Source organism: Phodopus roborovskii, unplaced genomic scaffold (genome assembly GCF_943737965.1).
Source record: "Phodopus roborovskii unplaced genomic scaffold, PHOROB, whole genome shotgun sequence".
Taxonomy (NCBI): Eukaryota; Metazoa; Chordata; class Mammalia; order Rodentia; family Cricetidae; genus Phodopus; species Phodopus roborovskii.
The window spans coordinates 5,925,813-5,989,081 of record NW_026126558.1 but is presented as its reverse complement, the minus strand read 5'-3'; the positions used below and the strand labels follow the sequence as shown (position 1 = coordinate 5,989,081).

General features: G+C 47.7%; 3 protein-coding genes and 1 non-coding gene across 5 annotated transcripts; 3 read left to right on the top strand and 1 right to left on the bottom strand.

Moving 5' to 3' along the window:
• The first annotated feature begins 6,928 nt into the window (after window positions 1–6,928).
• Rpl13 (ribosomal protein L13) lies at window positions 6,929–9,766 on the top strand. Its single transcript, XM_051201419.1, has 6 exons — window positions 6,929–7,090; window positions 7,305–7,414; window positions 7,506–7,647; window positions 7,840–8,013; window positions 8,529–8,585; window positions 9,566–9,766. Exons 2-6 carry the CDS (start codon window positions 7,311–7,313, stop codon window positions 9,722–9,724), a joined length of 636 nt encoding a protein of 211 aa, XP_051057376.1. The 5' UTR covers window positions 6,929–7,090; window positions 7,305–7,310; the 3' UTR covers window positions 9,725–9,766.
• LOC127234787 (small nucleolar RNA MBII-202) lies at window positions 7,696–7,781 on the top strand. The gene has a single exon (XR_007835607.1). It is a non-coding gene; the product is annotated as a small nucleolar RNA MBII-202 (small nucleolar RNA).
• An 11,207-nt stretch (window positions 9,767–20,973) lies between the features above and the next one.
• On the top strand, window positions 20,974–36,250 carry Cpne7 (copine 7). The gene is made up of 15 exons (XM_051201500.1): window positions 20,974–21,309; window positions 23,224–23,406; window positions 26,835–26,909; window positions 27,112–27,186; window positions 27,963–28,046; window positions 28,692–28,781; window positions 29,030–29,128; window positions 29,681–29,767; window positions 30,066–30,125; window positions 30,927–31,060; window positions 31,832–31,886; window positions 32,373–32,424; window positions 32,492–32,625; window positions 35,169–35,405; window positions 36,017–36,250. Exons 1-15 carry the CDS (start codon window positions 21,142–21,144, stop codon window positions 36,152–36,154), a joined length of 1,671 nt encoding a protein of 556 aa, XP_051057457.1. The 5' UTR covers window positions 20,974–21,141; the 3' UTR covers window positions 36,155–36,250.
• A 7,437-nt stretch (window positions 36,251–43,687) lies between these two features.
• Window positions 43,688–58,697, bottom strand: LOC127234466 (sulfotransferase 2B1). Of its 2 annotated transcripts, XM_051201414.1 has the most exons (7): window positions 58,561–58,688; window positions 57,838–58,001; window positions 50,866–51,080; window positions 49,938–50,064; window positions 49,676–49,770; window positions 45,056–45,236; window positions 43,690–43,877 (listed from the first exon to the last, which is right to left on the bottom strand). In XM_051201414.1, the coding sequence occupies exons 2-7, from the start codon at window positions 57,977–57,979 to the stop codon at window positions 43,762–43,764; spliced, it is 876 nt and encodes a 291-aa protein (XP_051057371.1). In that variant the 5' UTR covers window positions 57,980–58,001; window positions 58,561–58,688; the 3' UTR covers window positions 43,690–43,761. The 2 variants fall into 2 exon arrangements, with proteins under 2 accessions (XP_051057370.1, XP_051057371.1); XM_051201413.1 differs by lacking the exon at window positions 57,838–58,001 and having other exon boundaries at window positions 43,688–43,877; window positions 58,561–58,697.
• Window positions 58,698–63,269: the final 4,572 nt, after the last annotated feature.

The window sequence follows — 63,269 nt, the reverse complement described above, 5'->3', positions numbered from 1 at the left end:
TCAACGTGCTCACTCATTAAAGGGGCCAAAGTTGGGAACAGGCACTGTTGGAAAATGCAAATACTGCCACCTTCTGCTGTGTGCAAGTGGAGAATTCCCTCTGCCCTGTTCTTATCATTAGAGTGCCTTGACATCCACCACCAAAATTGATTCCTCTTACATTTTGTGGTAAAGAATCCACATTTGAGCTGTGCAGCCATGGGTCTTGTTTTCATTTTATACCTTGAGCCCTTTGTGTTGACATCTGAGTTCAAACCACATAAGGTGAGTCACAGACACTTGCTGGTTCATAGTTCCTGCCTGCGGTACCTCCACCTTTCCTATGCAGTAGCATTTGGAACATGGGTTGCAGTGACTTCCTGTCAGAGCCAATTGTTGTTATTGCCCAGCACTATGCACCTGAGAAAGCTACTGGGCAGTAGGAAGCAGTAATGTTAGCCCCTAATTCTGGGGTCCTGATGGGCCGATGGGAGAGCCCCACGACACAAACACCAAAACCAGGAGATGCAACTAGCAAGAGGTATTTATTGAACAAGTGCACTCAGGTATCAGCAATCTCGGGGAAAGCTGCACACCCCCCCAGAGGGTTCAGGTTCCTTTTTATAGAGACAAGCCACAAATCAGCATACATGCACGGGGCACAAGGTGATTGAATACAAAGTATGATCTCATGTTTGAGAGATCACCCAGGTATGACCTGTTCTTATTCAAGGGATAAACCATAGAATGACTTGGAAAGTCCCCAGACTGTCCGTTGGCCAGGAGTGACCCAGACAGGGCTGTTCATCTGGAATCATTTGTTCCAGGGTTGGAGGCCTATTTCCTTGTTGTGGGCCAAGATCTGTGAGAAACTTTTTTCATTCTCTGGCTTTCTCTTGGCTGTACATTTAGAGCCTTCAGTTATTCCACAAAGGTTTGATGATTTAGTAACTAGCCCTATTTAACAAGATCAGCCTAGCATATAACCATTATCCCCGTCATCATAGTAACCTTTCTTTTTCTCATAATTTCTGTTCTTCCATGTCAATGTCTATTTTTTATGATATTCTATATTCTGCTTGCAAGAATTATTCTTCTGCCCCTTTCCTACATCCTTGCTCTGCAAACTAAAATCTTCCATTCCCCCATTTCTTTTTGTGAGGTTTTAATCTTAAAACTTAAGGTCCCTCTCGTTGCTTGAGGGACTGATATTGGTGGGTACAGGGCCCAAAGGTAAGCAGTAGTAAAAGAATAAGCAGGGGGCCCAAGATTGTGGAGACTAGGGTAGTGAGTCAAGGGGATTTATTAAATTATTTTTTAAACTAGCCTTGTTCCCTGCTAAATCTGTTAGGATATCCCTCATCTCCCTGAGGAGGTCTGGTTTATAATTTTTCCTGTCTCATGATTTTTAACCTGCCAGGTAGTGACATAAGGAGCATGGGGGTTAGGAACTGCACAAAAGCTTAAGGATATTAGGTTTAAATCATTAAAAAGTTTTCTTTGAGAGTCTTATCTTGAATGGGTTTTGGGTGCGTTGAAGCTGCCATGATTCTGCTGCTTCTGGGTCTGAAGGTGGGACTGGCTGTACCCAGGCAGCAATCTTGTCGACTTTTAGGGCTGTTGGGGTGGTCAGGAGCACGGTGTAAGTTCCCTTTTAGCGGGGCTTTAATGTCTTGACTGTCCACATGTAGACTCTATCCCTGATCTGGAGGGGATGAGGTTTGGCTGGTGGTCTTTTTCTCGATAGACCGCAGCCAAGGCCTCCAAATCTGCTCCTGAACTGCTTGCAGCGCTTGCAAGTGTGCCTGTAGGGTTGGGGTATTGGCATAAGCAGATATATCAGAATCAAAAAATGTAATGGCTGGAGGTGGTCCCTCATACAGGATTTCAAATGGTGTGAGTCCATGGGGGCTGGGAGTATTCCTTGCTCTATAGAGAGCCATTGGTAGGAGTTGAACCCAGTCTCTGGTACCAGTCTCCAGCGCTAATTTTGTTAGGGTCTCTTTGATTGTTTTGTTCATTTTCTCTACCTATCCTGAACTCTGGGGTCTATAGGCACAATGTAATTTTCAGTCAAGTCCCAGTAATTTGTCCACCAACTGACTTACCTGGGAGACAAGAATAGGTCTGTTGTTTGACCCTATTACCTTAGGCAGGCCGAACCAGGGAAAAATTTCTTGGTGGGGAAAGCTTCAACCCATCCTGAAAATGTATCTATAAAAACTAGCAAATATTTGTTACTATACATGCCAGGCTTGATCTCTGTGAAGTCAACTTTCCAATACATGTCAGGGTGATGGCCTCTGGCTCTGACACCCTCTGGTAGTTTCATATTTTGCACCTATCTTGCTCTGGACGGCTAGGTCTTCAGCTGAGTACTGGAACCGAGGCTGTTTGGGAGGCTATTTAGGTTTAGTCTGCAAAGGCAGGATCTGAAGTCCTTAGCAGTCTCATCTGCTAGGCAGTTCCCCTTGGCAGTGGGATTGTCTCCTCATTGATGGCCCAGGCAATGCATAATACTTAGTCTCTTAGGCAGGAATAGGGCTTATTAAATTTCCCATGTACATGCGTGGTAGCGAAAGAATACCAGCTATCAGTATAATGCCTGGGTGAGTACGATGAGTTCAGCTCACTATGCCGTTTCTCCCATTGTAGCCCCAGCTTTTTGCTCACCTTCTTGGAGGAAACTGTTCCCGTCCCTCAGTACCTCCCCAGGTCGCATCTGGCAGGTTGGCAGGTTGATCAGTCAGGTCTGGGCGTGTTCCATGCGCTTCAGCCAGCACTTGCTGGCAATCATGATGGACCTTTTCTTCATGACCTGGGTCCGGCAGGTGGGTGGCGAGGTTCAAGGAGGTTACTGGCCCAAATTATATTCTTTCTGGAGCCAAGAACAGAGTCTGGTAGTGGGCCATGCGTGCATTTGAGAGCCAACGGTCCAGAGGCTGGCGGCCTTCTGCCTCCCAGGGGCCTTTCCTGCCTCCCTGTCTCTAATCTGGGCTGTACTCCAGTGGCCAAGATTTTGCTCAGTTTCTTAGTCTGTTATCTGTCTTGTTTTTGTTTTTTAAGCCTATCTCCATCAATCTCTCTAGGTATGCTTTAGGAGTTTCTTCCCCTCCCTGGGTAATTGCTCTTACCTTGGCCAAATTGGTTAGGTGTCTCCTGGCGCCCCTGAGACCAGCAAGAGCAGCTGCGGTGATTGAAGGGGTTTAAGAACATTTTACATTTGATCTGAGTTCTAGTTCTTACCAAATGTTAGCATATAATTAGGTTTTACATTTCTCTAAAGCAGTGTCTTAAGCAAGCATGATGACTCTGCAAGCCTGTTAACCTGAATTCAATCACTGGACTCCTGTAGTTGTCCTCTTACCAGTCCGTGCCAGGGCACAAATATATCCAGATCCATACACACAAAATAAGTGTTCCAGGTTTGGTGGCACAAGCCTTTAGTCCCAGGACAGAAACAGGCAAATGCTGATCAGTTTTAAGCCCAGTCTAGTAGACTTAACAGTTCCACACCAGCCAGAGCTACATAATGAGACCCTATCTCTAAAATAAAGTGAATAATAATAAGCCAATGTAAAACTGTCACCCATTGAAACAGTCCTTTTCTGCCTACCTTCTTTTTTTTTTAAGATTTTAAAATTTTATTTGAAAAAATATTTTGACTGAATATGTGTATGTATAAATGTGCAGTGCTTGGTGCCCATGGATGTCAGACAAGAGCGCTAGATCTCCTGGGACTACAATTGAGAATAGTTGTGACTACCATGTGGGTGCTGGTGATCAAACCCAGGTCTCTGTAAGAACAAGTAAGTATGCTTAACCACTGAACCATCTCTTCAGCCTTAATTTTTTTTGAGAACAGGTCTTCATTATGTAGCCCTGGTCGGCATCAAAATGTTTCTGCCTTCTGATTGCTGGGATTATGGGTGTTTACCACCAAGTCCAGCCAGAAATACTATGTGACTCTGATAGATTTTTTTTTTAAACAATCAGAATTGGGGACTGGAGAGGAATGACTCAGTGGTTAAGACTATTTACTGCTCTCTTTGATGATTGTTTTCTGTGTCCTTTTGTTTGTTGTTTTGTTTTTTGAGACACAGTTTCTCTGCGTAGCTTTGGAGCCTGTCCTGGTACTCACTGTACACAAGGCTGGTCTTGAACTCACAGAGATCTTCCTGACCCTGCCTCCCGAGTAATGGGACTAAATGCGGGCAACACCACTGTTTTGGTTTTTTTGTTTTGTTTTGTTTGAGACAGGTTTTCTCTGTCTCGACCTGGCTATCTTGGAATTTGCTCTGTAGGCCAGGCTGGTCTCAAACTCGGAGATCCACCTGCCTCTGCTTGCTGAGTGCTGGGATCAAAGCATGTGTCACCACTGCTTGGTATGTTTACTACTTTTGCAGAAGGACTCAGGATTTAGTTCCAGGCACTTAGATGGCAGTTCATAACCACCTATGTCTAAAGGAATCCCACATTATGAATGGTAAGAAATCTTATTATTGAATTACGCTGGAATTTTCTTTTAACTTAAATTTGAAACAAGCTTGTTTTACATGTCAATCCCAATTCCCGAATTCTCTCATCCTCTCATGCTCCCCCCACCAACCCCAGGCTGGAATTTTCTGATGCTCCCGGATACCTAAGTTTCAGTAAGTGCTGGAAGGAAAGAGAGGCACTACTTCAGGAACAGCTTGCCTCAGAATCATCACATCACAGCCATAAACTGGGGCTAATCATGCAAGAGATTACAGTCCTGTGCACAGCATGCCTCTCCTGCAAGGGTGCCATCCAACAAGCTCTTGGGTAGAACTGCTTCTGCAGAAGTCTCTGCCTAGCAGAACAGGAACTGTACCTATAGCTAGAGCTTGAAAAACTGCATCAGCCAAGTCTTTGCATAACTGTTCACTTCTATGACCATTTTGTTTTTATGTATCAGAGGAAATGTAAGATCACAGCTGCACTTCCTTTCAGCTAACTTGATCCTAAGCATTGTTTCTCCTTCAGACCCTAGTGTCCCAGGCAGCATTGCAGCTGCAGCTGGAGCTAGACTCGAGTACAGATTTAGATTAGTAGTAGTTAACCCAAGTCCAGAAAGAAAAGTTGGTGGTGAAGATGGAAATTTCTTTGAGATTAGAGAAAGCCAGGTACTTGGTGGGAACATAAAAACAGGTCTGAGAAAACACATGCTAGGTGACTTTCATTCAAAGAAATGAATACCTTGGATCAAGGCATTCATCCAACAAATATTTTCTCTGGGCTGGGAAGATGGCTCAGTCAGTAAAGAGCTTGAAGGTCTGAGTAGCCCCTGTCTATAACCCTGGGAAAGAGTGAGAGAGGGCAGAGTTTGATCCCTGGAGGCCACTGGCCAGCCACTCCATCTTATTGAATTGATAAGTTCTAGGTTCAGTAGAGACCCTGTCCAACAAAAGGTGGAAAGCAAGCTGGGCAATGGTGGCACACACCTTTAATTGCAGCATTCAAGAGGTAGAGGCAAGCAGATCTCTGTGAGTTTGAGGCTAGCCTGGTCTATAGAGTGAGTTCCAGGACAGCCAAGGCTACACAGAGAAACTGTCTGAAAAAAAAAAACAAAAACAAATGCAGAGAACATCTCCAACATCATCTTCCGACCTCCACATCCCCTCACACACAAAAGGTGGCTTTTTTTCCCAAACTGAGAATTGAACAAGTTCTCTGCACTGACTTACATCCTCAGTCCTCATTACATTTTCTGTGTGTGTGTGAATATACCATGGTACCTGTAGGGAGCTCAGCACACAACTTGAAGAATTCAGTTCTCTCCTTCTACCATGTGGGTCCCAGAAATCAAACTCAAATGGTCAAACTTGGCAGCAAGCACTTTTAACCTGATAGCCATCCTGCAAGGCCTTTTTTTTTTTTTTTTTTTTTTTTTTTTAACTTTGAAAGATGGTCTCACTAAGTTGCCTAAGTAAGCACTGAAATTGTTGTTGTCCTGCCTCAGACTCTAGAACAGCTGTGATTGCAACTCTGTGACACCAGGCCTAACCACAATGTGAATTATAGCAGCATTTTGCAGATTTAAAAAAAAATTTTACAGCCCTCTCAATTACAAGCCATTTCTACGGTTCTTTAATGGAATTTTCACCAGGCGTGGGGAGTGAAAAAAGGCAGGGTTATTGGCATACAGATGTAAGGCAGGTATATGCCTTGGCTGCTTCATGGTTTGTTGTTGTCGATGCCATTGTGGGTAAGAATTCAATATATGTATTTGGTCACACCCAATCCTGAACTAAAGGATTTATCTAAATAAATGGGGAGTTTGGAGCTGGAAAGATGGCTCAGTAGTTAGAAGCACTGGCTGCTTGCTCTTCCAGAGATTCAATTCCCTGCAGTTCACAACTGTCAATAACTCCAGTCCCAGGGAATCAGATGCATTCTACCGGCCCCCAAGAACACTGCATGCATGTGGGGCAGACATGAGACTCAAACAGAAACTAAAAACAACAAAGTCGGGAATGGTGGTCCGGTACATGCCAGTAATCTCAGCTCAGAGGAAGGGGAGCCTGAGTTCTAGGCATGTCTGGGAAATACAGAGACCAAAGCTCTTAAAAGAATAAAGGGCCGGGCGGTGGTGGCACATGCCTTTAGTCCCAGCACTCCGAGAGGCAGAGGCAGATCTATCTCTGTGAGTTCGAGGTCAGCCTGATCTACAGGTTGAGTTCCAGGACAGCTAGGACTGTTTCACAGAGAAACCCTGTCTTGAATTTAAAAAAAAAAAAAAAAGAGTGGAGTGGGGAAAACAATACTGGACCCAGCAGGAAGAAGGATTTTTAGGGCTTTAATTCCTAAGTCTTTTGCGTTTTCCTATTTGTGCTCCTCTGACTCAGCAGTCCCCACAAAAACCTAGTCACCTTTTCACATGCGAGGTTGGGGACCAGCGAGAAACGAACAGGACGGCTAGAGAGGCGATGGCCCGCCGGTGGGCGGGTTCGCATGACGCCATTTCCCCCCTTTCCCTGTTTTGATTGGCTAAAGGGCGCTGGTGTTTTGGATTGGCCAGACTCTCTACAACCCCAGGGTGCTTTGCGGCGCTCGGTCCTTTCCGCTCGGCCGTTCTCCTGCACAGGAGGTGAGTCTTACTGCCAGCCGCCACCATCGTGTTGCATCGGGCTCCATCGCGCTCCATCCGCTGCCATCGGCGAGGAGAGGCTGCCTGCGCAGCTATGGAGGAGCCTGGGCGCCGACGGCATGGGGCCAGAGCCAGAGCAGGGGCGGGAGGACTCGGGGCGGGAGCTCGGGACTCTGGCCTTCACCCGCCGCCCTCCTCTCCCTCATGGCCTTAGGCAGCCATGGCGCCCAGCCGGAATGGCATGATCCTGAAGCCCCACTTCCACAAGGATTGGCAGCGGCGAGTGGACACTTGGTTCAACCAGCCGGCACGCAAGATCCGCAGGTGTGTGGCGCGCGGGCCTTGCGTGGTGCTAGGGCGGGGTGCCGGAATGGATGCGTATGGGCCGGAGGTGACTCTTCCGATTTTACCGCAGACGCAAGGCCCGGCAGGCGAAAGCGCGCCGCATTGCCCCACGCCCGGCGTCCGGTCCCATCAGGCCTATAGTGAGGTGCCCTACAGTGCGATACCACACCAAGGTCCGAGCTGGCAGGGGCTTCAGCCTGGAAGAACTCAGGGTGAGTTCAGCAGGGTCTCTGTGTTGAGTGCTCTTGGCCTCGGTGGAATGATGACATTCTCCGGAATCGCTGTACTGTCTTGATGAAAGTACTTTTGAACCCTTTTCCATCTGATAACACCGAGCTTTTTCGGTGGGGGAGGCAGCAGGAGAGGGACTTCGAGGTGTTTCATCCATTTCTATTTCTGGACAGGTGGCTGGTATCCATAAGAAAGTGGCTCGCACCATCGGCATCTCTGTGGACCCAAGGAGGCGAAACAAATCCACCGAATCACTACAGGCCAATGTGCAGCGCCTGAAGGAGTACCGCTCCAAGCTCATACTTTTCCCCAGGAAGCCTTCTGCTCCAAAGAAGGGAGATAGTTCTGTGAGTACAGCAGATCTTCGGGGTGTGGGGTTTGGTTCAGTGTAGATGAGTCTGTGTACCTGGATCCAGGTCTGCTGAGGTAACTACATAATACTTCAGTGCCAGATGAGGGGATTGACACCTAATGGCAAAGTGGGCACTGCAAGTCATGACTGAGCGAGCCGCTATGAAATCCCTGTGCTTTAATGGTGGCTACTGATGTGGGGCCTAACTTGCTGTTTGAGGGTTTGTTTGCCCCCCTACACTTTTGGACATCGAGTATTTTAGTATTTCGAAACAAGTATCAGTGAGTGTCCATAGGGCCTTCCTCAAAGTGGGATTAGAAGAAGGTACATTTGTTATGTTCCCTCAATCCAACAGGACCTCTCCTGTACCTACCTAGTAAGCCAGCTTCTAAGGGCCATGAAATGCTGAGTGCTACAGGCCCAGGCAGCCTGTTCCCTTGGAATAGCACACCCAAGGCAATGAGTGAAAGACAAAACAGTGACTAGATTTGACTTTTCTTTTAAAAACAGGCTGAAGAACTTAAACTGGCCACCCAGCTAACAGGACCTGTGATGCCCATCCGGAATGTAAGTAGAGGCTGTTTAGGCTCAAGTTAATACTTTAAATAAGATTGGCAGGTGGAGAATGTTGTGATGGACATTGGAGACTGCTTGGGAACAACTTCCCAATCTTTAAAAAAAATTTTTGTTGGGGAGGGCTTCTCTATTCCTAGCTGCCCTGTGCTGTAGACGAGGCTGGCCTTGAACCCAGAAATTTACCTGCCTCTGCCTCCCAAGTACTGGGGTTAAAGGTGTATGCCATCACTGCCACCTGGCTAACCTCCATCTTTTAAAGTGATGGCATTGTTTTCCTTTCAAAAATTTGCATGACCTTAATCTATCATGCCTTACTTGTTTTGAATGCTGAGTGCTAGAGGTGGGGGGTGCTTTTGTTCTAACCTGAAGGGGGGCATGACACATCTGTTGCTGTGATGAAATGCAATGATCAAAACCAAATTTGTTTTACACTTCTACATTATGGTCCATCATTGGAGAAAGTCAAGGCAGGAACCTGTAGACAAGAGCTGGTGCAGAGGCCATGGAGACAGTGCTGGTATAGAACCCAGGACTACCATTCATGATGGCCTAAGTCCTCCTCACTACAGACCAGGCTGGCCTCTGCTTCCTGAATGCTGGTTTTAAAGGTGTATGGCACCACGGCCTAGCTTTACTACCTACCCAATCTTCTGGTGGATGCATTTTCCTAATTGAGGCTCTTTTTTTCTTACATTTCATAAAACTAACCAGCCATAGCCTTTACTGAAATCATGGCTCCAGTTATTTTCTGAGACAGGGTCCCCATATGTAAGCCAAAGCTGGAATAGAACTTGCTTTGAAGTCTAGTCAGGATCCTCCTACCTCAACCTTCCAAATATTGTGGTAACTTGTTTGATCCTAGAGGGTGGTTCTGTATGTGCCTAAAGCTCTGTAGCTCCTGAGAGTTCAGGCAGTGAGTGTTATCTGTGGGTAGGTTGCAATCCAAATCACCTTGACCTGTCTTTTTCCAGATCTACAAAAAGGAAAAAGCCAGAGTTATCACAGAAGAAGAAAAGAACTTCAAGGCTTTTGCCAGTCTTCGCATGGCCCGAGCCAATGCCCGGCTCTTTGGCATCCGAGCAAAAAGGGCAAAGGAGGCTGCAGAGCAAGATGTTGAAAAGAAAAAGTGATGTGCTGTTGCAGTATTGCAATAAATTTTCCATAAAGCAAAAGCTGGGTTTTGTCTTTTTTTTTTTATCATAAGTGCATTGGTGTTTCATCTACATGTGTCTGTGAGGATGCTGGGACTGAGATTAGAGATAGCTGGGAGCTGGAGATTGATCCTGGTTCTTAATCACTGAGCCATCTCTAGCCCCTGCATCTTTTTTTCTTGGGAACAATTGCCTGGGTTTTGTCAACTCTTCTGTATTAGAAAGTACTCCAAGAGTTTGCATCCCTGATTCTCATTTCAGCATTGTGAGCTTTGGTTAACCACAGAGGTGCAAGGCTGCCTATTAATGCTAGGAATTGAGCTCAGTGTATCACATGGTAAGCACTGCAGCCGTGAACCTAAAAGTCTGGCTTTTTTTTTCCTCCAAAACAGGCCTTGGGGTGGTCATAGTTTACTATATCAATAGATGTAGTATGCTCATCTACATACTTGGAAATTGTAGAAATTTGCCTTTTACCTGATTGGAGGTACTTGGGCATCCTTCTGTTGGCTTGGAGCCTTCTCTGCTTTGTGCAGGCACTCTGCCTTGTATTACATAAACACCAGGAAGAGCCCTGGAGACAGGTTTGGAGAGGCATGGGGTTTTTTGTTTTTTCTTGCACTCAGAATACTGGCCTAGTGAAGTAGTCTACCAAATACTGGTGGTAGCCCTTGTGAATAGCACAGGTTTACCTTGCTGGGCACTGGAAACACAAGGTCAGTGAGTGGCAGTAAACATTAGATTTGGTCATTTGTGAACCCTAAGTGGGAAGTAACATGATCCCTGGAGACTGGTGTTACTTGGCAGTGTTCCTAATGCTAGTAGCAGGTTCCAGTAAATTTTCTGAATGACCACAAGGGGGCATAAAAGTCCCGTGTGTGTGTGTGTGTGTGTGTGTGTGTGTAACTTGCAAGATTCTTTGAGAATTTTGACATGTATTAGGCCTTTATGTGTGTACACTGTACAAATCTAGTTACCCACAGAAGCCAGAAGAGAGTGACCATCTGGGAATCAAACGTTGGTCCTCTGTAAGAGCAAGCCACTCATCAAGCCGTCTCTCCAGCCCCAGGTGTGGCTGGAGCATGAGTGTAGTTGAGCATTCCATGTTTATTCTTACAAATCCGCTCTGGTGTCATAGGTGTTGTGAGCCATTTTGGTCAACTTAGATTATTTAAAAATCATGGTTGCTCCCCCTCTTGGGGGAACGACAGTCTCACTGTGTAGCCTAGCTATTCTGGAACTTGACATGTAGATTAGGCTGGCCTCAAACTCAGGTCCACCTGCCTCTGGCTTCCTTTAGTTTTAAAAATGTTTTTAATCCCACCAAGCTGTGGTGGTACATGCCTTTAATTTCCCTTAGGAGGCAGGAGTTATGCAGGTAACCCTGGATAGCTGGAAATTCAGGCTAGCCACTGCCTCCTAAGTTCTGGAATAGGTGTGTGCCAGGACTCCTTGCATCCTTTTTTGTATGTACATGTATGTGCCTCCATGAGTTTATGTGCACTATGGACCTGTAGGTGCTTGCTGTAAGCTACCACATGGGTGCTGGGAACCATTGGTCCTCTGCAAGAGGATCTATTTGAATGGATAGGCCTGTTGAGGGATGTAGTAAACTGCTGGGTGATTGCAAGTTGTCATGGAGGTGCATCAGATCCCACTGGGACTTCAGGTAAAGGCTCTTGTAAAGGTGCTGGGGAGATTGAAAGCGCTAGCTACCAGGATTCAATTCTTAGCACCCACATAGTTGTTCACAATCATCTATAACTCTAGTCCAGCAGCTAAGAAGCACAGAGATACGTGTCAGCAAAACACACAGACACACACACAAACACATGCACAATTAAAAAAAGAAATTTTTTTTAAAGACACTTGTAAACTTGGATACTGGGAACCAAACGCAAGTACTCTATAAGAGCGAGTGTTTTTTAACCTCTGAGCCATTCCTCTACCTCTTTTTCCTTTTTTGGTACAGGGTTTTATCATTAAGACTGGTCAGAAGTTCATGGTGGAGTCTAGGTTGGCTGCCTCAGCTTCCTTGGTATCAGGAGTGCAGGCATGTACTTCCCACTTTGGCTCTTATATTATGTAGTAATTTAAAGCTTGGAGGAGGCTAGATAGAGCTCTGTTGGTAAAGTGCTTGTAAGAGTATCTGAAATCATTTCCCAGAACCCACAAAGAAAGCCAGAGTATGATGATGCAGACTCATAACTGATGACCTGAGCTTGATTCTAGGACACTCATGATGGAGGGAAAGAACTGGCTCCTATAAATTGTCCCTACACATACAAAAAGGTAGGTGTGGTAGTGAATGGTTTTAATTCTAGCACTCCAGAGGTCTCAATTTGAGTTCACCACCAACCTGGTCTACATAGCAAGTCCCAGAGCAGCAGCTAAGGCTAATAAGACTCTCTCTCTCTCTCTCTCTCTCTCTCTCTCTCTCTCTCTCTCTCTCTCTCTCACACACACACACACACACACACACACACACACACACACCCAAAGTCCCGGACTGTGGTAACACATGCCTTTGATCCCAGTACTCAGGACAGAGGCAGGTGGATTTCTATGAGTTAGAGGTCTACTGAGCTAGTTCCAGGACAGCCTCCAAAACTACACAGAGAAACCCTGTGTCAAAAAATTTAAAAAGAAAGAAAGATGAAAAAAGCAAGGCCCAGATGTTGTGTCATAGGCTTGTTCAAAAGGAAGAAATTAGTATTCCAAATTCCTCAGAACTGGTATAAAGGGGTAGTCACATGTTTAAATTCATCCTGGTGTGTAGGTAGGTCCTATATGCAAGAAGGTTGATTCTGAGTTTTTGTGTGTGTCTCTACAGTTTATAAGTAGCATGTTTAAGCACTTTTTTTAAAAAAAAATTTAAAGTGAAGCAAAGGGAAGTTGAGTTGGGGGTATATGAAAGGTGCCAGTGTGGCTAGATAGGGGGTTAACACAGCAATGACTGGATCTCTGTGGGCTCCCATTCCTCCAAGTCAGAATCAGCAATAGATAGTGGTTGTGGAATTAAGAGCCCTACAGAGAAACCATAAAATGATAACATTTTCCCAAGTCCCAGAGACTAAAGGGTTCTCTCCCTTAGAGGCAGGGCCAAGGCATCTGAGGAGGAAGCCTGGTGCCCAGAAGGTATCTTCAACACTTCCCATTGCTATGTTGGCTGCAGCAGTTTGAATCTCAGGATTGGAGAGACTGTCAGCAGCAAGTTCTTGCAGGACATTAATGCAGCAGTACAAGGAGTGGATATGCTATAGCACCCCAGTTCCAACACCATGACACCAGCAAAGAGCAGGCAGCATGTGCAGCTGTGCCATGTTGGTCTTCACAACAGCAGGAATCCAGCAGGAGCCCACCCTGCTGGAGGCCTGGAGGACAAAAAAGTAGCTCCATTTTTTTTATTTGTTGGTTGGTTTGGATTTTTTGTTTGTTTGTTTCAAGACAGGGTTTCTCTGTGTAGCTTTAGTAACTGTCCTGGAACTAGCTCTTGTAGACCAGGCTGATCTTGAACTCATAGAGATCCACCTGCCTCTGCCTCCCAAGTGCTGGGACTAAAGGCCTGCACCACCACCACTCTGCTTGTTTTTTGTTTTTTTAAAATGACTTTTCGATGTTAAATCCTTTTTCTTTTGTGACTTACAGAAAAGGACTAGGGATGTACCTCAATGGTAGAGCAATCACCTCACATTTGCAAGAGCCTGGGTTTGAGCCCCAGCATCACACACATAAAAGAAAAATTAAGAAATATATATATGTTGGGCTGGAGAGATGGCTCAGAGGTTAAGAGCACTGATTGCTCTTTCAGAGGTCCTGAGTTCAATTTGTAGCAACCACATGGTGGCTCACAACCATCTATAATGAGATCTGGTGCCCTCTTTTGGCATGCAGGCATTCATAAATAAATCTTAAAGAAAAGAAATATATGTCTAGGAGCAGTAGAGATGGTTCAGTGTTTAAGAGTGCATACTGCTTCCCAGGGAGTCTCAGGGTTAGCACCCAGCAACCTCATGGAATCTCACAGAAGCCTTTTCTTCACTCCCAGAAGCTCTGAAGTCTACTTCTGGCCAATGCAGGTATGAGACAGGCACATGGTGCACATAGATATGTATAGGCAAAACATCCATCCATACGCATAAGCAAAACGCTCTTAATTTTAAAAAATAAAACATATGGGGATGGTGTAAGAGGGAAAGAGGATGGAGGGGGAAACTATTGGGATGTAGTTCATGAGAGAAAAATAAAACACACATGCACGCGCGCACTCTCACACACACACACACACAAAGATCTAGCTGGGTATGGTGGCACACACCTTTAATACCAAGACTCAAGAAGCAGAGGTCTCTGAATTTGAGATAAGCATGGTCTATATAGTGAGTTCCAGGCCAGCCATAGCTATGTAGTGAGAGTTTGTCTCAAACTAAAAGAAAAAACATTGTCTATTTAGTGTGGAAGTGAAGGCTGTAAAGTGGGCAACACTGCATTTCAAATCATGGAAATTGCTTCTGTCTTCCTGAAATGGGTTCATGTAAAAACATTCCACCACAAAAATCTGCAAAGAGGAGAAAAAAAACTAGGTTATTGATGAAAAGAACCCAAAAGAGAGGAAAGAAACATCTAGACTTCACTCCAGGACAGCTCTTGCTAAGAATATCATCAAAGCTCCAGGTAAGTCATGAGAGACTAAAACCAGTGTGTCCATTACCTGGACCCCGCTTGAGTGTGCAGCCCCATAGACTGCTCCTGCCCACACTTCGGCCCACACTGCCATTGCCACCACAGCACCAGTCTCTCCTGCTCTCCCTGCTTTTGCCAAGTGGTCTTATCTCTGAGTGCCCCTCCCTCCTGCAGAGTGCTCCTGCCAAGTGGAACATAGCAATGATTGGATGCTATCTAGAGCCCCTTCCTCTCCTTTTCCTCCTCCTCCCTTCTTCCCTCCTTCTCTATCCTCTCTTTCCTTCCTCTTCTCTCTCATCTTCTCCTTCTTCTGTCCTTTTTCTCCTCTTCTACTTCAAGCTCTGGCCCTTCTCTACCCCTCCCTAAACCTTCCCTTTTCATCTTGGATTATATACCCAGGGAAGCCAGCCTGGCTACCAGAGGAATCCTGGAAGCAGACCTCTCCCATTGTACCTCAGGGTGACAGAGGCTCGCCCCGGTGTCTCAAGCCAAGATTATTCTTGCACAGGAACAACAAAATATATAATAAGCATTGTGTTGGCCACTGTGTTTTGGTACAATTTCTTCTTGGCGTGGCAGAAACTAAAATGTGAGTGAGATCTTGTTTGTTTCACAACGGTCCTAACCCCCCTGCTCGCCACAGCAAACAAATAAACTCAGTAAACAGCCCTCTCCTTCTCCTAACCCCGCTCCCAAGTCCCCTCATGGTCATTGTGTGAAATCATGTCCCTTCTACTGTTTGTAACACTCTTGACCCCACCCTGCTGTGTGTGAAGTCAAGGCCCCAGAAAATGGCAACTGCTTTAGTTCGTGTACCTATGTGGTCTCTGGAAGCTGTGGGATTATAAGTGGAATGGGGGATAATGGGAGAGCCATGCAGAAGGGTAGTTTGCAGAGAATGCCTTGGCTCCTAGGACAAACCTCGGGAGAAACAGGTGCTGAGTGTTAAAGCTTGTGAAGAGCACATTTAGTGGACTCTGGGTGAGGTCAGGAGCTGATGGCTGCTTCTGACTGTTGGTCAGAGGCCCCTAGCACATCTCAAGCCCCTGCTGATTATTGTGTTTGACCTTCAAGGCCTAGTGAACTTCTGAGACTTGGCTGAGTCCAGACTCCAGCTGCCTTATGAGTATGAGATGGCACATCTCTCAGAGGAGAAGGACCAGACTCCATCAATAACAAATACAATTTTGATTTTCCTCTGTATTTTGACCAGTTGGATTCCTACAGTGGTCCCTACTAAAAAAGAAAAAAAAAATGGTTTCTAGGGTGCCTGACCTCATCAGCCATAGATAATTCCCTGGTTTTACAGTACCAGATGTGAATTCCGTCCTATTGAGTGAGTCTTGAATACAATCGAATGGCTGCTGGTTACCTACAAAGCGTGTGCCACTGCTGTTTGGTATTGACCATTGTTGCAGACAGTAGACTCTGGCTGGTGGGACTATTGACGGCTTTCTCCATTGACACTTGCATAGCACCTTTGCATACTGTGAGGGCTAGGCATGGGGAGGAGTCTTCCAGGCCACTTCCAGTTCAACTCTTCCAACTCCACTGTCTGAAGCACCTGATGACCTCATCAACAGTCTTACCTTCAGTTCTGGGAGGCAACCTAGAGCAATGGCAATCTCCTGTATTATCTGGAGAATCTTTTTGACTCCTCTGAGTAACAACTCAAAGGGAGGTTTCCCATGGCTGGCACTGGGGTTTTTGTTAGTCTTTGGATCTTGTAGGGAGCATTACAAGCTAAGGAAACATCATGGAGCAGGGGGCAGAAAAACTGTAACAGTCAGAGAACCAGACATTTGCTGTGAGATAGTGACTTCCACATATGACAGGGAACTACAACATTAAACAAGATATGTACAGTGACAATACCAGTTGCATGCCAGCCAGTGTGGACTGTGTCACTTTTGTCCAGAAACAAGATCCTAGATAGATTATCCAATCCAAAGCAGTCAGCCCTAAACACATACACATATAAGCAACACTAAATGGGCGGACCCAGTAGGCTGTGTGTGTGTGTGTGTATGTGTGTGTGTGTGTGTGTGTGTGTATGTGTGTGTGTGTGTGTGTGTGTATATATATATATATGTACATATGTGTATATGGCTATATATGTGTGTACATATGTACACATGTATATAAATATATATATATGTGTGTGTGTGTGTATGTGTGTGTGTGTGTAACAAGAATAACTAAAGAGAGTTTGGCAGCACTCTTTAATCCCAGCACTCAGGAGGCAGGCAGATCTCCGTGAATTTGAGGCAAGCCTGGCCTACAGAATGAGTTCCAGAACAGCCTGGGCTATACAGTGAAACCCTGTCTCAAAAACCAAAAAAGATTAAACTAAAGAAGAGGTTATGGATTTGAGAAGGAGTAGGAGGACACCAGAAAAGTTGGGGGGGGATGGGAGAGATGTAAATACAGTATATATGAAATCTCTCTCTTTTTCTTTTCTTTTTTTTTTTTTTTTTTTTTTTTTTTTTAAACAGAGTTTCTCTGTGTAGTCCTGGTTGTCCTGTAGACCAGGCTGGCCTTGAACTCAGAAATTCACATGCCTTTGCCTCTGGAGTTCTGGGATTACAGGTGTGCAGCACCATTGCCCAACTCATGTATGAAATTCTCAAGAAAAAAAATCAATAAAATTAATGGAATTACTGATACCACTGGGGGGGATCACAAAAGAGGCTTGGAGAGATGGCTCCCTAGTTAAAAGCATTAAAGCATTGTTATTTTTAGCTGTTGTTCTTAAAGAGAGCCTGGGTTAGGTCCCCAGAACAAACATGGCTGTGGTTTGTACTGCCTATAACTTGGTCTATGATATCTGGCATCCTTTCTTGGCCTGCAAGGACAGCAAGCACACATTGAGTGCATATACATACAGGCTAAATACTCATGCACATAAAATAAACACATAAAACATATGTTCTGTTATATTGTTTCCCATAGTTTTGCAACTATATTTGAATTAAAAGGAAAAATAAGATATATTTTAACTTATAAATTTTGTTTTATGTAAATAGGTGTTTTGCATGCATGTCTGTCTGTGCACTACATAGGGGTGCCTGAAGAGACCAGAAAAGAGCATCAAATCCCCTGCAAGTGGAGTTATAAATTATTGTGAATCCTCCAGAAAAGGTTTTTTTTTTTTTTTTGAAACAGGGTTTCTCCATGTAGCCTAGGAGCCTGTCCTGGAACTAGTTCTTGTAGACCTGGCTGGTCTTGAACTCACAGAGATCTGCCTGTGTCTGCCTCCTGGGTGCTGGGATTAAAGGTGTACACCACCACCTCCTGGTTCTAAAAGAGTTCTTAACTCCTGAGCCATTTCTTCAGCCCCAACAGCACTTGCTTCTCTTGCAGAGGACCTGGGTTCAGTCCCCAGCATCCACATAGAGGTTCACAAGCATTTGTAACTCCAGTTCTAAGGGATCCAATACACTCTTCTGGGAAGGACACTAGATATAAATGGTGCACATACATATATACAGGCAGGCAAACACTCATACACAGAGAAATTTAAATCTTTTAAAAAAGAAACCCCTCAGGCATGCTACACACATTTAATTCCAGGACTTGGGAGGTCAAGGCTACATAGAGAGATCCTGTCTCATAAAACAAAACAAAATAAAAAAAGAAAACAAAAACTTCCTTTACAAAAACCAGCCAAACAAACAAAACCCCATCGACTAATGAAAACATTTTTGCATTTAAAAAGTTAGAGGGATAGATATAAGATGATAATGGTTTTATGTCTGGGTGTTCAATTAAAAATATTTTTTTTTTGCTCACTTATCAGTATTTTAACATTTCAGCACTGACATGTTATTTCCTGTACGGTAATAACAAAATACAGTTGAAGGGAGATCTCATTTCCTGTGTCTGGCTAGCAGAAAAACCTGAGGCAGCAGAAGCTGGGAGCAGAAGGAATTCATTGTTACCTAGTGCTGGGAGGTGGGGCAAGCCTCACCCTCCCTGGCCCATAGACCATGGGACTGGCACTGAGGCAGGGGCATTGGCCTAAGCATCAAGTAGAACAGGGCTATGGGGACACCAGCTTGTCCCCCATAGTTTCTGTTCGCCTATTAGCGAAGTCAGGGCCACCAGGGGCCAGCAAACACCAAGCTAGCTTCCAGGAGGTTTTAACCTTTGGTCTGAGATACCAGCTACCAAACTTCTTGAGTCTTCTTTTCTCTCTTTCTCTGACTGACCATCTGTCACTTGCCCTACAGCTGGACTTTTGTGATGTTAATCTTGAACCAGACTCTGGGTGAAACACTGAACCCCTCAGACAGGCAGGCGGCTTTGGAGCAGCTCCTGAACACTTTACTGCTTTTAAAAAAGTTTATTGTGTTTTTAATTATCTGTCTGTGTCTTTGTATGGGTATATGCTTGTGAGTGTTGGTGTTTGAGTCGGCCAGAGGCATCAGATACCCCTGGATGGAGTAACAGGTGGTTAGCATTAATCTGACATGGATGCCTGGAACTGAACTAAGAACAGTAAGTACTTTTAACTGCTGAGTCATTTCTCCAGCCCTTTGAACCTTTTTTGTTTGTTTTGAAACAAGGTCTTATGAACGCTTGGCTGTCTTGGGACTCACTATGTAGACCAGGCTGGCCTCGAATTTACAAGGATCCTCTTGCCTCTGCTTCCCAGGTGCTGGGAATGAAGGTGTGTGACACCACCACTGCCCCTCTGACTCCTTTTTAAGGGAACTTTTTCTTTGTAAATTCATTCCCCCTCCCATGTGCATCTGTGTGTCTGTGTGTCTGTCTGTGCATGTACATAGAGATCAGTTCTCTCCTTCTACCATGTAGTTTCCAGGAGGTTGTCAGGCTTGGTAGCAAGCACCTTGGCCTGCACCAGCCATTTCATTGTGCTAAAATCTTTGATGCCTCTCCCTTTAAAATGGATGGGGTGGATGTGTCCACAGTTTAGTGCTGTCCAGCAGTCTTCCTAGACAAGGTAGGGCTTGGTGTGGGAGGAGTTGTAGAGCAGCCTCCTGAATAAAGGAGTGGATACTCAGTCATATCAAGGCAACAAGTCTGGCTGGGACCTGGGAACTTCCCAAAGACCAGTGACCCTCAAATTCTGTTGGAGAGACCAGGGTCCCTGCTGGCAGTGCTGGTCCATTGAGAGGTCTGGATATCTATTTGGAGAATGGTCCTTTGCTTGGATTTCTCATTCTTTTTGCTCATGTTCAAGGTTGAGAGGCCAAGAGGTTAAGAGTCTGACCCAGAATGGCAGGATATCAGGGAACAAGGCTCCAGGAGAATCACAGTTCCCTGTGAACAGAAAGCCATCACCACAACCCCACAAGCAATTGGTGGGCTAAAGGTGGGGTCTCCCAGTCCTGGAAGACAGCCCAGAGCCAGAGTCCTGTGTGGGACTAGCCTTGGAGAAGGGTGATCCAGAGCAGCTGGGGAGGCTGGAAGGTAACAGGTGAGCTTCCAGGCATCTTTCTGCTCTCTGAGGACGTGGAGGGTAGGTGCCACAGCCCCATGTACTGAACCCACAAGAAGACCCTTGGCTGATGGCATGGGTCCATGGTGCCAAGCTGGTAGAGGAGACATTGTTCCCCACCGCATCTTGTCAGTGTCCCCCTCACCGGAGGGAGGGAGGGTACTAGGTGCTTCCTCCCACCCCATGCCCCATCCTCCACCACCTCATATATCCCTGTCTTGGTATTGACACCCCTTTGACCCAGAATCTTCTGGAGTACTATTTGTTGGTGTTTAACATGCTTCACTCCACTCCTACGCACAGACACACAGACACAGACACAGACACAGACACACACACACACACACACACACACACACACACACACACACACACCCTGCCCTGCACTACAGCTCTCCGGCCATCTTCACCTCATTTCCCACCCTGCGACTCACAGTCATCCTTACCCTCCTACTCCCATGGCTTTAGGTCAGGTCTCTGCACTATATTAGGCAGAAATTGGTAAAAAGAATGAATGGGCTGGGAGGTGATTTCTGTCATAGCCAACACCTCCTCTGGGGAGAAGAGGGAGAGGTAATGAAAGCTTCCCTTCCACCTGGGGGTTGGTTGCAGAATTGCCAGGTAAGAGTGGCTGGGGGAGAACCCTCAGCCATACACCAGAAGTTGGCAAGAGCTCTCCTTGCCTACCTCGGGCCTACAAATTGTGAGAGAGGGACAGCCTTTCTTTCCCCAGCTTGCACGGGCAAACAGTGAGCTCCCACTGAGTTGCTTGTTGATTCAGGTGACAATTCTAAGAGGAGTGCAGGCTTTAGTGTGACTCTGGGGTGGGTTGTGCTTCTCTTGGAAGCCGTCTGGAAGCAAACCCGGTGCCTAGATACCAGCAGTGCAGAGCCTTGAGCACCGAATGAACCCTATAGAGACACCACAGTCCCAGAGCTTTCATGCAACCCAGACTCCTATCTCTCAGCTCCAGTGCAGGGATCGAAACTCAGCTCCAAGGGGCGGCTCTCCCGGCTATCTGCTCCCTGCTTAGTCCCTGAGCTTTTCTCCTATGGCCCCACCCTGGCCCCGCCCCTTCGCGGTCCCCTCCATCCCTTCCCCACTGCATCGCCGCCCTACAGCCCCCGCGCTGTGGCGGCCGCCCGAGACACGTGTGCCCGCGCCCGGCGGGCGTGCGGGGGAGCGCGGCCACGCCTGGCCCGGCCACCATTTCTCTGGCGCCCACCGGTTCGAGTGCGGAGCCTGAAGCATGAGTGGGGACTCGGAGCGCGCGGTGGCCCCGGGGGTGGTGCCTGCACCCTGCGCCTCGAAGGTGGAGCTGCGGTTGAGCTGTCGGCACCTGCTGGACCGGGACCCGCTGACCAAGTCCGACCCCAGCGTGGTGCTGCTGCAGCAGGCACAGGGCCAGTGGCTACAGGTAGGGCGGCCAGCGTTCTGGAGCTGGGCGCTTGAAGATCTAAGTGTGAGTTGAGATTTGGGGTGCTGACAAGGGTGTCCCAAAACTGGGGCTACTAGGGCAAAAGAGGAGGTGTCCACCTACTGTGAGAAGGGCGGGGCAACAAGGGAACAGCGGCTGAAAGGGACCTTGATGAAAAGTGCTCAGAAGTGCAGCCGAGGGTCTCAGGCTGGGACTGTAGAGCTAGATAGAGTGAAGCGCCCAGGCTAGACTAATGAGCTCAGGAGGGAGTGCGGCTCAGGCATGAGATGGCAACGCCTGAGGCAGATATAGGGTCTGTCTAAGGTCACAGGGTCCCCCCTCTATTGGCTGCCATAGCTTTGAGCTTCTTTCTCACCCATTAAGCAAAGGCACCTGAAGTAGGATGGCCAGCGTTAGGGCTGCTAGCTAGACCTCACTGGTTGGGTAGAATGGAGCTGGGCAGGGCTGGACAGCGACTACATCCTGCAGATTCAAGTCACACTGGCAAGAGGACTACCTAACCTGTCCCTGTCTCCTCACTGTTTATTAGGAGAAATCACAAATTATACACATGTGGGTACCAGGCTGAGGACAGCAAGCCCCTCCCCACTCCTTAACGCCCCCTGCCTACCCAGATCTGAGGGTCTACCTCCAGCCTGGGGTTTTTCCACTGGACACCCATAAACCCAGGGTAGCCAGCATCTTCAGGGAAGTGTGTTTGCCTGTAGTCACTAGCTTTCATAAGCCCTCAGCTCTTAGTGCCAATGTCAGGGATGTTGCCCATGGTCTATGCTGTACAAAACCTTTTCTCAGTCCCATCTCCCATGGGGTACAGGCTTCATCTCAGGAGTGATAAACAGGGGCACTTTAGTTAGGAGGCCTAACAGGTATAAAAGACTTGAGCCTGAGTCCCTACCCAAGCAAGAGTGTCCCTCCACCAGCAGCTGTGGGGTACCCCTTGGCTGTGGCAGACAGGTGCAAGAAGCAGGGAAGAAGAGCCGGGAAAGGGGTGACCCTGTGACTATCATGGGGTGCCCATGGACCCCAGAGTGCACAGAGGATGCAGGCAGTGAAGGGGGAGACATATCATGGGGGTGGTACTTCACATAACATCTGCTCTGCATATTCACTCGGGCACTCCAGGGTGTTTCTTAGGCTCTGGGGCTGAGAAATCTGCAGTTCACTGACCTTGAAGATGAAGGGCTGCCCTAAACTATGTGTTTAAGTCCCTAGAACGTATGGGGAGGCTTCTGCTACTCCAGATTATGGGGGGTGCTACTCCAGGATATTTAAGGGCCATCTTGTGACTCAGGTCCTTCCATATCATTGTATTGCTTGGTCTGGTGTATATATTTCTGCAAAGGGCCCATGCAGACCCTGCTTTGTATGTAGAAGTCTCTATGGTAAGGGGATTTGATACTCTATTAGTTTTTCATTGGTCTATGGAGGGTGCTGAACTCAGTGGGGGAGACTAGTGAGCTCAAGTCCCTCCAGCAGGGGAATTTTTTGCCACTCAGCTGAGTGCTGGGGAAAGGTCTTCACACTGGGCTTGCCCTGCCCAGGGTCAGAATCTGATGCTGTCCCTGCCATCTTGGTCCTTGGGCAGAATTCTCCCTGATGGTCTCTGAGCCTCAGTTTTGCCATCTGTAATGTGGGGATAGGTAGGCAGTAGTGGGCATGAGATGAGAGGATACAGAGAAACGGTAGCCTTTGGCTGGCTGGGAGAGGGATGTTTTTTTTTTTTAATCCCAGGTGTAAAAGTGCCTCTGTAATCATATATACACAGGTGGGAGATGAGTCCCATCAACAGAAAACAGGCTTGGGATGAGTGGGAGGGGAGACGGTAGGAACTCAGGTCGGTCTGTAGGGAGGGCTCACCTGTCAGGTTGGCTGACGGGATGAGGCTTGTTGCAGGTGGACAGAACCGAGGTGGTGAAGAGCAGCCTGCATCCGGTGTTCTCCAAGGTCTTCACTATCGACTATTACTTCGAGGAGGTGCAGAAGCTACGATTTGAGGTGTATGACACCCATGGGCCTAGTGGGCTGAGTTGCCAGGATGACGACTTCCTAGGGGGCATGGAGTGTACCTTGGGGCAAGTGAGTACCCATTACCTTGGAAGGAGGAGGGAAAGAGTAGCTTCTAGGGCAGCGATGACCTCAACTCAGGGATTCTGCAAGGATGAGCATCTGGCTCTGCCTACCTCAGCTCCTCTTTAAAAGCACCTGTTTTAAAGATCCTCCTGCCTCAGCCTCCTGAGTCTTGCAGGAGTGTACCAGTATGTCCACCTTTTCTTATTAGTTGTATTGTTTGTTTTACAGGGTCTCATTATGTAGCCCTGGCTGCTCCTGGGACACTCATAGAGATCTACCTGTCTCTGCCTCCCAAGTGCTGGCAGTAGGGCATGTGCTACCTACCAACCCTGGCCCTCATCAATTTTTAACAATTTATTCATTTTATGAGTATGGGTGTTTTGCATGAAGCTATATCTGTATACCATGTTCCTTCTGTGACCCTAGAAGCAGAGTTACAGATAGCTGCGAGCCTCTATGTTGGTGCTGGGAGCCAAACCTGGGTCCTCTGCAAAAGCAGCAATACTCCCACCTGCTAAGCCGTCTCTCCTAGAATTTTTGTTTGTTTGCTTTTTTTTAAAGAGGGGTGTGTGTGTGTGTGTGTGTGTGTGTGTGTGTGTGTGTGTGTGAAAACAGGAAGACATATGGCTCAGGTTGGTCTTGCCTTGAACACCCTATATTGCCAAGGATGATATTGAATTTCTGATCTTGTTCCCATTTCTCAATCACTGAAATTACAGGCATGCAATACCAGACCAGTTTTTAACATTTTTGAACTGGGTTATATGTTCCCATGTTTCCAGTGAGTCTGTTCTGATATGTCTCCCTCCAGCCCCTGACCAGCCCTGTCACTAGGTCTTTGTACTCATTTCAGAGAAATGTTCTCCCATGAGAGAATAAACATACAAATTCTTCTTAAGAATTGCTAGGTGGGAATGCACCTCAGTTGATAGAGTGCTTGCCTATTGTTCACAAAGCCCTGGGTCTGATGTCCCCAGCCCCACATAAAAGGAGTAGAGATGAGACAGTCAGAGAGTTAAGATTGCCAGGCATGGTGGTTCACATTTTTAATTCCAGCACCCAGGAGGCAGAAGCAGGTAGATCTCTGTGAGTTCAAAACCAGCCTGGTCTACAAAGTGAGTTTCAGCTAAGGCTACATAGAGATCTTAACTTAAAAAAAAATTAAGATCTTCAGCTATATGGTGAATTTGAAGCCAACTTAGAATACATGAGGCTGGGAGAGGGGGAACCTGGGAAAATGCCTCACCTGTTAAGAGCTCTTGTTGCATAAACCTGAGGACCTAAGTTCAAATTTCTAGCACCCACAAGCATTGGGGGTGGAGACAGGAAAATTATTGGAGTTTATTGGCCTTCAAACTAATTCCAGGTTCTGTGAGAGACACTGTGTCAAGACAATTAAGGTAGAGAGTGCTAGACAGGACCTTATGTCCTCCTCTGGCCTTCACACACAGAGAAATGCACACCCACACATACATGCACACGCATACACTCTCTCCCACAAACCAGGTATGATAGTACATGCCTGTGATTCCAACATTTGGGAGTTAAAGGCAGGAGGATCAAGAGTTCAAGGCCATCATCAAACACATATCAAATGAGACCAGTCTGAGCTATTTGAGACTCTGTCTCAACACAAGAAAAAAGAAAGGAAGGAAGGAAGGAAGGAAGAAAAGAAAGAAAGAAAGCCACAGCTGTAATGGCTCCCGCCTGTAATCCCAGCTCTCAGCAGGCTGAGGAAGGAGGATTACTACCATTTCCTGGGCAGCATAGTAAGATCCTGTCTTTAAAATCTCTCCCTCTCCCCTTCCTCCCTCCCTCTCTCTCCCTTCCCCCGTTCCTTATATCCTGCTTCCCCAAACCACACTCACCCTGTGACTTGTTCTTTTTTCTCTTCATGGGTCTTTCCACATACACACTTATATCTTCCAGAGCCTGATGCACAGCTCAGTGGTGGTACTTGTAACTAACGTTTGAGGTTCTGGGTTCTATTCCACACAAGGCAGGGGGAGGTCTTCATATTTTTCCTTGCGGCTGGGGTTGAGGGGAGTAATGCTATCCTGCCTAGGGGGTTCTGCTGGTAGCCTGGAGCCATTGTCTTTGCCCATGTGACAAGCACTTTACTGCTATTGGTTACTTTGGGCTGTGTGCTATATCCTAGCTTACCATAGGATGTCATTTACATTAAGGAATAGTTTATAGGCAACAAAGTGAGGGCACTGAGATGGACAGTTTCATGTGATGTCTACTGACTAGATGACCATTTCTGTCACCCCGCAGGCTGCCCTCGCCAGCCAGTCCCCTGGCTCTTTCTGTTCTCGGGTTTCCTGTGTGTTAACCACATGGCATACTCTGGGTGTCTGATTCTCCATTCCAACATCGAGTGTGTGACTCATCCCTGTCACGGCCTGGTCAGGGCTCACTCTTTAGATCTTTTTGTCATCCCCATTTTACATAACAAAGACTGAGATGAAGTGGGATACAATTCCTTCCAGGTTCCTAGGGAAGATGGCACAGTCCTAGACAGACACCTCCACACACATGCACACATGCACCACAGTCCAGGTGGGACTGAGCAACAGGAACATATATAGACATACATGGCCACACGCAGATGGACACATACAGATTCTTTACTTGAACACAACTTTGTGCATTGTCTGCACCGAAGTCAGCTTGGCTCCTTGTCAGGTACCACAATATATCACCCTTTTTACCATCACCCCCTGGTGTCCACCATCCAGTAGCAAATGTGAGGCAGATAGCACTCCTGGTGTCAAGGTGATAGCTACCCTATAAACAAAACCACCCCAGGCCTTCATACACAGAGCCACTGATTTCTCCAGGGAGATGTGAAGGGCTGTTATTCTGACCAGGGTATGCTGCCCAATAGGGTTTACTCAATCTTGCCTATGTTCCCTGCTGGGCAGGTGATATGCTGTTTGCAGCCTGAGCCTATGTGAAGTCATCTCCTTCCTTAAGTTAGGGGCGTATTGCTCCATGGGTGAGCTATCTACCCAGTGAGACAGGCAAGGAGGAGAGGCCAAGCCTGGAGATGAATTCTCTAGGAACTGCACATTGGGACTTGCATCTGAATGGCCCTCTCTAAGCAGGCACTGGTGCAGAAAAGTCAAGTGTGCTCCTTCTGCCACCCCAGGGCCACCCTGACTTGTTTGGGACAGTAGGGACCCAGGGTGGGGCTCAGAACTATTCAACCAGCCACCCTATGCTAACTTTGTGATGTGTGTACCCCACAGGCAGGAGTGGTGGAAGTGAGAGATGGCAAACAGATGTCAAGTAGCACATTCTGGCAACAGCAGGAAGGTCACCAGAGCTCAGGGGATGGTGGGGACCCAGGGAGAGCGGAAGTAAGACCCTAGTGGGGCTGAGGACCATCCCTTCATCCTTCATCCTTGCTGACTCCCTTGTGTTTCCAGATTGTGGCCCAGAAGAAAATGACACGCCCATTGCTGTTGAGATTTGGCAGAAATGCTGGCAAATCCACCATCACGGTGAGATCCAGGGCTGAGATTGTCCCTTCCCACATGGCCTGGGGGAGGGGTGTCTTGGGAGGAGGTGAGTAGGGAGGCCTCAGATGGGCTGTAGCTGTGGAGCTGCTAGGAGAGACCAGAGCCCCCTCAGGGTCAGTGGCAGCTGAAGCCAGAGTATGAGACTGGTGGCCTGGAGCCCACGGATCCCATGTGACACGCTCAGGTGATAGCAGAGGACATCTCTGGGAACAATGGCTACGTGGAGCTCTCCTTCCAAGCCAGGAAACTGGATGACAAGGTGAGGCTCTAGGATTCACTGCACATCAGGCTCTGAGCCTCGTGCAGGCTGGCTCATTATAAAAACCTAGTTCCTGCTCATCACTGGCCTCTAAGCTTCAGAAACAAGTTACATGACGGCTGTGTGTGGAGCCCTTGGCATGCTGCTGTCACAGTTTTGGCCTAGTCACTATGTTCATTGCTAACTGTTACATTTTACAGTCATCACTGTCATCACCATCACCCTCCAGCTACATACACACACACTCTGTTATATGGGTAGAAAGCACTGTTCTGCATCGAATCGTGACACGTGATCACTAAGCTACCTCTGGCAGACTACTTGTTTAATGATGGGGAGAGAGGCCCAGGGAGGACAGTGGGGTCACTGTTTTGAATTGGGACTGAGCCTGGTTCGTAGGTTCTTCTCACGGAGTGAGAACTGACCCTGAATAGGTACCTGTCTCCTTTGAGATACTTAAGCCGGGACAAGCAAGGGTGTGAACAATTGTTTAGACACCAGGCCCCAGGAGTGAGGGCGGGGGTTGTAGAAACCCACCTGGGGCCATCATGGATGCATCAGACGCCAGTGAAGGCTCCAAATGTCAAGTTCTTATCACTGTGGACTCTCAGGGAACATTTGCAACTTATGTTATGCCTGGGGAGATTAAGTCTGTGGGGAAGGGATGAAACACCAAACTGCAAGGGATGGAGGCAGCATCCAGCTGTAAGGGAGGGAGCCACCCTCAAACCCAGACTTGGCTAGCCCCCTTGCCAGCACATCCTCTGCTGCTCCAGGATCTCTTCAGCAAGTCGGACCCCTTCCTAGAGTTGTATCGGGTGAATGACGATGGGAGTGAGCAGCTGGTGTACAGGACAGAGGTAAGGACCCACTGCCTGATGAGAGAGGGGCTTCTGGGGTCAAATGAAGTGACCAGAAAGGGCCCAGCATCCTCTCAGAGCGGGGACAGAGGGATACCCTGACCATGTGGCTGTGGAGTCTTCACTTCTAAGACCCTTTACTCTCTTTCCATGGATGGAACAGCTGGGTGGACTTGGCTCTCTGTCCGCCCAAATTTAGTGTGGCAGCTTTGTTGTCACCGATCCTATTTTTAGGCATACCTGCTTCCTCCTGCCGGGAAACAGGATTTTAGTTACAGCAGGGAGAGAGTTTCCTTTTGAGACAAATTAATTTGAGTGAAGAGAATCTATTTAAGGAGAAAACAGCCTGGGTGGCTGGAGTGAGGCAGAAGCGATTAGGGTCAGGGGTGGAGGGAGTGGAGAGTGGAAAGGTCTGGGCACACCCAATCCTGTTTGGAGCCTGGATTGAGCCTAGTCTCCTGGTACGCATACTCTCCACGGGACAAGGTACAGGCTGCCACCCAAGTGCCCCTTCCCAGCTGTGTATCCCAGGACTCTGAGAGCCCTGTATCCTGGCTAAGGGACCTATGACCTAAGGACCCCAGGACTCCCTGGGCCCTAGCTCCCTTAGGGTTCCCACCTAAGTCAGTCTTTTCTGGCCCACAGGTAGTGAAGAATAACCTTAACCCAGTGTGGGAACCCTTCAAGGTGTCCCTGAATTCACTCTGCAGCTGCGAGGAGACACGGCCTCTGAAGGTGGGGATGAAGCAGGGCACAGGACTGGAGGTGGGGGTCAGGGTTAGAGTGTGGGGGAGTAGGGGCATAGCCATAGAGTCAGGGCCAGGGCCCATGGACGGGTGTCCAGTTCTCCCAGAGCCACTACAGCCTTAGAGAGTTAGGACCTGTGGACAAGGGGAGACCGAGGATAAATGACAGCTTAGCCAGGGCTGGAAGAGCCCCAGGTCCTCTGAGGAACAGTCCACTGAGAGGCCCGGGCTTCACAGTGCCTGGTCTGGGACTATGACTCCCGAGGAAAACATGACTTCATCGGTGACTTCACCACCACCTTCGCAGAGATGCAGAAGGCCTTTGAGGAGGAGCAGGTGAGTACTGGACCATCCCTGGCCACAAGTTCTGACTAGTTCTAGTGGGTCTCTGGGAGGCTAGTTATTCTACCCCACCCCAGAGAAGACATAATGATGACAAAGAGCAGTGACACCCACCACGTGACCAGAACAGGGGCCTGCAAGCAAGTGACCAAGTGAGCGACCATGTCCGTGTGTGTCGAGGTGGGAGGAGCACTCTTGCTGGGACCTGCCTAGCCCTCTGTAGCTAGCTGGGTGTGGTGGGAGAGTTGGGTTCCTTCTCGGGCCCTGGTGTCCCTCAGGAAGGCTCAGGGTATGGCTGACTGTGGTGCCAAGGCTGCAGTGTGTACAGAGTCTAACCAGGACCCTTTGTGGGATGGGTATGTCACCACAGAGGCCATCCCTGACCCCTATGGGCAGCATGGGCCTCATACTCACTGGTGGAGATAGTCTTGTGGAGTCTGAGGTCACCAGCAGTCACCATGGTCTCCTGCCCCTCTGTGGGAGGGGCCTGGATACTGCTGTTCTGGGTGGAGTTTCTGCCTGTCCCTGTCCCTGTCCCTGTCCCAGGCCCAGTGGGACTGTGTGAATGCCAAGTACAAACAGAAGAAGCGCAATTACAAGAACTCTGGGGTGGTGGTCCTGGCAGACCTGAAGGTGAGCCTCAGTCTTGCCCGCAGCCCCGAGGGAGATGGGTTGGTGGGACTGGCGTCTCCATGTTGTCAGATGGTTCTCAAAGGTCCAGTTCTGAGGTCTGGTGAGCTTCCTTGTGGGGTCTTGAAATACCTGGGAAGGGTGAGGGAGGAGGTCATGGAGGGTGCTCCCACAGACTATAGTGCCTAGGGGAGAGATGCCCATAGACTCCCTACCCCACTGACACAGGCCTGCTTTTCTGGGTGGAGTAGGGTGGGATGAGGGGGTCATAAGTGGTTTTGCCAACGGCATTGCCTGGAAGCTCCACAGGGTCCACTCCTTCCTGGATTACATCATGGGTGGCTGCCAGATCCACTGCACGGTGAGTCTATGGGCTCTGCCCTCCATGTGGCCCCCAGTCAACGGGGCAGGACCACATCAGTCCATATACAGAGAATGGCAGGTTCCTGGGCGCTTGCTGTTCCTTTTTCATCTACATTTCCCTGTGTCGAATTTCCCTTTATGCTGACAAGAAATAGGATGCAGGAGTTGAGGACCAGTCCTGGGCCACCCTCCCCCAGCAGTATCCAGTGCTTACCATCTACAAAATTGTAGAGGCAGGAGAAAAACCAACAAAAAACCTTAAAGAGGAAAACAGGAGTGGTTAACAAGGGCTGCAGAGTCCAGCTGCCTTAGCCTTGGACAGACTACAGACAGTAGTAGGCTGGACAGAAGGTCTAGGGGAGGCTATCATAGACTGCTACCTGTGTTTATGCACAGCTATGCTGGGCTGATGAACAGAGTCATACCTATGGTGGCCTTGAGGATGATGAGATGGAAAGCACAGAGAGGACGAGGCCAAGAAAGGGCTATAGTCATTGAGAATTGAGTGTTTCTGTGGGCCTTGTCCCTCTGAGGCAAGTTTTGCTCAGAGATTCTCCCAGAGGACAGGGTCAATATCATCCTGGGATTCCAAGAGTGAGACTTAGGGTTTCCAGGGTCTGGGTGGTCCCCTCATCAGCTGGGGGGTAGTGAGTAATTCCAGTGAATAGTCAAGCTTGCAAAAAGCTGGGGAAACTGAGATGCTAGGCTCTTGACATCAAACCGGGTTTGGGTACTTCTTGCCTGTCCAGTGGAGGCAGACAGTGCAGTGTACAATGACGTTCATCCCTGGCCCTTGCAGGTAGCCATCGACTTCACAGCCTCCAACGGTGACCCAAGGAACAGTTGCTCCCTCCACCACATCAATCCTTACCAACCCAACGAGTACCTGAGGGCCCTGGTGGCAGTGGGCGAGGTTTGCCAGGATTATGACAGGTGAGGCCCCACCCATCTCTTTGGGCCAAGTTGGGCTTTCCCAAAGTGGTGCTATGATTGACACATGATGTGCCTAAGAGGTCCGCTCAAGCAAGTGTGTGTGTGTGTGTGTGTGTGTGTGTGTGTGTGTGTGTCTTTGCTGCAATCCAGGGGATGCAGACAGTATGCCCACCAGACAGACATCTCAACTGACCTGGCAGTGGGTTTAGAACCTTCAGGGAATTGGGGGGTGATGTGTTATGTCTCTAACATGACCACACACCTTCAGAGTGACACAAACCTGGGGTTTGATTGGAGATAATTTTACAGGACAGAAAACACACTCACTGAGGTTGAGGTGAAAGGCTGGCCAGAGGCTAAATGTGGCCTCCTGGGCTCTGAGATCCTCACCATGGCCCAGATCCCCACCCAGAGGCCCCTGCCCATGGAGCCCTCCCTCTCTGTGGAGGAGCACAGAGAAATACAATGGAGCAGAGTTGGTGCCCTTCAGGAGATACCACCTCAGGCCAGGAAGCTCCCTAAGCAGGGTCTTCAGGCCTGGAGTGAAGAACCAGAGAATGGTTCCCAGCCTTCTAATGTCAACTCTACCCTTTCCTGCATGTGCTCACCATGGTTTTTCAGCTCAGTGCCTCAGTTTCCCCTGTGTAGAATGCTTATGATCCCTATTCTTGGCCCAGCAAGGCCCAGGCCTTCTAGTCTCTGTCCAGGATCTACCTGGACTCAGCTGTTTGGACCAGGTTCCTGGCATACTCAACTTCACCTCTTTTACAGTGACAAGAGATTTTCTGCTTTGGGATTTGGAGCCCGGATCCCACCCAAGTATGAGGTAGGAGGGTCCTGGACTGGGGCCCTATCCCTACTCCCATACATCTGTCTAGGCCTCTAGTACCTTCACCTCCCTAGGCAGGAGTGTCCTGGGTACATGGACCCTGGTTGCTACCATTCCCCTTTGGGATGGGGATGGAGGGTGGGGAGACTCTGGCCTATGGGCCAGATAGATGACTGATGGGAGCTATAGGCACAACCCATGCTCCTATCAGAAAGACTCAGCAATGATCCAAGTGCTTACATATACAAAGATGGTAGGAGAGGGAGTTTTTTATTGGTTAATGTACCTTATAGAATATGTATGGGTCCAGGTGCTAAAGTAATAGCCCAACATTAGTCTGTCCATCTTCTGCCTCCTTCTTGGCTTCTTCTCTCCATGGAGATCTTCTCACATGGGTCCTAAGAGCTACAAACCAACTTCTCCCAGTAAATGGGAATCAAGTGGGTTCTGGGAAGGTCCTGGCTGACTCTTGTCCCCACCCAGGTGTCCCATGACTTTGCCATCAATTTCAACCCTGAAGATGATGAATGCGAAGGTAGGAGCTGGTGGTGGGTTTGGCATAGAGGTACCTTGGGCCAGGCTCACTCCTCTTTCTCCTACAGGAATCCAGGGCGTGGTGGAGGCCTACCAGAACTGCTTGCCTAAGGTCCAGCTCTACGGCCCCACCAATGTGGCACCCATCATCTCCAAGGTGGCCCGCATGGCAGCAGCTGAGGAGCTCACAGGGGAGGCCTCTGTAGGTGACTGGGGACAGGGGCTGCCTGCATCCAGCTGTGGAACCAATTAGCTATGTGTGTAGTAGTGGCTAGGAGCCAGGGAAGCAGTTGTCTGGGTAGAATCCAGTGCAAAGGCAGCCAGGCAGTATGGGGTGGGATGACGGAAGAGCTCATTCTGTCAGCTGTGGTTCTCAAAGCCCCAGGCAGTCAGCTTTTATTTTGGGCAGAGGACTGAATTAATCATTTCAAAGTCAGCCCTCAGCTGTCTGGAACAGACACGGGTTTACCTCAGTTTCCCCTGCCTCATGTCCCTTTCCACCAGACCCCAGGTATCACATATCTGTTTTCTTTTAGGCAGTCTCAAAGCAAGTTTGTAGCATTTTCCTTAGGATTGCATTCCGCTCTTTGTAGCCCTGTGCATTTTCTTGAGACTCAGCTGGCCTACTGCTTCCTCTTAATTTTTCATTTTGAAGAAGAAAGTAATATTTACAAGTGACCAGATTCGTGCATCACTTCTGTTCCTCCACTTGGTCATAGTATTTACCAGTTTGTCCCCTCCCCTTTTATCCTCTCTTTCTTGCCACACCTCCTGCCTCCACCCCTTTTGTGTATGTATGTTCTAAGTGTCCTTCTGAGCCATTTGAGAGGCTATAGCCTAATGTCACTTCCTTCTTAAATATTCACACTGCTCATGTCTGCAGGGTGGGTCCTGTGTATATCACCTCTTGTGTCTGGCAGGTAAAAGAGGGCAACCCCTCCTGCTATCTAATCCTTACTTGTCTCCAGATCTTCCCTGGGTATGGTCTGACTTGGGATCTTCCTCAGTTTTGTTTTGTTTTTTGTTTGTTTTGTTTTTTGAGACAGGGTTTCTCTGTATTGCTTTGCAGGTTGTCCTGGAACTCCCTCTGTAGACCAGGCTGGCCTCAAACTCACAGAGATCCACCTGCTTCTGCCTCCCAAGTGCTGGGATTAAAGGCATGTGCCACCAATGCCCATTTGTTCCCGTGATCTTGACCTCCACAGGCTCCACCATGAACCCCCACACTCAGGTCATGAGTAGACCTGCTGCCCAACTGCATTCTGAGCTGGGGGAAGGTGTAGAGGCCAGAAGCCTAATCTTTGGGTAGGGACTGTTGCACACTACAGGCAGGGGATCCATCTCCAGGGCTGGCTTTTGGGCTTCCTCTCTGCTCCAGGAAGGAGGGGCTCCAACAATAATCATCTAGGGTTCATCAGGTGCTGTCCAGAGTGGATGTGATGAATGTGGCCAGTATGTCTTCTGATTAGGGTTTCCCTTCTTTTATAATAACTTTTATGCTTTTTTGTTTTCTTTGGAAAATAGTTTTTTAAAAGTTGAGGTCTTGCCAGGCAGTGGTGGCCCACACCTTTAATCCCAACACTCGGGAGGCAGAGGCAGGCAGATCTCTGTAAGTTCAAGGCCAGCCTGGTCTACAAAGCCACCAGAGAAACCCTTTGGTTTAACTATTTTGTTGTGATAAAATAGACATAACTGAAACTTTATGATTATAACAATTTTATATATTTATAACTGGCCAGTTAAGATGGTGGTTCTCAACCTGTGGGTTGCGACCCCAACAGGGATACAATGACCCTTTCCAGGGGTCGCCTAAGACCTTCAGAAAACAAGATATTTGCATTATGATTCATAACAATAGCAAATTAGCTATGAAATAGCAATGAGAATTTATTGTTGGGGGTCACTACAACTTGAGGAATTGTATTAAAGGGTGAAGGCACCAGGGAGGTTGAGAACCACTGAGCTAAGTTAAGAGGACATTCATACATTTTGCAAATATTCTGAGTTTCAGCATTTTTTCCCTTAACTTCATAGGGAAACACTATACCTGCTTGTTTTTCTGTTTTAATCTATGCTAATATCCTGTGTTAAAAATTAAATGTTGTTTTTAGCCAGGCACATACCTTTAGTCCCAGCACTTGGGAGGCAGAGGCAGGCGGATCTCTGTGAGTTCAAGGCCAGCCTGGTCTACAGAGCTAGTCCAGGACAGGCTCCAAAGCTATACAGAGAAACCCTGTTTCAAAAAAACAAAAACAAAAACAAAAAACTGAATGGTGCTTTAAAAAGTCTCAGTTACACTTATATACATTTTGTGTGTTATGTCTGTGCACACACATGTATGTTTGAGACAAAGTCCAGCATGATCTGGGCACCCCGGAGTCAGGGTGTTGATGCCCTCTCCATCTAGGAGTCCTCTGATCTCAGACCTGGGTTCAAGCCCTGCTGTGGTGGCCTTGTCTGTAAAGTAGATTCTGCGGTGCCTCTCTCAGAAGAGTCATTGGCCATTTGACAATGATGAGTGGAGCATTGAGCTTTACTCTGCACAGTGGCCAATTGGAATTTACATTTAAGATTGTGATGAATATTCTTGTGCTTCAACAAAAAAAAGTTCTGGAAAAGCCAGGGCACTGCAGAGCTACACACAGCAGGGGCTCCTCCTGATGGGGCCTGGAGCTGGATGTGACATGTGTGGCTTGGAGAGGACCCAGAGACCAGCCCCTCCCCACTTCTTTCCTATACTTCTAGCAATACTACATACTGCTGATCCTCACAGACGGTGTAGTAACTGACATGTCAGACACTCGAGAGGCCATTGTACGCGCTTCCCACCTGCCCATGTCCGTCATCATCGTTGGGGTGGGCAATGCTGATTTCACTGATATGCAGATCCTAGATGGTGATGATGGAGTCCTGCGTTCCCCACGGGGTGAGCCTGCACTCCGTGACATCGTTCAGTTTGTGCCCTTCCGTGAGCTCAAGAATGTAAGTGGCTGCAAAGGGGGTGGCATTAACGGTTGGATAGCCACTGCTCCTTGCATACATGGCTTCCCTGCTCAGGATATGGTTCCACCCTGTTTGTGTCCCACCAAAGTGCAGCCCTTGGGGATGGCTTCCTAGTCAGTCTTTTTCTCCACCCTGATCAGTGTCTGAATCATGAGCTTCTGGCCCTAAAATCTATGACACAGAGAGAGCAGTGTGGGGGGGGGGGTCCGTGGACCTGGCACACAGTTCGCCATGCCCTCTCCACAGTAAACATCTCACATGGATTCTCTCTCACATGCATACTGCAAGTTTTCACAATGTCCCGCTTCCCTTTCAGCGTGTGCCATTTCCTGTGGTGTTGGGAGAGAGGAAAGGGCTGGGCGAGGATCCCAGCACTCGTGCTGGGGACAGTGTGGGTAGCTCCATCAACTATTGCTAGGACAGTCTAGGGGCCTGGTGGGTGCATTTTCAGTCTGTGTCTCTAGTAGAAGCTCAATTGCCTGCCAAGTCACATGTCCCTTAAGTAGATTTGAGTCCTGGGCGTTTGACCCAGATAGCGGGATGAGGATACAGAAGGCCTTCAGATGTAACCATGCTGTCTCTGAACTCAGGCCTCCCCTGCGGCATTGGCTAAGTGTGTGCTGGCTGAAGTGCCCAAGCAGGTGGTTGAATACTACAGCCACAAAGAACTGCCTCCTCGAAGCCTTGGCACCCAAACTGGAGGGGCCGGTCCCAGCTCAGCACCCTGAGGATGCCAGGCAAGGGGTCCCTGCGCAACAAATCCATCTACAGCACCTCCTGAACCCCCAGAGACCCCTCAGAAGCTTATCGCCTAGCCCAGGACCCAGCCCCACTCCTGTGTTCTGTTGCTCTGGATCAGTGACCTACTCCCCAAGATGAAGAAATCCAGGCCTCATGGAGTGACAGAAATCAGCAGCTCCCCCCATGCCTGCACCTCCCTGCACCCAACAGGCATGCTGAGAGCACTGGAGGGACCTGGCAGCTCAGTTATGGAGTGCTTTCCTGGGTGGAGGGTGATGGAACTGGAGACACTTGTTGGCTCCCCCACCCTCCAGGACACCTAGGCCTAGGTTTCTCTGTCCTGTCTGGTGTCACTCTTACCCGTGCGCATACCTGAGACGATGGGGCCTGCAGGGTCTGTGGGAGGTGGCCTTGGGTATAATAAAGTATCCCTTATCCTCATATCCTTCTGCCTTGTTTGTTTTGTTTTGAAGACAGGGTTTCTCTGTGTAATAGCCCTGGCTGTCCTAGAACTTGATTTGTAGATCAGGCTGGCCTCAAACTCACAGAGGTCCACCTGTCTCTGCTTCCCAAGTGCTGGAATTAAAGGCTGCACCACCACTGCTGGGCTCCTTGTGCCTTTCTTGCTTCAGGGGATCTGGTGTGAATGTCCCTAGAACCAGGCTCACCAGGTCACCTACAACAGTAAGGATTGTGGGCATGGTCTTTAGGTCCCCTCAGCTGCTGGTGTATCAGCAGCGGTGAGTGACTTTGGCTTGCATTCAGGATTCACCATGTGCCACAAGCTGTCGGCTGAGGGCAGCTTCCACCTGTCTGGGTGGAGGTGGATTTCTAATTGAAATTTCCTCTCAATTATCTTGTCTGAGAAAAACAAATTGTCCCAATCCTGAATCAGACCCACCCACCTATCAATCTATCTATCCACTCTGGGGTTATTTTTAGCTACTGATTCATCTCCCGTTAAGCCCAGATAATAGGCATCACCATGGTAACCTGGCTATGATTCCGGAAGGGCTAGTGGATTTTGGTCTCTTTGGGGACAGAGAGAACACCAGAGAAATGTACTATCCATGAGTATATGGGGAAGTAGAACCCTAGCAGGGTGGGAGGCTGTGGGCCCAGGGTGTTACCCCAGGTCTGACCCAGACCCCACCCCCACCCCCTACCCAGTGCAAGAGCCCAGTGGTTCCTAGAAATCTTGCCTGAGTTCTTCTTTGGTGAAGATCCTAGCAGCAGCAGGTGGCAGAGAAGGGGGCACATTTATGCATGTAGGAAATCAGTCTAGTGTGCTTAGGACAGCTGCTGGCTGGAGAGGTGAGGAAGGGACAGTCTTCTTTCCAAGAGACTGTCCCTTCAGAGAAGCATCAGCTCTCATATCACAAAGCAAGGAGGAGGAGAGCTTCTTTCAACACTTAAGGAACCTGGTCCAGAAGTGTCTCCCAGTCTCTCACTTCACAAAGAAATCAAGGCTCGCAGGGCAATGTCAGTACATGCCTTTAATCCCAGCACTCAGGAGGCAGAGGCAGAAAGATCTCTATGAGTTTGAGGCCAGCCTGGTCTACAGAGCAAGTTCCAGGACAGGCTCAAAAACCAAAATTAAAAAAAAAATAAAAATAAAAAAGGAAACAAGAAATGAAGGCTCAGATCAGTGGAGGGACATGCATGGGTCAGGTGCTGATGAAAGTGGGGCCAATACATCTTTGCTTTGCGAAGTTCCTGTTTTCAAACCTTTTGCTTAGGCTCTGAGCATCATGTTTCAGCTTGACCTGCCATGCACTCTGACGTAACACATGAAGTAGGAGGCTGGTATGTAGTACCAGTTTCTTAGTCTGTAGGAACTGCTAGCCAAAGCTCCATCCTTTGTGTTCTAAATGCGCTCCCACCTCAGTCTGTCCCCTCCCATAGAGCCCATTGGGCCTTGGAGGCCAAGCTCTGCTTTGCTGGATTGCTACCCATTCTCCTCCTTATCTGAGTTAGGCTAGGTGGGATGGAGGGGGTGGGAAGGACTAGCCCCATCAAGGCTGTTCTTTCTCCTGCTGCTGAGAGGAAGTGCAGGCAGGAACCTGTGACTAAGTGCCTCTAATTGGTGTGGGGGCTGCAGAGCTGTCAGACAAGCCCCATCCAGTCTGGCCAATCATGTAAGAGCTCTGAGTGAAGCTGTTCCCTTCACCACCTGCCCCTGCTGGTGGCTAACCTTCACTGGTGGGCAATCAGCTGGCCCTGGGGGTGTGTCCTCCTGCTCCCTCTGCCTTCTACCTCTCTTTTTTCCTCCTCCTCTCACCAGATCTCAGCCGTCTGCACACTGTGGAGTATTTCCCCTTCTCAGTACTCTCTTAGCTTTTGCTTAAACATCACTGTGTTGAATTCTCACAACAGACCCATGTAATGGCCTACTGTGAGTGCATTTCATGGGATGGGGAGCAGAATTCAGAGAAGTGAAGCAATTTAGTCAAGAACACACAGCAGAGACTTGAGCTGGGCTTTCCATGCTGACTCCCAAGGTGCAGAGCCCAGAGTCTTGGTTACGTGTGCTTAGGCATGTGTGTGTGCACGTAAATATGTGCATTTGTGTGTTGTTTTGCCATGTGACTGAGTGTGCATGTGTGCATTTGGGAAGGACCTCAGTCTTCAGTTGCTTTATTATTATTGAAGCCTCTTTGCAAGACCCTCCCCTCCCAGCCACACTTGGGTTAGTCTACTCTGTGAGGTTTTATCCCAACAAAAGCATCCAGATAGAGAGTGAAGCATGTTATTTACAGGGTCTAGGTGAAGTCTGTATGGCTCTTGATCAGGTATGTCATTGAGCCCAATTTGCAGATGGGCACTGGGGCTCAAAGGTCAGTACAAGAGAGCTACATTCCTTACCACATGGCTGAAAATTGGGATGCTAGTTGAGTATGTGGAATTTGCCCTCAGTAGCCTCAACTCCAGAAGGTTCCATTTTACAACTAATGACAGACTCTTAGTCAGTGAAGGTAGGATAAGCAGTCAGCTGTTTGGGGCACTAGAAGTTACGTTACCTTTTGGGCTGGGTGGCTATGCTGTGGGATGGGGGGACTAATAGCCAGGGACTAATAGATTAAATCCTCCTAAGAGCCACTATGCTGAACATAATGTTCCTGAGAAAAATTCTTGGGATAGGGAAAGGGAGGAAAGGGGCTGCCTCCCTTGCTCTGGGCTCCATCTTTGAGGGCATCTATTTCACCAGCCAAGATGAGACTCAGGGACACGGTCCTAAGAAAGCCCCAAAGCCAGCCAGCCACTTCCCAGTGCCACTCTCTCAGCCTAGACTTCAAGGCAATCCTTGGAGAGATTTGAGGCTGTTATATGCCAAGAAGGTCTCAGTCATGAATTTCTCTTCCCTCCCAAGACCATGAGTGGTCCAGGCTCCTGGTACCCAAAGGAGAGTCTGAGTCAAGGTCAATGTGTCCTCTGAGATTCATCTCATTCCCAATTACAGCCTATATTACCAAGATAATCTGCCCTTACTGGCTCAGCATCTTCCTAAGGTCCCTGCTGGACCCACCCAAAAATGCCAGCCTGGATCATTAGCAAAGGCTGTAGCCAGAGGCAAGTGTCTGTACCTTTTTGTGGTCTGGGAGCACCTCCTTGTGGTGCCACTTCCCTAACTGATCACAAGGTGCATAAACTATTTTGTTGGGCTTTGAACCTTATGTAGGTGGAGTCATGGTGCATTTGGTCCTCTTCTCACTGCCCTGTACGGTCCAGCATGTGCATCACTTATTCGACTGTGGGCAGGTTCCCCTTTCATTGCATCTGTTTTATACCTCCTTTTCTAACTACTGAGGATGCTCTGAACGTCCCTAAATGCAGGAGGGTGAATGCAATTCATTCAGGAGAGACACCCTTCCAGGGACAGATCTCATACAGAACACTTGCTACCCTCTATATTTTCATCTAAACCTTCCTGGAGTGTGGCAAATCCTGGGGCTTGTTGCATTTCTTTCCTTGCTGCTGAGTTACAGTGCTTATAGGTCACCAGGGCCTCATGGGTTGTTGTTGTATTGAGACAAGGTTTCACCATGTAGCATTGGGTGGCCTGGAACTCTCTATGGAGACCAAGCTGACCTTAAACTCTCAGAAATCCACCTGCTTCTGTCTCCCAAGTACTAGGATTAAAGATGTGCCTCACCACATTGGAGTGTTTGTTTTGTTTGAGTCAGAGTCTTATTTATACAGGCTACTTATGATGCAACCAAAGATGACCTGTGACTCCTGATCCTCCTGTCTCCACCTCTCAAGGGTAGGGATTACAGGCTTGCACCATCACGTTAGGTTTTATGAGTGCTGAAGATCAAATTCAGGACTTTGTGCAAGCAATTCACCAACTGAGCTTCATCCCCAGCTCATGGGATCTTTTTGGAAAATCAGTTGTCATAGGAACTCCCATTCTGGGAGCACATCAGAAGGTGCAAGTCAAAGCTAATGCTGCCATGTTTGTGACCATTATAAATGGCATCTAAAGGAAGTCTGGGGAAGTCTCTCTTGTCTGTGCCTATTCAATTGTCCTTTGAGTATAAGGACTTGGGTTGCTAAGAGCAACCTGGCATCCAGGACAGATCCTTTCTTGGAGCTTTTATGTAGCTCTCTCTCTCTCTCTCTCTCTCTCTCTCTTGCTGGGACTGGGACTAGTATTGGGACTAAAGGCAAGCATCCCCCACGGCCAGATTCATGTAGTTATCTTTACTGTTAGGCTATAGAGACCCTGCTCAGGGTAGGTGAAGATATACCTCTCTGTTTGCTCCAAGCTCTCTGCAGAGGGCTCTTCTGGATGCTGGGGAGGTGGCTCAGTGGGTAAAGTGCTTGCTGTACAAGCATGAGGACTGTAGCTTGAATCCTTGGAACTTGTGTGAAAAACCAGGTGTACTTGTGTTCATTTGTAATTTCAGCACTACTATCAAGACAGAATCTGGCCATGGAACTCCAGGTTCAGTAAGAGACTCTGTCTCAAAAAAATAAAGTGGAGAAGCTAAGACATGACTTAGCAGTTAAGAGCACATGCTGCTCTTCCAGAGGACCCAAGTTCAGTTCCTGGCACCCAAGGTAGGCAGCTTTTAACTGCCTGTAACTCCAGCTCCAGGGGATGACACCCTTTTTTTGGCTTTCAAAGCAGGGGCACACACATAAATACACATAAATCATAAATAAAACATTTATTTTAAAAGCTTACCTTAAAAAAATACCAGATACTGATTAGGACACCTGATGTTGTTAACCTCTGGTTTCCACAGGCATGAACATATAATGTGTATGCATTTACATGCACATGTGCATACACACAAACACACACAAAAGGCTCTGTAGTATGTGACATGCAGAGTGTGTCAGAGAAATTAGGAGTGGGGTGTACCTATGGGATTCAGGTTATGTGAAGCTCTAGAATGGGAGGTACAAATAATGGGAGCTCCCAGACCTTATCACAACTGCTCCATGATGGAAGTACCATTCAGGCCACAAAATTCAGCATGTAGGAAGAACCACATGTCAAAATGAAAACACAGACCTGATCCATCAAAGTCCGTAGTTCTGGGAAAGTCTCTAACTGCACTAACCTTGCTTTGGGCTTCTGTATTCCATTTCTGGCTCACTGTTCTTGGTTTGCCTTTTTTTTTTTTTTTTTTTTAAAGATTTATTTATTATTATGTATACATCATTCCTCCTGCATGTATCCCCGCAGGCCAGAAGAGGGCACCAGATCTCATTACAGATGGTTGTGAGCCACCATGTGGGTGCTGGGAATTGAACTCAGTACCTCTGGAAGAGCAACCAATGCTTTTAACCTCTGAGCCATCTTTCCAGCCCCCCTCCTTTTTTTTTTTTTTTTTTTTTTTTTACACTTTACTTTTTGTGTATTCGTGTGAAGGTGTCAGATGTGAGCTGCCATTTGGGTGCTGGAATTGAACCCCGGTCCTCTGGAATAGTACCCAGTGCTGAGCCATCTCTCCAGCCCCTTATTGTTTTGTTTTTTGAGACGGGGTATCATCATGTGCCTTTGTTTGGCCTGGAACTCACTATATAAACCAGGCTGGCCTTGAATTCATAGCAGATTCATCTGCCTCTACTTTCTGGATGCCAGGATTAAAGGTGTGTGCCACCACACCCAGAAACTGTAGGAGTGTTGCTTAGCTTGTGCGAATCCCTGGCTGCAATCTCCAGGGCTGCAGGTCAGCATTGTTCCCCTCTGCAGGCAGTCCCAGTCCTGTATGCCGGATGCCCCCACCCCTCCTCTTGCCCACGTAGATTGGAGTGTTGTCATTCTTAGCTGGACTGGCAAGCCTCGTGAGCATCTGCATCTAAGTTTTCACCCAAGAAAACAGAGAATCAGGAACTGTTCCTTCCAAACCTCTCCCAGGGCAGGCTCCGTGTTGCCCTTGCATTTCATTTCCAGGGTACCCTCCTTCCCAACTCTCTTGGTGGTTCCTGGTCTGAGGTAGGCAAGCTGGGCTTGGCTTCTGACACCAAGACTCTGAGGAGGACAGTTGGCCAGGCACACTACTCTAGCAGCCTGCCTCACAGCTGGTACCTCCCTGCTTCTGGACTATGGCTGGGCTTGAGCACTGGGCACAAGGGCCACAATGTCCAGGATGCAGATTCTTGGCATCTGGATGCCTTAGTGTTCCATACTGGAACAGGTAAAAGGATGAGCTCCCAGCCTCTGCACTCAGACCCTCACTTAGTCTCACGTGGTCTCATGGCTCCTCTGGGCTGAGTTGTGGCCTGCAGCAGGAAAAGAACATCATATTGTTGCCCTGTCCTGTGAGAAAACAGGGACACTTTCCAATAGCCGAGCCAAGGCGAAGGGTCTAGAGGGGGTTGGTCCCATTGCAGTGTGTGAGCAGACAGCTGGTAGAACTGGCTCTAAATGAAAATAGGATTGAGCTCTGAATCAACCTGTACCAAAGCCAGCTACTTGGATCAAGGCACTCCTTGGCTTTAAGCCAGGACTGGCTTTTTGTCATAGTGCCATGAGTATTCCATGGAATGCAGGCAGATGGGCAGCACACAGGCACGGGGAGGGCTGAGAGGGATTTGCTGGCTCCACTTGAGCCTCATTATGTCCAGAGCTGCCAACCCTTCTTCCCAGAGTAGAAGTTTGCTGCTGTGAACATGTGGCTGGGATGGCAGACGTCCTGATAGGCAGCCCACACACTCTAAGAGCCCCAGAGAGTGGGCAGAGACCTTTCCCATTACTTGGGTTGGTTGGTGATTGTTCCTGATACTTACTTTGTCTTCTCTGGTCTTAGAGGACCCTACAGGTCCTTCCCTGTTTTCTACATCTTGGCTCTTGCCCTCTGGGAAAATGATCCTGGGTTGTAAGGTCTAGGGAGATCATGTCTGGAGGTTCTGAGGAAACCTTTAGGATGGCAGTCAAGCGCTAGAGGTAAAAGAGGGTCCTGGGGGTGTACATCCCTCTACTTCCTCAAGTCCCAGGGTGGAGGGTATGAAGTATACAGGCCCATGGTGAAGCTGGGACAGAGTCTGCACAATGTGGACCTGGGCTTTTATTGCTGGACCAGGGGCATATCACAGGAGGAAGACAGGAGAACAGGCACGTGTGAAGAGGTCAGAAGGGTCAGTCCATGGTCCAGGGGAGGCAGAGGCCAGAGTCACCTATCTTGGACTGGTAGACAGCGTTGAACTTTTCATCCAGCTCAGAAGTAAAGTGCTCCCTCCAGTCCCCCACAATACCTGGGGGAGTAAGGGCAGATGGCATGAGTCAGACAGAGAGAGAAGACATCAAGGATGCAACACAGCCAACCCTGAGAGACTGACCACTCTTTCTCCATCCCCACACTCTGAATAATGTCCTGTAGGAGGTGTGCGCACCTCCCACCTGAGACTTAGGAATATGACTTGATTTGGAAGTAGGTTAAGAGATGAGAAGAGTGGCCTAACCTAGCCACTGGGAGTAGTCTAAAGTGATGCAACCAGAGACAGGGAACACTGGAGTACAGGAGTAATAGAGGCAGAAGCAGCCTCCAGAAGGAGCATAGCTCAAGAATGCCTTGTTCTGGCCTCCAGGGCTGTGGGAGAACGACCCTAGTCTGTGTGCTTCAGATGACTGCCAAGGACCCTTAAGACCTGTCCTAAGGATTTGTCCCGTTGGAGACTTTGAGGACAGTTCTAATTCTTCTGACTGTTAAGAACATAGGCGAGAGGGCCAGGGGGTTTTGTCAGGGACAACAACAAGGTATACTTTTAATTGCCATGGGGACCCCACAGGCCCCTCCTTCTTTTCTACATCCAAGCATCCCACAGATACTCAGATAAAGACCTTTTCCACAACCCACTCTTCAGAATTGGTTGTATGGGGCTGAACTCAGGCAATCCTAGAACACATGGCCCATGATAATGGTAAAGGTCAGTTTACCTTTACTCTGGAAGTGTTGCCAGAGTTGGAGTTGGGGCACTTTCTGAGAGGTATTTAGAAACTCGGGTGGCTCTGGGAGGAGAGGGTTGAGACAATGCTGTAGCCTGGGGCCAAAAGGAGACCACAAGTGAAGGCACCACCAGAGGAGAATGGCACGGGGCAAGGACTGTCTTCAGCACCGCACTAACGCTGCTGAGGAATGAGGAAGGCCAGAGAGGAAGGTATGGAAGACAAGTGGACAGGGTAGGCTTAGGGGCTATAATCAGATACAAAAAGATGGGAGGTCAGCTGTAGTGTGCACACCTCTAATCCCAGCACTCAAGACGCAGAAGCATAAGGATCTCTGTGAATTCGAGGCCAGCCTGGGCTACTGAGCAAGCTCCAGGACAGCCAGGACTACATAGAGACCTTGTCTCAAAAATAAACAAAAGATGAGGGTTGACTGGTCCCAGGATGGGTCCTGGGCCTTTGAATAGAGTCTGGGCGGGAGGCCTACCTTTCCTCAGGAACTTGCCCTGGCTATGGTCTATAATCTCCTTGGATAAAAGGCTGTAGTTGACCATGCTGCTCTGACTCATGAATGAGAAGCTGCAGTGCTCCAGGATGACATCTTCCTCTTCTGGTCCCAGGGACTGCCCCAGGAATTCACTTAACTTCTGGATGGTACGGCGGGGTTCCTGCACCCAGAAAGACCCAGAGGAGTGGATACATATTTAAGGCATTAAAATATAACAAGCAGGGGCTAGAGAAACAGCTCAGTGGTTAAGGAAGAGTATGTACTGCTCTTTCAAAGGACCCAAGTTCAGTTTCCAGCACCCACACGGAGGAGCTCACCACTGCCTGTAGCTCCAAGGGATCCAGTGCACAAATATCCACACAGACATACATATATAAACATAGATAAGAATAAGAGTAAGAAGCCAGGCATAATGGCTCACACCTTTAACCCCAGCACTTGGGAGGTAGAGGCAGGCAGATCTCTGTAAGTCTGAGGCCAACCTTGGTCTACAGAGTGAGTTCCAGGACAGCCAGAGCTACATAGAGAGACACTGTCTCAACACCCCCTGAAAAACATTAAAAATTGTACAAGTAATTAGAAGTGTGAACAACCTACTCAGTTCAGTGTTATCTGTTAAAGGAAGTAGCTGGAAACAGCTAAAAGCCAATTACATGGGTCCCTGGTAATGTAACAGCATTTATACCTAGTGTACTAATGGACACTGGGAATCTGCTCCTCATAGAGGGATACTCTCTCAGCCGAGACACACGGGGGAGGGCCTAGGCTCTGCCCGAAATGACATGATACTCTTTGATGATTGCTCATAGAAGGCCTTACTCTTTCTATGCAGCAGAAGAGGGATGGGATGAGGGTCGGTGGGACAGCATAGGAGAATGGAAGGGAGAGGGAACTGGGATTGATATATAAAATTAGACTGTTTCTAATGTAAATTTGAAAAATACAAAAAAAAAAAAAAAAAAGCCAGCCATGAAGGGAATTCATTTTAGCTATGTCTACACCACAGAATATTTTATTGTCATTAAGAACGCATGAGTGGGGACTGGAGAGATGTTTTAGCAGCTAAGAGCACTTGTTGTTTTTACAGAGGGACCAAGTTCAGTTCCCAGCACACATACAGCAATTCACAACTGTCTATAACTCCAGTTTTAGGAGATCTGACACCTTCTTATGACCTCTGAGGGTATCAGGCATGTGTGTGGTGCACAGATATATATATATATATGGACAAAACATTTACACATAAAAAATAAAATTAATAAATCTAAACAAAATTTTAAAAAAGAATACATAGGGATCTGGGTGTGTTGGTACTTGTCATTTTTAATCCCTCCCTGGGGGAAGCAGAGACAAGTGGATCTCTGTGAGTTCAAAGCTAGCATGGTCTACCCAGCAACTTCTAGGTCATCAAGGACTACACAGTGAAAACCTGCCTCAAAAAACAAATTAACACATATATACAAGCACATACACATACAAACATATATACACACAAGCATATATACATACAAACATATACATACATACATATGCACATGGGAGTGCATGCTTTGGATGGCAGAGCTGGAGAGGTAGAGTTGCTAAGGCCGTTCTGGAGCACAGAGGATTATGGGTGGGTTCCCACCATCAGACTCTGAACTTGTTTTGTTATACTGTTGAATTTTGGTTTTGCTTTGATTTGTGACTATGATTTGATTCCTGCCTCTTAGAGATGCTTTGAACTTTGAAAGGGATTTTGGATGTTTTAAAGAGACTGAACTTTTAAAGTGAATTTTTAAAGATGTTGGGACTTTTGAGATGGAATATATATGCACCCATTGGGATTTGGCTCCACAACTCTGCATTTTGACTGGCTGTGGTTTTCTGTAGTGGTGTCCAGCTGTTGCAAAGAGAAGTTTCCTTGATGAGGGGTGAGAACTACATTTATCAGTGGGTATAAGAAGAACACATACAAGTAGCATTATATGAAGTGAGAAGGTTGTATCTAGAAGTATATATGCATGTAGTAACAATGAAAGAAAAGGCTAAGAATTTTAAGGAGAACAAAGGGAGAGCTATATGGGAGTGGAGTTTGAAGGGAGGAAAAGGCAGGGAGAAATGTTGTAATTATAATCTCAAAGCATAAAAATGTACTCTTTAAAAATTAAAAAAAAAAAAAAAAAAAAAAAAAGGCCAGATGGTGGTGGTGCCTTTAATCCCAGCATTTGGGAGGCAGAGGCAGAGGCAGGCAGATTCTGAGTTTGAGGCCAGTCTGGTCTACAGAGTGAGTTCTAGGACAGCCAGAGCTACACAGAGAAACCCTGTCTTGAAAACAAAACAAACAAACAAATAAGTAAATAAATGGAATGTTTTATATTGTGATATTGCTATAATGTTTTGAATACAGAAGGAAAAAAGAAGATTGTTGTTTAATAGTGTTGTATTAGTGGTCAAATCAACTAGGGGGTCAATTGTCCTTGTGGCTTCTGTTAACTTGATGCAAACCCAGACTATTCTGGGAAGAGAGAATCTTGAGGAAATTCCTTCATAAGATTGTCTTGCAGGCAAAACAGAGGAGTGTTTTCTTGATTAATGATTGATGTAGGAGATCCTAGCCCACTGTGGACACAGAAATTAAAGCTCAGAGATTCACAACAGGGTACTCCAGGATGTCTGGTCTCAGCCCCTGTCAGATGCTGTGGCTGAGTAGTGGCCAACCAGGTTCATACCACCAATTGCCATTGACTAGAAGCAGGGAACACAAATCTTGAAAACTGAAACCTCAAGTATGAAGATATTTTTGTGTTTAGGACATGTGTTTTTGGCACTCAGAGACGTCATATCTTTAAAGAAATTTTATCAAAAAAAAAAAAAGTTTTGAAACTTGAGCTTAAATTTTTTTAACAAAACTCATTGGAAAGGCCTAAACCTCTACTGATGTGAATCTATTCGTGACTGTCGTTGTTCCCCTTGTTTTAATGTCTTGAGGCCAAACCAACGTTGTCTGCTATGGGCAAATGTGTACAGTTTCTAAGCCCAACAGGTCTTGGATTCCCAAAAATCCCTAAGCACACACAGTCTCAACAGCTGGAGCCAGAGCTGCAGGCATCTGAAAGGTCAGCCTTGTGGATATCATTTAAAAAACGTACTGTGAAGAAGTGGATTTCATCTTGTTATTCTGAGCTAAAATCTTGCTGTTTACACATAATATTGGAACAGCTCAGAGAACTCAAGGTTCTCCAGCATCGCGCATTGAATGGCTGGCTGTGCCAGGGTAGGCTGAGTAATCAGAAGGCCTGTCTGTTCCGTTAGAAAGTGCAGAGGCTGGAAGGAGGAGCAAATGGAGTGAATGTATTCATGCACCAAAACTGCTTATAGGAGCTTATCTAAATTTTCAAATGCAGTCAAATATAAATCAAAGGTTACTTTGATGAATAAACACAAAAATAATGTCAATGGACTGAAATGTATAACTTACGGCACATGGGGAGACCAAAGAGAGTCAGTTCTCACGGGTTCCAGGGATCAAGGCAGTCTAACAAATGCCTTTAGCCATTGAGTCATCTCTCTGGCCTCTATTCCTCCCCACCCCCCTGCTTTCAACTCAGCAAACAGATCAGGCTGACCAACCAGTGAGCCTCAGGCATCTGCTTGTCTTTGCCTCTCAATGGGTATCACTAAGCCTGGCTTTTTGATGTGGCTTCTGGTGATCAAACTCAGGTCTTCATTCACATTCCAGGAGCACTTTACTGATTTAGCTAATCCTAGCTCCATTGTCTTTTTCTTTTTTTCTGCTTCCCCCACCCCCAGGTGGGGTTTCTCTGTGTGGCCCTGACTATCCTGAAACTCCTCGCTCTGTAGACCAGGCTGGCTTTGAACTCACAGAGCCTGCCTCTGCCTCTTGAGTGCTGGGATTAAAGGTGTGTGCCACCACCGCCTAGCCCCAGACCCACAATCTTAAAATTGTAATGTACGTTACAACTTTTTGAAACTCAGGCTGGAGAGATAACTCTGTAGTTAAGAACACTCATTACTCTTACAGAGGATCTGGGTTCAACATGGTGGCTACAACTATTCATAACACCAGTTCCAGAGGATCCAACGTACTCTTCTGACTTCATTGGGCACCAGAAATACACATGGTACATAAACATACATAAAGACAAACACTTATGCACATAAGATAAAATAAAAATAAAAACCGGGCAGTGGTGATGCATGCCTTTAATCCCAGCACTCGGGAGACAGACAGGAGGATCTCAGTGAGTTCAAGGCCAGTCTGGTCTACAGAGCTAGTTCTAGGACAGTTAGGACTACTACATGGAGAAACCCTGTATTGAAAAACCAAAATAAATAGATAAATAAAAAAATAAAGATAAAAATTGTTTGACTCTCTTAACAATAAGACTCACAGTTGCTGTTACTTTCAGAAAGTTGGAGACAGGAGAGTATGTCTGAACCAGAACAGGTAGAGATGCAGAAAGCACCAACATTGTTGGCATTCCTGTTTTAGAAAAACAACCTCCACAGAATGTTCTGGAAGAGCTGGGGACACCAGGGCTTTGACTGAGGAGGACTTGGCTATAGGTGGCCTGTTGGATATGTGGAAGGGGTGCCCACCTGGTGCAGCTCCTCATAGGTGACAAAAAGCAAATTTAGGTCCTTCTGGAGGCCCAGCCACCCCTTCACATGGTCAAACCAGGATCCGAAGAAGCCTGGGGAAGGAGAAAACAGAGAAGGTGCTGTAATCCCAGCTGCATGTGGCCGGGACCCAGGAGGAGCAGGGTGACCTTAAAGGTGGCTAGAGCAAAGAAGTAAACCTGCCCACCAGCTACGTGACAAGGAGGAGGCTCTATGAGCCACCTCAGTCCCTGAGACCCACCTGTGCCCTCGAGAAACTCATCCACAAAATCTTCAAAGGAGCCAGGCTCAGGCAGGAAGCCAGCTATTCGGTGAAAGTAATAGAACGAAACGAGTGTGTCCTTGGGGTTCCGTGCCATGTACACCACCTGGTGGACAGAGTCCTGAATCTTTAGTTCTCCGAGGTTCAAGACTTCCCCAGCTGCTGTGACCTGAAGTGGCTGAGCCCTGGGCCCCCGTCTAAAAGTGTGGGTGGGAAGAGTAGCACAATGCTGGCCTGGAGCCCCCAAAACTGTAGTGGGGAGTGGATGCCAGACTTGGTCGCTGAGCAGCCAGGTGTAAGGTCTTATATGGCTAATGAATGGGTTGCCCCTGGGAGCAGGTTTTGGTTTCTTTATTGTTACATTAATTTTCTTTTCTTTTTTTTTTTTTTTTGTAGGGGGCATTGTTATTCACTCCCTCAGGTTCTAGGCAGCTGATGGCCACTGACACTCCACAGGGTAAGTGGGCCTTGCCTAGCCAAGTTTCACCAAACTCCAGGTCACCTGGACACTGCCGGGAGAACACTGGCATGGACCCGTGTCTTCGAGACCTACTTGAACTTCTCCAGCTCCTCCCTACCAAGGTAGGAAGAGATCTCTCTTCCCCAGAGCCAACCACTAGTCAAGATGGATGACCCTGACACTCACTACACTTGGACGGTTTCGTCCATCCTCCTCCCTCTGGCTTGGCTACACTGCTGGCCTGGCAGAGGCTTCCTGTTGTATAGACCCTGCCTTAACTCCAGCCTAGGTCTGACGATGCTGCAATTCTATCCTCCTACACTCCTTTTTCTTCATCCCAGGACTTGAAGGTGAAGCCATATCCTTTGGACCCTTTTGATCCCCAAAGCCTGACCCCATCTTGGCTCTTGTGAAATGCTGAGGAGTGTGAAGGCACATGTTTCCTACCTTGGCTTTGGACTTCATCAGAGCTGGGGCCAGGACTTTGGCAGACAGGTGGGAGGTGAGCAGACGAGGCCAGGAGCTGTTGAGCTTGGGAAGGAGGCTGCTAAAGGAGGACTGCTCTATCCAAGGCATGCGGGCCCAGTTGGGGAGGTGGTGAATAGGCCATAAGTGGCCCTTACAGAAGATAAGACTCAGTACCTGCTGCATCCATGTGGTACCTGCAGGGCAAGGGATGGGAGTATGGGGTGGGGCAGGTGATGGGGGTGGGGCTCTTCTGCCTAAGACTTTGCACACTTCTTTTTTTTTCTCCTCAGAGTAACAGATTAATTAGGAGGATTATTAATAGTGTAACTAGGATGTCAAGGGTTCTGAAGCAAGCCTCGTCCCTATTTTCACTGTTCTACCTTTCACGGACCACAAAACCCAAATCTGGTCAGCTGAATGCTCTGCCAGTTTCCAAAATGTTTCTTATTGCTGAGACCTTAATCAATGGGTTTTTGTTTGTTTGTTTTGTTTTTGTTTGTTTATTTTTGAGACAGGGTCTCTCTACATAGCCCTAGCTGTCCTGGTATTCAATCTGTAGACCAGGCTGACCTCACAGATCCACCTGCCTCTGCCTCCTGAGAGCTAGGACTGAAGGTGTGGGCCACCACACCCGGCCTTCAGTATAGCTTTTATCATCTGTATTTTGGCTAACATTTTGCACATGAGCACTTAGGAGTTTTCTGTTTTTTTCCTCCACCACAACTAGGTAACTTCAATTTCAATTCAGGGGCTTTCTAAAGAGCTTGGGCTTTCTCCCCTTCTGTCTTCTCCCTTCCTCTCTTTCTTGGGGTCCTACAGGTGGAACCCAGGGCTACACATGAATTAAGCAAGTCCTCTACCACTGCCAAACTCCAGCTCCTTCCTCTTGTCTTTCTATGCTTTCCCACAAAACTGCCTACTTGTGCCAATGTAGGTTTGCTTTCTGTTTGCTTTTAGCAAGCACCTAAAATCTCTTCCATGCATTCTGTCCTACAGCCCTAGCTTGTTACTAAAAAGCATGTTTTGGGTTGGGGATAGAGGCTCAATGGTAGATCACTTGCCTAGCATCATGAAGCCTTAGGTTTTAGTCCTTGTTCCATAGAAACAAAAAAGTAAAAACGGAAAGAAACAAAAGCAGGGGAAAAAATCAGAGTCTGGAAGTGGAGAAATGGCCCAGGAGTTAAGAGCACTGGCTGCTCTTCCAGAGGATGTGGATTTGATTCCCAGAACCCACATGGCAGCTCACAACTGTTTGTAATTCCAGGTCCAGGGGTGTGACAACCTCTTCTGGTCTCTGTGGGCACCATGCATGCATATGTTGTAAAGACAAACATGCAGACAAAGAATCCATATACATAAAAAAGTCATAAATAAAACTAAAGAAAAGAGAAAAGAAATCGCTTGTCCTCATGTACTCCACAGTAGCCACTTAGAGTTACCTCTAAGTAACAACAGTAACAACAGCAGAGAAAACCCTACGATAGTAGTGACAGAGACCAACAGGAAGGAATGTGTAAAAGCTACGTGGGAAGAGTGTTCCCGCCTCTGTGAAGACATGGGGGTGGGCTGGGCAGATGGAGAATCCTCTGTCCTTAGACAGGATGTCTTGACAAAATAAACAGACCAGTCCTTCCATGTTAATCTGTAAATCAAACACAATTCCAATAAAAATACCCTCAGGTTTCTACAGAGTCAGACAAATTGGTGCTGAAATTACACTGAAAAGAAACACATGGCAGCCAGGCCTCAGAACTCAAATGGAGCTCAGTGGGGGAACAACAGTGGCCCCGGCAGGAAGCCCAGTGATAGACACAAGTGTGGTCAAGTAAAGGAAAGGTCAGGGCTGTGGTCCAGTTCAACCCCTCTGGGTCAATAGAGTAGCTCTTTGGCAAAACACAACACGAGGTCTGTACTTCACACAGGGATAAAACCAAGGGTGAACACTGCAAACAAACAGACCAATTCTTCTTTTGTTTTTGTTGTTGTTTTGAGATAGGGTCTCACCATGTAGCTCTAGCTGTTCTGGAACTAACTTGCCTCAAACTCACATGATCCACATGCACCGCCACACTCGTGGCAAATTCCTTTATGACATTCATACAGTGACTGTTCCTAAGTATAGCACTAAATATTAGTGAGCCCACACAAACTCAGAGGCAAGCAAGTGCAAGTCTGACAATACTTTGCTAGCCGGCACTATGGCTTGAATCCAAATTGCCTCTAAGAGGCCTATGTGCTAGGAGGGGGCCTGACAAGATGGGGCCTGTGGGAGGGTTTTGGGTGGGGATTGTTCTCTGAAACAGTACGACCCCAGTTTCTTCTCTTCTCCTTGTCCTCCTTCTCCCCTCTTCTTCCTTCTCCTCTTCTTTTGGGATGGGGTCTCCTGTTAAACTTGTGATCCTCCTGCCTCCACAACTGAGCACCCGAGTGCTGGGATTACAGACAAGTGCTGTTATGCCTGCTTTGTTTCTGGCCTTCGAACCCCAGACCTTGCCCATGCTGGCAATCACCCTTCCAACTTACCCCTATCTCTTAGGTCTTTGTCTTGTTTTTTTTTCTTGGATGGATGCCAGGGCCTTGTGCATGTTACATAAGTGTTATGTCACTAAATCACCCCATGGGTTCCTTTCTCTTCCTCCTTTTCACTTCTCAGCCATAAAAAGGGTGAATTTGCTCTGGCAAGTCCTCTCCACCATGAGGTGCCACAAGGCCAAAGCAATGATACCCATGGGTCATGGGTTGGGATCTCAAAACTGTGAGCCAATATAAACTGTTTATAATCTGATTACTGTAGGTATATTTCAGAGTGAGTGAAGGCTAACTCAACACTCATCAACTGCTAGCTGATCAGTACAGAGGGATGAATTAGAAAGTCCCTACTGGTGGAACTTTAGTTCAAGCACTTGTAGAGGCAGAAGCAGGAGGATCTCCAGGAGGCTAGTTTGGTCTACAAAGCAAGTTCCAGGCCAGCCAGAGCTACATAATGAGACCCTGTTTCAAACACAGGAGGAGGAGGAAAGGAAAAGAAGCAGTTTCAGGGTGCCCCCAAGACACATTTTCATTGCAAAGCTTAAGCAGTAAAGCTATAGCTATAGTTTCTGGCTCCGCTAGATTAACAATAAACCAGGGCAACCGTAACAACGCTGTGTAACAGGGTTATGGGGACACATTCTCCCAGCCTTACCTTTCTTCTTTTATAAACGTTTTATAAAAATGTAAGTCAGAAGTTGGTGGCACTCCAGCACTCAGGAGGCAGAGGCAAGCTTATCTCTGTGTGTTTGAGGCCAGCCTGGTCTACAGAGCTAGTTCCAGACTCCAAAGCTACAGAGAAACCCTGTCTCAAAAAACAAACAAACAAACAAACAAAAAAGTCTTAGGCTGGGGCATGGTAGCATATACCTTTAATTCTAGCAGCGGCATCGGATATCTTTCAGTTCTAGGCCAACCCGGTTTACATAGTGAGTTCCAGGATAGCCATGGCTACAGAGAGACTCTGCCTCAAAACAAACAAATAAATCCTTAAAAAAGATAAAAACAGCATACACCAAGATTAATGACAACATGCTGCCATCAACCAACTCTTTTTTTATGTTTTGGGGGGAGGTGGGGTAAGAACAGAGTTTCTCTGTGTAGCCCTGGCTGTCCTGGAACTCGATCTGAAGTTCAGAATGGCCTCAAACTCAGAGATTTGCCTGCCTCTGCCTCCCAAGTGCTGGGTTAAAGGCGTGTACCACCACACCTGGTGATCAATCATTTCTTCCACCTATAATTTAGAGCCTTTTTTTCTCTCCGTCTCACCTGCTTGTTCTCCAGGCCCACAATGGCTACTCTATTCCTTTGTTCTGAGAGCAGAGGAGCTGGGGCAGGCAAAGATGGAGGGGGCCCTCTTAACACCTTCCTCATGGGACACTCACTGCCAAGTCCGGGGCCTATAAAGATGTATTTAATGCTTTTTCCATGCTGCCTGAAGGCTGACCTCACTTCGTGGTAACAGCAAAATTAGCCTGAGTTTCTTCTGCCTTCCTCACAATTTCACAGATCTGGTTTTTTTCCACAGACCTTGGCATCCTGAGGTGATTTTGTCTTTTCCTTATTATGTTGGGAACATCTGCATTTTCAGGGAAGGAAGCCTTTGCTTTGGGGATTGAAGGACACTTGAACACAAGCACTGGATTCTGTGGCCATGGATTCAATAACTGGGAACCTTGCTATGAGATTAATGGGCTCAGTTCTGTATGCACCATAGATACACTGGCAATTCACATTCTAGGTTGGATGAAGCAGACAGCGTGAGGTTTTTATCACACAATTTAAGACAGTAGTTAGTGATTTCTAGAATTTTCCCTTTAGTGTTGTTAGACTACTACTTGAGTCTGAGTAACTGAGATCACAAATAAGGGGGAAATGACCTGATTATATCAAGGAGATAAGAGATATGGATATAAAAGGTGTCACAGAAAAGTTCTGGGATCATACAGAAACTGAGCAAGAGTGGCTTCCAGAGAAGGCTGGGGCTTCCCACTTTCCTGCCTTACGGCACATCTATCTATGTCATCATTCATTGCTTTTATGAAGACAGGCAGAGCTCTGTAGCTGGCTCTGTGCTCTCTCGAGCAGGAAGGTATGAGTGTTCCAGAGGGCTAGGTGTTGTCCCATTCTGTAGAGCCAATCCGCCTCTGGGAGCTTGAAGTGGAGGGACACAAGCGGCAACTGTGTCAATAAGGCCAAAGCAGGTTTTCTGAGAAGGGAGAGGGAGATACCCAGGGGCCGCTGTGCTCTGGCAAAGCAAGACCCAACTTTGAATGTCTACTTGGTGACTCCTTCAGGCCTCCATTTACTCCAGACAGTGAAGGGCTGGCACCTGTATGGTGCTAAGCCACCACACTGGGCTTACTATCACTTTATAACCGAATGTCCCAGAATATTTTAGTCTTGGTGATGGTCTTTCCAGAATGCCTACCTGGCACACGTCTTTAATCTCAGCACTCAGCAGGCATAGACAGGTGGATCTCTATGAGTTCGAGGCCAGCCTGGTCTACTGAGCAAGTTCTAGGACAGCCTCCAAAGCTACAGAGAAAACCTGTCTTGAAAAACAACAACAAAAATTGTAACCCAGGTCCTCACCTACACCAAGCAAACACTCCACTGGGCTGTGCCACATCCCATTTCTCTATTTTAGACATTCGAAAGGAGCTTTGGCCATGGGCAAAGAGGAGGGTGCTCTGGGAGCTGCGCTCCCCCTCAAGCAATCACCTTTTCCTAAGGGCCCTAGATGTTCTGGAATAGTAGGTCACAGGGCCTTCCCTTAGCTTCTCTAGCTTTCAGGATAGGGAGGAGGGTTACCACCTTTTCTAAGTCAGACACTAATCTAAGCAACTGCAAACCAGAAAAAGCTTTTCACAGCAGATGTGGCCCTTTCCTCCCATCCTGCCTCTACTAGTTCACGGTGTGATGACAAGAGTCAGTAGTATATTTTGCTAACTACAGGCCAGGCCCTGCTCTGTCTGGATCTGCTTGCACAGTTATTGAGGGATGATTCCTCCCCACCCCTATCCCATGCAGGGACATTGACCCCCTGGATCCAGGACCCAGGCAGGACTTAGGGCCCATAGCTCTGCTGCCCTTTCCTGTAAGAGGATAGAGAGAGCTGTATGCACAGCCTAACCGATCTGGGTCCAGGCCCACCCACTGCATTCCTTCTGGTGGGAAGCCTAGCCCACAGTCCAGGCTCCTGAGCAGATGTGAGATGTGAGGAAGAGAGGTCTCTGACCCAGGGATTGGGGTAGGAGGGGTGGGGGGGGTCTAGGGGCAGGGAGCAGGGGGAGGGGAGCAGGGGGAGGGGAGCAGGGGGAGGGGAGCAGGGGGAGGGGAGCAGGGGGAGGGGAGGGGAGCAGGGGGAGGGGAGCAGGGGGAGGGGAGCAGGGGGAGGGGAGCAGGGAGCAGGGGGAGGGGAGCAGGGGGAGGGGAGCAGGGGGAGGGGAGCAGGGGGAGGGGAGCAGGGGGAGGGGAGCAGGGAGCAGGGGGGAGGGGAGCAGGGGGAGGGGAGCAGGGAGCAGGGGGGGAGGGGAGAAGGGTGGCTGGGAAGGAGGACAGTTATGTGGGGTGGAAGGAAAGCAGGTCTGGTGGAAGAGGAAGAGGAGGCAGGAATCTGAAGTGTAGGAGGGGCACCCGGCCCTATCTGCTTGCTCCTCTATGACACTGATAGCCCAGGAGACCCTGGTGGCCAAGTCACAGGAGGCAAATCTTACAGCCAATGGGCATTATGATCCCTAGAGATATATACAATTCCCTAATCCTGACTGGGACCCTCACCCTGGGTGCCTGCCCTTATGGATTCAAGATGGAGAGGATGGCCATGCAGGGCCCTGAAGAGCCACGCTGGCACCCCAGTCGCATGGCAGGAAGGGAAAGCAGGCGGTGCTTGGGATTAGAGGGCTCCTGTCCCCCACACAAACACACTTCACTGGGGTGATATACACCATTCACCTCAGCATGGCTCAGGGCTAGGCAAAGCTTATCCCCAAAAGACCACATGCCTAAGAGCACCCCAGATGGAGCCCGGTTCTGAGCACCCACCCCACATCACCACCAGCAGCATTCTTCCCACAGGCTCAGAAGCATGTTCACGAAAGTGCAGCTAGGTTAGAGAAGTTAGTGGGAACCTGACAAAGGTATGCGGAGGCTGCTGATGCCCAAGGTAAGGACACCCTACAGCTTCTTGAGGTCACTAGGTAGAAGAACGACCAGCCAACTCTGCTACTAAGGCTCATGGAGCTGGTAGGTTCCCCTCTGGTATAAACTCGGGCCCCAGAGGCAGCCCTGCAGCTCACACCAGTCATAGGTGACAGGGGTCTATTTCACAGTGCCAAGAAAAGGAGTGCAGCCCTGCGGATGAAAGGGAACTGCCATCCCTGGGTTGTCCAGGCTCTTGTCCCAGTCCCAACCTCTCACCTGACTTGGGGAATGTCACCAAGAGGATGTCTGTGTCCTGGAACTGGAAAGCACAAGCCGCTTTCAGGGACTCCAGAGTGTGCATGAACCCTGGGAAGCGGATGCCATCGAAGATTTCAATGGTGTCCATGCGTTCATTCATTCTGGTGCTGGCAGGAGTGGGGCTGTAGGTGAGGGAGTGTGTTACCAGCAGGTACAAGCCCAGCTGCCATTCCATCATTAAAATGTCCCAGGGATGAGATGGGGCCACACCAGGTGGCTGCTGGTGTTCTCAGGCATCTTTCCAGGACCACCTCAGAACCTTGGTCAGACTTGCCTGTCATCTGGCCCAAGAAGGTCCCTATTCCTTTGGCTTTGGGCTGGCGGTGGCATCCGTTTGGCCTTGAGACTGTGGCCCATTGCGTGGCAGAACTCTGCCTTGGCCCCGTTCTTGGCCACTTGTATGCAGGGCTGCCCATTAGCAGCAAACATGTGTGGTTGTGATATATTGTGAACATTCTTGTGGACTTGGGAGCTGCTCATCTCGTTCCCAGAAACCCCAAAGCAATAGTGGGAACTGTGTCCAGAAGCCCCATCTATCAGAGCGAAACTTCTCACCCACACCGTCCCTTCAGTCTTCCCACACAGCTGCCCTGCCTGGGCTGCCAAGAATATTTCTGCTGAATCCTGGAGCAGCCCTTGACATTAGCCCCACCTCCGTGTCCCCTCGGAATCCCCACTCACCACAAAGTCCTTCTCTGCAAGCTGTGCCTCGCTGTCTGAAAGCAGCCCAGCCCTAGAAAATATGGCTCAGGCTCTATTTGGGCAGTTCCAAAGAGGCTCCGCCCCAGAGCTGCAGGGCTCTGGGGCAGATGACTACGGGGTACCCCGCCCCCAACAGACCCATTTGGGGGAGGGGTTGGGAAGAGCGCCCCATAGGCAAGCAGTAAATGGATAATCTTCAGGACAGAAGCCATTCTTGAGCGGACTAAGATATAATTTAACAGTAACCTGGTACGACACAGTTTTCCTGTTTGAAAAATGCTCCCCTGTGGAGGCCCTGGCCAGGAGGGGCCCGGAGGGGGCAGTGCAGCAGCATCCCTTTCTCTGTATTCTGACAACACAAGAGGGCAGCTTTCCCTGCCACCCCAGAAATCATGCTGTTTATATAAGTTTTACATTTGTGGTAAGTAGTAGATAGTACAAAGTAATCAGAGCTCTAACAAAGTATGTCCAGGAAGACTTTTCCATCTCCCGTCACCGCCTAGGCCAGTTGCAGCTTCTCTGACCTCACAGTCTCCTTAGGCAGCTGCAAGAAACACAAAGCTATCTTACTGCCTACTCGCAACCATGGAGATTTGCATATAACAGAATAAAACTTCTTCCATTTGCTCAGAATATTGTTTTTCTGTCTGGTTGGCTTGGGTTTTTGTTCTGTTTTTTACCTATTGTGCTGCAGGGGAGCACAGGGGCTCCATCTTGGTCTTTTGGTGGTAAGAGAGTCATTACCTACACAAACCCATGACCTTGCATCCACTTGTCCTTGCCTGTTCTTTAACGGGAGGTTCCAGCCGCTGAACCCTCTTTTCTGCTTGGGAAACCAACCAAGCAGAAAACACTTCACACCTCACAATCTCAAACCCAGATAGACAGACAACAGCCAAGTTTTCCAAAGGTTCAGCTAAACTGATTTCACTAATTCACATACCATGTGATTACCACATGCACAACTGGGACAGGCAACAGTTCAGGCTTCCTAAAAACTCCTTGTGAGCTTCAAAATAAACCTGTCTCCTTGCCAGATAAGAGTTACACAAGCCTATCATCATCCCTGTTTCATTTGGTTTTGAATGTCATATGAATGGGCTAATATATGAGCACTCTTTTATGTCTGAGTTTGTTCCCTCTACATGTTGTTTATGACTTTCATCCATGACATCTGTATACAGACAGTTCCTCTACATGGTTGTGCTGTGTTCCATTGTATAGATATTTGCTTACCCATTCACTGTGGGTTGATGGTCATCGAGCTGTTTCCAGTTTAATAGCTTTGTTAAGATGTAATTCATATAGTGGGCCGAGAATGTAGCTCAGTTGGAAGAGTGCTTACCTGGCATTCATGAACCCTAAATGCAGTCCCTGACATTGCATGTGTATGTGTGTGTGTGTGATATGCCTATAGTCCCAGCACTCAGGAGGTAGAAAAGAATAAACTATTTAAGGTCATCAGGCATAGAGTGAATTTGAGGTCAGCCTGTTTATAGCGTACTAATAATCTATAGCAGTGTTTCCAACCTCTCTAATGTTTCAAGTCTTTAATACAGTTCCTCATGTAGTGGTGACCTGGAAGCATAAAATTATTTCATTGCAAGGCAGGTGGTACATGCCTTTATTCCCAGCACTCAGGAGGATCTCTGTGAATTTGAGGCCAGTCTGGTCTACATAGTGAGTTCCAGGACAGCCAGGGCTACCTTGTCTTGAAAAACAAACTATATATATATATACATATATATATATTATATATATATTTGCTATTTCATAACTGTAATTTTGCTAGTGTTATGAATCCTAATATAAATACATATGACAAGACCCACAGATTAGGAACCACTGGTCTATATCGTGAGCTGGCAATAACACATGAAAAATATCCACACTGACTGTTACTAATAAATCATTGTAAGTCACAAGGAACTTAGTGACTGTGCATATGATACAATATAATGCTGGAAAACTAGTGATTATAATATGGTTGGCTAATGTTGTTGGAAAAAATAGTACAAGTAAAGAATGAGCTCAGAGATTTGAATTTCCAGCTTAAGAAATATGTGTTGAAACTAGGCATGGTTTCACACTTCTTTAATCAGCACTAAGGAGGCAGAGGCAGGAGAATCTCTGTGAGTTTAAGGCTATCTCGATCTTCATAGCAAGTTCCAGGACAGTAATGAAAAGCCTATCTCAAAAACCTAAAGAAAGGCCAGGTGGTGGCATGCCTTTAATAGATGCACAGAGAGGCAAAAGCAGGTGGATCTCAGTGAATTTGAGGTCAGCCTGGTCTATATAGCAAGTTTCAGGACAGCCAGAACTTCATAGAGAAACACTGCTCCAAAAAGAAAGGAAGGAAGCAAGGAAGATAGATAGCTAGATAGACAGATAAATAGTGAGAGCCATGGAGATGGTGCAGTTGGTAAAAAGGTGTATCCTTTGACTTCTGTACCCAATTTAATGGCTCACAGGTTCACAAACACACTAATACTAACACTAATTAAATATATTTTAAATATGTATTTATTATGTATACAGTGTTCTGCCTGCATGTAATGCCTGCACACCAGAAGAAAGTACCAGATCTCATTATAGATGGATGTGAGCCACCATGTGGTCACTGAATTGAATCAGGAACTCTGGAAGAGCAGCCAGTGCTCTTAACCTTTGAGCCATCCCTCCAGCCCTAATTAAATATTAAAAGTAAGAGACAGAGAGGTGTACACCAGGAAGCAGAGGCCAGAGGATCATGAGTTCAAACCCAACATGGGCATCTAGTAAGACACTGGTGTTTAGTTTTTGTTTTGTTTGACATAGAGAGACATAGAGTCTATGTCCTAGCTGTTCTGGAGCTCAATTTGTAGATCAGATTGACCTCAATCTCAAAGAGATCCTCTTGCCTCTGTTCCCTAAGTGCTGGGATTAAAGGCATGTGCCATCATGCTTGAGCTAAGACCCTGCTTAGAAAGAAAAAGTTGTAGGAATGGTCTATGAGCTTCTAGATGTCCTGTGAGGAGATTCTTACCTCCTGTAGCCAAGAGCAGACATTGCTAAAAGTGAAACTCAAAGTCTCATCCTTTGAGTGGGAAAAAATGGGGTCCTGTCCTGAGATGGGAACATGCAGAAAGACCCTGGTAAGCTGGGGACACTGGGCTGCTAAGCTGCATTACAGTGTGTGGGGGTATAGAAGAACAGGGCAGCTCACACTATGACAGCCAGGACACACAAACACTCAAACAAACACACACACACACACACACACACACACACACACGGAGTGGGAGGCTGCTCACCTTGGCTGCCTGCTCTAGTGGGTATTCTCCATTTTTCTTTTTATTCCACCCAAGTTGCCGTCTACGGGATGATGCTGCCCACTTTCAGCATGGGTTTCTCCACTCAGTTTGTCTTCTCTGTAATGAAACTTCAGTTCCAGAAAGATACAAATGAGGCCACAAGAAGGCACATCACACTATTGAGGAACCACTGAGTATGAATGAAATAATGACCCAGTTTGGAAAGTAGCAGGTCTGCCTTGGTTTAGGGAGGCCAGACCGGTAGGTGTGAGGACATTGAGGTATCGGTGTGCAATAGTCATAGGCAGGGATGGAACAGAGGGCACCCTTAACTGTACAGCACTATGGGAGATAAGTCTACTTAGAGTCTGAGGCCCCTGGGCACTGATGGGCCCTGGAAGGACAAGCAAGCAGGAAGAATAGCATGGACATGGGTCATCATAAAGGAATCCCTGGGCGGGGCCTCAGACCCTTCATCACAGCAGGATGCAATCGTATCAAAATCCAGGACATTTTGGGTAATTCATGCTTGCTCAAGAGCAGTTGTCAAGGGCAACTGCACCGTGTTCCCGGACACTGTTCCTGTGACCTTGGAGAAGTAATCATACTGTTAGGACTTTGTCCTTCCCAGTTCTCAAGGGCAACTGGACCGTGTTCCTGGACACTGTTCCTGTGACCTTGGAGAAGTAATCATACTGTTAGGACTTTGTCCTTCCCACATGGTAGCAAGGGATGAGAGTTCTCTCAGGCAACACGTTTTGTGGCAACAAATAATTAGGAACATTCTAAGTGGGCCTGGCAAAGTGATACAAAACTTTATTCAGGAGGCTGAGGCAGGGGGATCATAGCAAGTTTGAGTGCAGTCTGGGCTACAGAGTGAGACCTTGTCTCAGAAAACAAGCAAACAAAAACTAAGCAAAAATCCTAACACAAAACCCTAAATGGAAGAGCCCCTGAGAAGAGGACGGCTGTGTCTTGGCGATCAGCTCCGTGATCACTACGGCTGATAGTCATCCACTGTGTAAAGTTTGCTTTTTCAGTCTGATGGACATCTTGCTTCTACTAAGGCAGTAATGGACAGTCTTGCTACAAACATGTACATATCTGCACTTGTGTCCTTCGTTTATTTGTTTTGTTTTTGTTTTTCAAGACAGTTTCTCTGGGTAGCTCTGGCTGTCTTGGTACTAATTCACTCTGTAGAGCAGGCTGTCCTTGAACTCATAGAGACCTGCCTGCAGCTGCCTCCCTAGTGCTGGGATTAAAGGTGTGCACCAGCACCGCCTGGCTTCTACATGTCTCTTAAGTACTCCTGTATGTACACTGTATCTTCACAGCTAAAATGTCTATTACAAAGAATAAGGAAGGCTTGCTTGTCCTAATATGGCTGTATCTAAG

What these genes read in the sequence shown, in the direction of transcription:
- Rpl13 (XM_051201419.1), top strand. Translation starts at nt 7,311, where the DNA reads ATGGCGCCCAGCCGGAATGGCATGATCCTGAAGCCCCACTTCCACAAG. An exon ending in CAAAGAAGGGAGATAGTTCT is followed by an intron (nt 8,014 to 8,528) that starts GTGAGTACAGCA and finishes TTTTAAAAACAG; the next exon opens with GCTGAAGAACTTAAACTGGC. An exon ending in CTGTGATGCCCATCCGGAAT is followed by an intron (nt 8,586 to 9,565) that starts GTAAGTAGAGGC and finishes GTCTTTTTCCAG; the next exon opens with ATCTACAAAAAGGAAAAAGC.
- Cpne7 (XM_051201500.1), top strand. Translation starts at nt 21,142, where the DNA reads ATGAGTGGGGACTCGGAGCGCGCGGTGGCCCCGGGGGTGGTGCCTGCA. An exon ending in CACAGGGCCAGTGGCTACAG is followed by an intron (nt 21,310 to 23,223) that starts GTAGGGCGGCCA and finishes GGCTTGTTGCAG; the next exon opens with GTGGACAGAACCGAGGTGGT. An exon ending in CTGGCAAATCCACCATCACG is followed by an intron (nt 26,910 to 27,111) that starts GTGAGATCCAGG and finishes TGACACGCTCAG; the next exon opens with GTGATAGCAGAGGACATCTC.
- LOC127234466 (XM_051201414.1), bottom strand. Translation starts at nt 57,979, where the DNA reads ATGAATGAACGCATGGACACCATTGAAATCTTCGATGGCATCCGCTTC. An exon ending in GGTGACATTCCCCAAGTCAG is followed by an intron (nt 51,081 to 57,837) that starts GTGAGAGGTTGG and finishes CTTGCCCTGCAG; the next exon opens with GTACCACATGGATGCAGCAG. An exon ending in CCTATGAGGAGCTGCACCAG is followed by an intron (nt 45,237 to 49,675) that starts GTGGGCACCCCT and finishes TTCTGGGTGCAG; the next exon opens with GAACCCCGCCGTACCATCCA.